This window comes from Taurulus bubalis (assembly GCF_910589615.1).
Source record: "Taurulus bubalis genome assembly, chromosome: 15".
Classification (NCBI taxonomy): domain Eukaryota; kingdom Metazoa; phylum Chordata; class Actinopteri; order Perciformes; family Cottidae; genus Taurulus; species Taurulus bubalis.
Window position 1 is genome coordinate 10,836,332 of NC_136603.1, and position 72,089 is coordinate 10,908,420.

A 72,089-nucleotide genomic window follows, 5' to 3' on the forward strand; every position below is an offset into this window, starting at 1 on the left:
ATATAATGTGCAAAGTACATCGTGTATGTGTGTTCCGCTTGTCATCCCAAAAAAAGAGTGTTTGTCTCACAGCTGCTTTACAATTTATGTCTATAATTATAGGGGACATGTGGATGAAAATGTCGCACTAAACCAGGGTTATCCATGTGTGTGTGTGTGCGTGTGTGTGTGAATGTTTCTGTGTCTCGGGGTGCTAGAAACATTTTCAAAATATGACAATTCAATTATCAAATTGGTGGTTCTGTCGCTATGAATCAACCCAGAATTGCATTTGCAGTGTTGTTTCTAAGTCTTCTCCCACAACACAATGCATTAGTTTGTTTTAATGGGCCAGTGTCCCAGTGTGACACTGAATTTATTAAATCCGATGAAAGTTTCAGGGTTTCTCTTCGAAATCACTAAGTTACAACAACGATAGAAACACTCCCTTCCGCAATATTCCCAGGTACTCTTCCTTCTATCAATACAAAACTTCCTATCTGCCTTCGACATCGACGCGACTCACGGTGCGAAGCATGAACACTAACTGCCCTTATTATAATAGATATTGAATAGTGCAGCTTTAGGACTTCCATAAATATGTATGTAGAAAACTATTATGCATGTAGACTTGGTACATTTTAGCATGTTTTAAACTTTGAGTGCTGACACCAGTCTACAGGCCTCTGTTGAGCAGATGCACCACTATCGCTAGCTCTCTGATCTTTTTGTCAGGTTTGCATTTATCCATTTGCCTTTTGGGAATCTAGATTGAGGTTCATAAGCAAAGCAATAAAGCAATAATTGATTAAAAGAATCAATTTAAGCAACCCATTTCAGGTTTGTTGATTGAGTGAAGCTAAGCTGCTGCTGCTGCCTTGGGATGTCTTGGTTGGATGTAAGAGCTGAGAAGACTCTTTTGTAGCCGTGTAAATAAGCTAACCAAAATGGAAGGAGTCTCTATCTGTTTATATCTACAGTACCGGTATGTCTGTCCTTCAGTTTTCTCAACAACTGTGGCGAGTGTTTTTGCCCCTCGGTGTCTGATTACAGCTCACTACGCTTTCAATGAACTCCAATGTAAACTCACTTGCGTCATTATACGTTCAGAGCAACTGATATAGTATTAAGAGCAACAGAGTCCACAAAGGGGTTGGTGGATCCTACACCGCCGAAGGGCACGCAGAAGAAAAACAGAAAAGAGAGACCGAAGTTCTACGGGACATAATAATCATTAGTAATTTTCTAGACTACCGTCCATCCAATCGACTTCACACTTGATGGGTGCATTGCTGAGGACCCAAAGAAGCGCAGTGTCGAGGGTGAAGTTATTTTGGTGATTCTCAAGACAGCTGCATGCAGCAATACCAGAGGCCAAGCAACCATCCTATTCTGAACAGGCACTGCATTCGTATCAATAAGATCAAGCAGACTCAGTATGTCCTCTCATAGGGAATGCTGACAAAACCTTTCAGCGTCGGCTTTATTCAAATCACACTCTCCCCAAACACTCTTCATCTGTCATCCAGGATTTAACTGTGACTTTGTTATCTGCATCCGAGCAAGGTTTGCAAGTCAAAAGCATTGCACATGCAGTAACTGGGCCCCTGCAGGTGTGTGTGTGTGTGTGTGTGTGTCCTGCAGTGATCCAGTTTCCAGTCCCAGTAAAAGTAGGCCAGCCAGTTAACCCATGAGTCAGTCTTTTCTCCTGAGAAAGGAGACTCCCTGACATGACAACATCCAGCTGACCGACACACCCTACCAGGCGGACACACACATTTTTTGTAATATCCTACACATGAACACACGACTAGTATACAGTAGATGGACACACAAACACGCACAGCTGCTGCTGCATGTGCCACAGAACACCCAAAGGCCGCTCTCAGCAGTATTTTGTGATGGATACTGTAACCGTTTGTCTCCCCTGGAGTAAAAACGTGGAGCTGAGGTCAGTGACTCTCAGTCGAATTCAGATGAATGCTTCCTGACAGGAACCGTGTTGAACTCAGTGACTGAACTGAGCTTTGCTCTGGTTTTGATTAGATTATTTGCAGTGGTGTGAGTACACAAATATTTTACTTAAGTAAAAATACCAAAACATGGACATTACAAGTCATTTATTTTAAATATATTAAGTACAAATATCATAATCAAAATGTACTTAAAGTATCAAATGTACAAGTACTATATTTTAATAATATGGACTGGTCAGTCTTCTTCAGGATTTTATTTTGACAAAACACATTTCTAATGAAACCGATCTTATTTTAACGCTAACATGAGCTGCTAACGAGTTTAAGCATCAGTGTAAACACAGCCTTTTGTGAGTGGTGATATCACTGTGTGAGCTATGTGCCATGAGATGTGTTTTGAGTGAATGTTGTTGACTGAGATGGTAGTCTTGAGTCTTTCTTTGCTTTTTCTTCTTTAATTGTTCCTGTAAGCTCTGTATGTAGGCACACGTTTGTTAGCCTGTGTACCTACTTAATATGAGGGCACACATGTGTCTCATGTTGCATCTTGTCTCTTGTCACCATCTGTGTTCCCATTATGTCATGTCTAGGAAATCTGTATGACAACAGCCGACTGACGCTTTGGTTACAACATAGAAGTTGAGATGCAAATAATTGCTACAGTAAACATCCTCCCTTACACTCCAGCTTAATCTCTCCTTTTTTTCTTGTGCTCATTACTACACTGGTTGATCTTTAGCAATATGCAGCTCAGCAAAATAGTCATCCTGTCTTGATAAATGCATGGGGAAATGAGTCATACCTATAAGGGGAAACCTATATGTGAATGTGTTATTATAGATAGACAGCTACTAATTTACACAAGGGAAATAACTAACAATAGGTCTCTATAGAGGGAAATGTGTGTGAACCATCTGCTCTTTTAACATTACATTAGTTAGAGCTGCTGTATTAGAGTTGATGTAATGTAAAAAAATAAACTATTCTGAAACCACAGGGTGAAGGTGTAATGTGCAAAGCAATGCTTTTCCCATTGCTTGTCCATGCAGGAATAATTTTCCAATTATTTCCAGTTATATAATGAGTATTACTGTTAAATGAAAGACTTCAGATCCTTTATGTATTTTCATATCATTAATAATTCCATTAGAGAAACCACATTTAAATAAATGCATTTGCAAAGAACATTCATGATGGGCAAATCTAATGAGGCGTCAAAGCAAAATGTATTCTTCACCCCAAAGTGTATTGTTGTTCTAAAGCAACATTAAAGATGTGGACGTAATGAATCCGTCTGAGTCCTCTCAGTGGGTGGTGGAATACCTCACTGTGCACATTACGTCACTGAACTTGAGTAATACAATGCTTATGTCGCTGATGATAACTTTAGCACAGGACATTTTTTTATAAATAATCCACCTGACCGCATGTGGTTCACTGTATAGTATAATCAAGTTCCTTTCCTGTTAAGAAAAGGCCTCCAGTTTTACCCATTAAAATAAAAGGAGTTGCACCGCCTGCTTTCTATTTAAACACATCGAGAAATCAGCATACACTAAACCAGATGACTAGATGTTGTCTGTCTTCTTCACTCCGATACAAACATGAAAGCTGGGCGGACTGTAACATGTGTCTTGTTGATGTGCCAGACTCAGTTGGCATGACTAAACTGTGATGACACCATTGATTGTGAATATGTAAAAACTGAGCAGATGTATAAGCAATATGTGTTTTGTATTATAAAATACACAGTTGAGACTCCAGGTAAAGTGGCAATTATGTATTAATAATGTTGCTTAAGTGTGTGGCTGAAATGCTTTTTCATGTATTATTTTGCTTTTTCTGACGTTCTAATGTAGTATAACATTATTCACCAGAAATGATATGATGATCGTGACAATGACTGGGCTGATGCACTATTGCTGGATTGTAGATCATTGATGTAATTGGAAAGGTTTGACAGCTTGTGATCATCAGCAGTATTTATATTTCATTTGTATGGCACAGAAGGCATAATTTATGTTCACAGGCAGTGTTTGTAGGGTATTGCTAGTGGCTTCCAATGCAATCTAGACATCTTACTCATTCTGCAATGTCTTCAAGAGAAGGTAAAGTGAAATAGATGCCAAATAAAAAGCCCATGTGATGCTCTTTATCATAGTTACAGTATATGCTTGTAAATTTGCAATACAAAAGAGGATTGGAAATTATTTATTTTCTCACAAGGGATCCCGGACATTAAACCATAAAACCGGTGTGCCACAAAGGATGGTAATGCTCCAACACTGTAAAAGAAGTAATTCAAAACATGAAAGGCCTTAGCAGAGAACAACTGGCCTATTGAGCACAACACAGAGCTCTACTGTTACTGCGGTATTTTTCGCACTATAAACTCAAACTAAACTAAACTGCCTCAATGAATGCGCCTTTGATCTGTGAGCAACTTCACATCAATAAACTGCATTATTTTGTTTGTTTGTTCGGTAATCATTTGAGGAGTGCTTAATTAACCAAGTGACAGCTTTTTGCCTCAAGAGCTGAGGAGAGTTCTGGGCTGTGTTGCAAGTGTGCTTGCTAATACTTATTAGACATGTATGAGCAGTGCACTGTAATAATACCCAATCTTTGCGAGTAGTATGACAGAAAAAAATGGCAATTAGAGTAAACGATACAAAGTGTTTACCAATGGAAGTCCAGCTAAATATCAGTGTAGAGGTGTCAATCCAAATCAGAAAAATCTGTTAAATGCCAACACACCAAGGGTTTGTCACTGAATGAGCCGTCAGCATAGACGTCACACCACGCATACTGTCAACCACAACTTTTCACCAGCTGTGAACTGCTTCCATGTGTCAAACAGTGTCAATCAACAACATACAGCACTACAGACTCAGAACTCAGCCAGTATTAGTATTTAGCGGAATCAGAATACACACCATAAACAGCACTTGGCAGATGTGAGCGCAGAGTGGTGCTTGGAGGTGCTCTGCAGGCTGCTGAGAGTTTTATTGCATTTCCCAGGGAGAGCAATATGATGTCATCAACATGTGTCTCATCAATAGTTAAGACTCTGTTTCCTGGTTGGACAGCTGAGCTGGGGATAAGGAGTTTTCGTTCTCATAATAAACTTAAGGGAGAGTTTCCTTCCTCGCTGTTGCACTCAGACTATAAGTGTTTTCTTTTCTCAATCTGACTCGACCCACACTCACACAAGTGTAACACTCAGTTATTTGATCCATTTTTATTCATAAAATGAAGCTGTTCAAAATAGAGCATGGGTTCATCGTAACTAATGAGACATCAATAATAACATTTAACAATTTCTCCTTTTGTGACAAAACACTGGCGTCTTACAACAGAGTCTTTACAAGACAAATAATTTAAGGGCAAAATGAAAACTTCAAAGAGGAGAGGAAACATGCTAACTATGAGCTGCTGGCCTTGTACATACACTTAGGGCAGGCTCCATGCATACATTTATACAATCTTTAATATCTAAATAATCACAAAGATCACTCTTCAAAGAATTGACTGTTGTGTTAAACATGCATGCTTTGTAGTGTATATCATTCTGCACCGTAATGCTGTGAAAATGTGGGATACACTTGATTTTTGAAGAACAATATTTGTCAGTTTTAAAACCCACAAATAAGTCATGAGTAGAGTTGGGTTCAAAAAGCTCTGGAGAAGCTGGTGTTTGGCTGGTTTGTAAAGTCTGCTACACTTTCAATGTAACGTTTAGGCAGTATAATGCAAATAAGGCTGCCAATATATGTTACTGTTTTTGCACCACAATAAACTAGATGTAGTTTATAATAATTAAAAAAAAGTAAAACAAAAACATTGTTTTAATAGTAAATACGGTAAATATCAAGCTGACATTTTAAAGCCAAGGTATATTTTGGTGAATGAGGTCCCAATTTGTAACATTTGAAAAAATCCAATATTGGGTAAATATACACCAAGGATACCTACCAGGATTATATTATTTGCCCCATAGACATTTGTGATGTTCAGTTACCAAGGCAGTATAATACTGTATGATATACTGTAGTTCAGTGTTAGTGGATGAATGTCTAAAGTAATGAAATAAAGCAATCTGGTAAAGTAAAGCATGTTTGTCTTTCAGCTTCACCAACACGTGTTTTCTTTGGTTCAACAATACCTACGTTTAAATAAACAAAGCACAACAAATAAAAGTGTACCTCCAGCTACATGAAACAACCCTCCTCAAACGCACATTATTTGTTTATGCTGACAGACATACATGACGCTGCATCTGCAGAGAATCTCGCAATTATTGATATTGAAAACAAAATAATACATTACAAATATGTCCATGAGACATATACCATACAAGTAGTGTCTTTTCTGAGATTTAACAGTAGCTCCTGCGCAGAGTCTTGCAGTTCCTTTGGGCATGTGGGACACGCACAGTGTTGACAGCAGAAGAGTTCATTCACCAGGACAGAAGACTGATGGTGGCTCTGTCTTTGTGCTGTATGTTGGCATTTACTTCACCCGGTTATATAACGTGCAGATAGGTCGCTTGGGTGTCCACACCTATTACATTTTTGGCGGTGCATCTGTAAAATCCTGTATCCCTACTTGTCGGGTTTTGTATCACCAAGGAACCCTTCGGACTAAGGTAGCGGTTGCCATATATACGAGCTTGAGCCATCACCCTCAGCTGTGTCAGATCTGGTGTTTCCCACGTGATCGCTGCCCGGGGTGTTGCTATTGTCTGGCACGGCAGCTCCACGGCCACCCCGGGGCGTGTGTATGTCACAGGGGAGGGCCCCGATGTGATGCGTGGCGGGTAGGCGATGACGATGACGGGAACCGTGATGACTGAAACTGAGGAGGAGTCAACGCTGGTGGATCTGCAGGTGTAGGTGCCCCGGTCGAACACGGAGGCCTGTTGCACTGTGAGGGATCCATCCTCTTGGACTATGTACCTGTCCGAGTCACCGCTCTCACCCAGAGACAGAACCTTGCCATTGGGCATGGTCCATGAGAGAGCGCCCTGGATGAATCCATGGGTGTGAGAAGCAGAGCAAGACAGGCGAAGGGTCTCTCCATTAATGATGCTCACGGAGGCAGCTGTTCTGGTGCTCATTGCTGGCTCTGAGACAGGGCTAGTTGAGCGGGGTGGAGGGCCAACTGGACGAGGTGCAGCAGGTAGAGACTGGGCTCTGTTTGGAGGCGGTTGAGTAACTGGGATTCTTGGATGAAGCGTCTCAGGCAACACTGGCTTTGAGCTTAAGGGTTGAGCTGAATGCAGTGAGGCTCCTGAGCGAGGCGCCTCTATTAAACGACTTTCCTGCGCAGGCCTTTCCACAGCCACTCCCCTGTGTGGCGATCTGGCTTCGTCCTGTGGCTCAACGACCTCCAGCTCCACCTGTATCCGTGTCTGTTCTTGCTCCCCTCTAACCACACATAACAAGGTCCCACCATCACTCGCCCGCACTCCTCGCAGCTCCAAGGAGCCGTTCCGGTGCACAATGAGTCGGCTGCCATAGTAAGGAGCTGGCAACACGCCGTTACCGGGCAGAAGCCAGGCCAGACGAGGGGGAGGGGAGCCTTGGGAGGGGCATGGCAAAAGAACAGTTTGGCCTTTCACCACTCGCTGCTTCACTGTCGTTACCACACCCACAAAAGTGTTAGTAGAATTTGTAGTTCCTGTATTACTAGCAGCTATACTGCTACTACTACTGCTGCTACTCCTACTAAACACATTTCCTCCGAGTGTGCCAGTACCAGCTCCGTTATTAGGCACACTGCTGCTAAAATCTCCAATATTTCTAGAAGTACCACTTATTCTGTCATTGTTTCTACTGGTGTTTGCGTCATCACCAGCCTTTCCTGCAATTACTTCATTATTATAAGTCCCAGGATTCCTTTCTACACTATCTCCTCTGACTGTGCTGGGGCTGTTACCCAGACTATTAGTGTTACTCATGATGCCGGTGTTTCGATTCACCCCAACACTGATAGCACTGCTTCCAAGTTGTGTTGGGATTCCACTGACTGGCCTGTTCAATCCAACTCGACTCTCACCCCTGATGGCCGGATTAAAGCCGCTTGTTGCTTTGCTAATGCCAGTGTTTGGAACAATGTTTCTTATTTTGCCATTATGATCACTATGGCCATTGGTGCTGCTGTTATTGCTGCTAAGCTTGCTTGTGTCTGCATTGGTAACTCCGTACTTGTTTACCCCTGCATTATTAATGCTGCCCCCTGATCTACTGTAAGGACCACTGCCTGGCTCATTGCTATTACTCCAACCTCTTCCTCCGACCCGGCCACTCAGTCCGGGGTTAGGAGCCTCCACCTCCAAGCTCACCACCATGCTCCTCTCCCCGGCTGGGCTGCTTGCTCGACATGTATAGTTTCCCGTGTCGATCTTTTGAGCCAGACGAACCTCCAGAGTTCCATCGGAAAGGGCCACAACCCGCTCAGAATAAAAAACTGATCCCAAACGTTGCGGGATGACACGCCCTGTTGGAGAAAACCAGGTCACTGTTGGGGCAGAAACTCCTGTGGCCCGGCAGCGAATTGTGGCGGTTAGCCCCGGGTGTACTTTGATGACATAGTGGCTTCTGTCTTCAGTGAAGTTTGGTGGAATTGTCATCATGACCTTCACTTTGACCTGAAAAGATTGAATTTGTATGACGAATTGAATTCATTTTGTATTTATTCTGTGTTGATTGTGAATAAGTAACATTTTCTTATAGAATAATATCCCAACATGTTCATTACATTTAATATAAATAAAAACCTTCATTAATAAAATAAATTAATATTCTTCAGTCGGAGAAACTGTTTTTCTTACCTTCATGGTGTCTTGACCTCCTTGATTCTCAGCATAACACGTGTAGTCTCCCTCTTCTCCCATACCCACTGCTGGAACCAGTAACGTCCCATTTTCAAACACAGTTAATCTCCGTGCTCGCCCGCCTCTGTCTTCCCCCTGCAACACGCTGTTCACCATGGTTCCATCCGGTAGGCTCCAACGGACTGCCGGGTCAGGCAGTCCTGATGCCTGGCAGTCCACCTGCAAGGAATGGGATAATTATTGCTAATATTGAGAAGTTGTTGTGGCTTTTATTTTTGATGGAAGCTGAGCTTTTGAGAAATAATATATTATCTTTGTAAGGAGTGATGCATTCTGTTTTAAGGCTCTATTTATGCCCTACAAAAAGAAAACTCACAGTAGAAAACACTACTAAGCAACACAAATGTAAGAATTTGAAGCTCATTAACTTTTAAATCAAGAAAGAAATTAAGGGCATTGTGGTAAGTATAATACAATACAGTGTCCTCTTTCATCCTGCTTGACATAGTTTTCATTAAGTATTAAATATTAATGTGTGAAGAAGTATCCCCTCGAGGCCACTGTTGATGATTCATAACAGAATCATGACAGGTTGTTTTTTTCTTTTTGAGTCCAAAAAATGTGGAGCACCTTTTGATTAAAAAACAACAACCAAAGACAGCTTGAAGCTGTAGAAATGTTTGGCACCACGCCCAGTGATAGAAGACACCCAACACACCTCACTGTCTACACACAATATAAGGATCGAAAAGTTCAACTGGCTTTTAAGTTTTAGGCATTATGTGGTTCAAATGTGTGATATATGATTACTGTCAATAATTGCTTTTTTGTTTATTTAGTGAACTTCATTATTGGGAGCAAGGCAGAGATGAAAAAGTATTCCACTTTTCTTATTTAACTCACCTTCAGTGTCTTGCCCAATGACACCATTTGAGTAAGTGGCTGCTTAGGCTCGATCTTGGCAGGCTTGGTCGCCACAGAGACACGCAAGAGGCGATAATCATCTGAGACCTTGTTCCGCGCGATGCAGAGGTAGTCTCCAGCATCCTTCTCTGTTACTCTCTGGACTGACAGGGTGCCATTAGTGTGCACCTTCAGACGTCGGTCAAAACTGTCATTTAAATTTTGACAAACACACACACAAATCATAAGTATACACTTGAGACATGATACTAACAGAATTACCAAAATATATAATTGTACAACGAACACAATGTGAGTGATCTCGTTTTTTCTCTCACAAAACCACGTCCCACAAACCTGAAGTGCATGTCCACCAGTTTCCTGTTGGGGGTCCTCCAAATGATAATGGGTGATGGGTTTCCAGTTACAGAGCAGTGGAGCTGCAAATAAAAACCATATTGGACACTAGTAACGGAGGGTGATGTAGAGACAATATGGGCCTTACTGAAAGGGGAGATGGGTAAGGGATGCAAAGCAGCTGAGGCTCTGCTTTTGTCAGAGGAGGAGGAGGCGGAGGAGGAAGTAGTTATTGTGTTCTTCACAATGCTGGACGACACTTTGGTGTTATTTGTAGGCACCGTGGAGGGTGGGGAGAGAGAGGAGAGTTTAGTTTTTTTGTCGTTGGTGAAGTATGTGGGGGAGGCAGTGACTGTTTTATTGATTTTAGGAGATGAGTTGGTAGAATTGGGTTTGTGAGGGTAAGAAGATGAGCGAGAAGAACTGGGGGTGAGTGGCATGATCCTGGCTCTTTCAAAGGGCGATGATGGGGAGAGTCTAGCGGAGTTGAATGGATTTGATGGGTGGCTAGAGATGGATAAAGTTCTGTCTTTATGAAGTGAAGTTGAAAGAGATTTGTTTTGTCTTTCTCCTTCTGCTCCCCCTTTTATTTCTACCCTAACTGTTCTCTTATCTGCCCCAACAGCATTACTTGCTGTGCACTCGTACTTCCCCGAGTCCTTTGGTCCAACCTCTCGAATATGCAGTGTCCCATTGGGCAAGACAAAAAGATTGCCATGGAGAAACTGGGATGGGCGGACTAGAGTCCCATCTGGGATTCGCCAGCGCAGAGTTGGTGGCGGGGCACCTCGGGCAGAGCAGTGAGCATAAACAGGCCTCCCTGGAAACAAGAGCAGGTGTTCCTCTCTGGGTTGCTGTATCACCGGGGGCAGTGAGGACACGTGTACACGAGCAGAGGCACTGGCAGCACCTGCTGAGTTCGAGGCCACGCAGCGATACACTCCTCTGTCACTCGGTAAAGTTACTGAGATGTGGAGGGTTCCATTTTTGTCCATAGTGATGCGACTGGTGGAGGGAGCAGCAGAGGTCAAGACAGAACGATCTGGAAGAACCCATGACAGCAGGGGGCTGGGAACGCCGTCCGCCTGGCACTCCAAGTGCACCTCTCCACCTTGATGAATGGTAGCTTCTCTGTAGCTGGCCAGCTGCATCCGAGGGGGGCGGGTCCATACTTCCAGGGTGGATAGCAATCTATCATGGAAGAGTAAAGCACACACGACCCCAATATATGAACACATGAAAACATTTAAAATACATGTGCAATGAAAACAAACCATGAATGTCTTGAATGACACATTTAGGGAACACCGAAAGGCATGCATACACAATTTGAACATGAATCCTAGAAAAACATAATATTCAAGTTAACATATTGAGATCGGCTGTCAAACAATGTCAAATAGAGTGATTTTCATATTACTTATGACAGGTCTGATTGCATTCATAATACATTTATAATACTCATTACTCAATTGCAGTTTGCCATAGGTATGTGTAATTAGTACGAAAAATATTTCTTCCCCTGGAAATTATAAATAAATTATATATGTTGCATTAATATTCTGGTATCAGAAACCTCACCTGTCGCGACCAATAAAGCTGTGTGCACTGCAAATATACGTGCCCCTGTCCTGCAGCTGAACATTCTGGATAACAAGGGTGCCATTTGGCAAGACCTCGAAACGCTGAGCCCTGGAGTGGATTGACATCACCGCTCCTGAGAGAGAGAGAGAGAGAGAGAGAGAGAGAGAGAGAGAGAGAGAGAGAGAGAGAGAGAGAGAGAGAGAGAGAGAGAGAGAGAGAGAGAGAGAGAGAGAGAGAGAGAGTCAGGCAGACAGCAAGAAGAGCAGCAGTTAGGAGACAGAGTGGGAAAACAGAGAGAAATTGGGGAAGAAAGTTAGACAATGAGTAAGAGACAGAGGAAAGGAGGATCAGGGACATGCCGAGTGGCACAGCATGTAATAAACCCAGTGATGCAGTGCACAAAATGTTCCATTACTTTCTTGCAATATGTCTTTCCCACATGGCAAGCAGAAGAAAAGCTTATTGTGGTCAAGCCAGTGCGTAATGCTGGGTGTTAATGGGTTATTTCGTCAGTGTAAAATGTGTTCATATTCGTTTAGTTATAGTACATACTAAAGCTGAGGCGGATTTTCCTTTCACATCTATGACCTCAGGATATAAATACAAACCTCTCCTTATTCTGTCTTTAAAAAGGTGAAGTCTGTACTTTTTCACAGTATAAATGAATTGTATATTCACATATATAATTAAGCATTTCTGTTTCCCAGCATACTTGAAAATATAGGCCTAAACCTGAAGTTTCTGAGAGCAGGTTTACTGAGTAAATTGGAAAACTTTGTTGAGTTTTTACATCAGTGCCTGAACCAGATTTTATAGGCCTCTGTGGACAATGAAGGTAAGGTAAAAACTTAACCCTGAATTAAACATTAATGCATTTAAGGATGTTTTGTTTCAGAGATACGTGTATGCTGAAAAAAATGACGGTGCACTGTCTGTACCTGTGGCGACCTTAGTCCATGTGATGGAGGGCTTTGGCTCTCCTTGAGCTTCACAAGCCAGCCTGGCAGTGCTCTCTGCTGGGAATGACACCGTCCTGATGTGTGGGTCTGCAATCCTTGGTCTGGATCTCACTACTGGGGCCTATGAAAACAATTTAATAAAAAGATTATAGTGGCATAGTAATGGATACTAGATTGTATCCATCTAATTTTAACAGCAATGGAAACCAAATTATAAATAACAATGTAATGTAATCAATATATAATTTGGCCAAGTGCTGAGTGTATAAATCAATTTCAAGGAACAATACCAGACCAAAACAACAGATGAATCAAAACTTAGTTCTGGGGGTAAGGATGAAGACTATTATTCATCAGTAAAACATGAATATGTGAACTCATCAGTAAAACCTTTTGGAAAAGTTTGTGATTACTTTTATTAAAAACATTTAAACAGTAATGATTTTTAAGCATTTGTGGTTCACAAATACAATAAAGCAATACTGTAATCCCAGATTACGAATCATTTGGGCTGGACCCAGTGGTTTGGTCTGTGGAGGCTTGTCAAAAGAGCTCTGGAAATGATTTAACATTTGAGTATTTCCAATCCCTTGGGATTAGGGTCTCTAAACACAAATGTTGCTGATTATGGAACATGTGTTTTTCATCTCTTCTTTAGATCTGGCAGGGAGTCTGGTAGAGCTCGGGAAAACCCATGAAATTGAAGAATTGTCATAAACATCCCTTCGGTTAAATAGCGGGTCATGTGGATAAAGATTAGACTATTCTCAGATCTATTGTGCATTTATGTTTCGCCAGAGGGCTTGCACAGTCGTGTGTGTGTGTGTGTGGGGGGGGGGGGGGGGGGGGGGGGGGGGGGGGGGGGGGGGGGGGGGGGGGGGGGGGGGGGGGAGCGCATGCGTAAGTGTGAGTTATTTCTTTCTGGACCAGCACTCACTTAAAAAATAAATGTTAATTTGACTTCCACTTAGCTGACAAAGACAATATATTTATATAAGGTATATGAATCGCAAATTACATTTAAGAGTGCACTTAAAAAATTACTGATTGAGTGAATGACTGAAAGCAAGGAACAGAAAAATGAGGAAACATTACAGAAATGAGCAATTCAATTAACAAATAAGAATAAATCGTCGCCCTAACTTGGCTCTTACTCTTGTTATAATATATGTGCTTCTTTAAAGATCCATTTGGGGTAAAATAATCCAATAGAGTGTTATATAAATTGATATGAACTCACCACAGGGGCGGCAGGGAGCGGAGGTGAGGGGAGCCAGTGTGGCCGGCTGCTGTGTGAATCAGGAATAGAATTGGCTGCAGGGTTCTTCCCCTCAGTAGAAGGTCGACTTTGGTTTGCAACCCCAGAAGCAGGCCTTCTTTTGGGATCAACATGGACAACGCTCGGCCTCTCTCTGGATGATGCTGTGCTACTTGTTGATGTCAGTAGTGTTGTTGTCGTGGTAATAGTAGCTGATGTACTGGATATAGCTGCCTTTGTAGTAGTTGGAGAACTTTTGGCTGAGATGGAAAATTTAGTACTACTCGTAGGAGAAGTAGTTTTAGTAGTAGTAGTAGTAGTAGTAGTCATAGTAGTAGTGGGGTTAAGAGTTGTGGGAATAGCTTTGAATGAGATTGTAGTACTCATAGAGGTAGTAGTAGTAGTAAAAGAAGTAGTAGAAGATCTAATTGAGGAGGTAGTAGTGGAAGTGGGAGTAGTAGATGTAACAATGGGAGTTGTGGTAGTAGTAGAGGTAGGAGTAACTGTAGTACTTTTAGTAGTGTCGGGTGTTGGGATAATAATGGCAGTTGTAGTAGGTATGATGGGACTTGTCGTCTTAGGAGTACTTGTAGCTGTTGTGGGAAATGTGTGGTCACTAGCTGTAGTAGTCAATGCACTTGTTGTGCTTCCATCAGAACTAGTAGAATAAGGGCTCTTGAGAGAAATAGAAGGGCTTGTTGGGATGTTTGCAGTAGTTGTTGCGCTGGGGACTGTAGACGAAATAATGGAGGAAGAAGTGGGTAGGAGAGAGGTGGAGAAGTGGGATTCATATGGTACACCCGACAAATTCATCCCCAGCTCTTCACTGTGTTTGCTTGGGGGTGAATCAACATGTTTGCCTAAGGCTGTGTGGGTTTCTGTTTGTCTCTGTATGCCATGTGTATGTGTCCTTGCGTGTGTGTGTGGCTCATGTGTCTGTGTGATTGCAGTATCCGAGTGAGTGGGTTCTGTTGTCAGTGTGTTGAAGAGAGTGGACCCTGCAGTGTCTGGGATGTTGGCTGAGTGAGTCACCATGTCTATATGTATCTTTATGTGAGAGGGGGATAATGAGGTTCGAGCGGAGGAAGATGGAGTCAATGAGGGGGAGGCAGATTTTGAAGTGGCGATACCATGAGTGTTAGACACAGGGGAAGACGGAAGATGCTGTGCCACATTTGGAGCAGTCCAAATATGGTCACTCCGTGTCACCGTAATAGCTGGAGTTGTGGTTGTGGACGACATATTAATTTGATCTGTGGTAGTGTCAGGTGTTGCAGCTCGTGGCGTTGGGTTCGTAGCATCAGGGAGAGGTTGGGATGGGGTCATAGGGCGCACCCTGGGCCTGTTGATGATTCGTCTTTGCTGTCCAATTCTCCTGCGAGACGTCCAAGGCTTTTGAGGCCTAGAGTTTGGTACCAAATTAGGAAAGAGTCCCTGTCGGGGGCTTTGGGGCCTGGTCTTAGATGGGTTGGTGTTTGCTTCTGGCTCACTTCCTTCACCTGGGACAATTTCATTTGTTCTTGAGATTGGTTTAGATGTGACTGGTTCTTTCTGTGTCTCTGGGTTTGTCACTGTCTCCGTCTGTGGAGATGCTTTCTCTGTCTCTCTCTCTGTCTTGTTCTCACTCTCTGTCTGTGTTTCTGTTGACGCCTCCGTCCCTTTATTTATCTCCGTCTCTGTTTCAGTGTCTGTATTTGTCTCTGTGTGTGTTTGTGTTTCTGTTTGAACAGGATGATTGTGCTGTAAGCCTTCCTCTTGTAGATCAGTGCCATCAACAGATGACCCTTCAGTTTCCGCTTCCACATCAGCTCCCTCAGCTCCCTCAGCTCTACCTCTTTCTTTATCATGATGTCCCTCGTGTCCTCCTGTGTCTCCACCTTTGCCTCCTCCCTGTGGTTCATCTGTGGGCTTTCCTGCGTCGATGGGTTGGCTGTTATTAGTGGGAACTGTCTTTTGTCGTATCTTAGCAAGGAGGTCAGCCCACTTCTGAGGGTCTATTCTTTGTTTGTTTGTGGTAACTCTATGTCTGTTCTCGAAGCGGTTTCTTCTCTGGTCATTGGATGATGAAGGCCCTCCTCCTCTTCTCGGGGGGCCGTCCCTCCTCAGACCAGGTCTTCTGGGTGTTCCGATGGGATAACGTCCGTTTGGGGGAGGTTGGAGAGGTCTTGGGTGCTTCCTATTGCCAAAAAGAGTTCTCCCTTCTTCCTCCTTTTCATCCCCTGATCCTTCTTCCACTAGTAATGGAGCTCGTATCTTGGTTGACCTGCCAGCGGCTGACTGTGGCCCTGTGGGAAATGAAGTCCTAAGTGGAGGGAGGTGTCGTGAGTTTAACTCCAGCTGCATGGACAGAGAGTCACTACCGTACTGATTGACAGCAATGCAGCGGTAATGACCAGCATTCTTCTGAGTCGGGTCAGGCAGAGACAGACTTCCATTTGATTGTATAGTGAGCCCACCTGATACAACAAATCCCCGCCTTACTATGTTTCCATCTGGTAACACCCAACTCAAATGAGATGCTGGTGAACCAGATGCATTGCAGGACAGACTGATGGGCTCCCCGATGTCTCCGGTGACAGGAGGTCCCACTTGCTCACCTGAAGGCGGTACAGAGGACTCCTCCACTGCCAGTCGCAGGTGGAGAACATCTACATCCCTGCCTGCCCTGGCTATGCAGTGGTAAATCCCTGAATCTGAGAGCTGTACTTTGTGTAGAAGTAATCCAGAGGTTGAAGCCTGGAGCCTACCATCTAGACTGCTGGAGGGGGAGATGAGCATGGACCCATCTGGGAGAATCCACTGTACTTTGGGGTTACTAGAACTTAAAAAAGAGCATGATAGCTCCACCTTACTGCCTGCTACTGCCGCCAGGGCCGTGGTGGTGTGATTAGTTAAAATAAGCACCCATGGGTGAGAGGGAGTGGCAGACATGGCGATATGAGAAGCAGGGTCCGGATGAGCAGTGACTCTTGTTGAGTATATAAGTTGGATTTTGTGTCTGTTAGACTGCGCTCTGTTTAGCTGAATGCTAATGGCTGGCTGTAGCAGCCACTGTGGACTGAGTTTAACAGAAGCTTCGACTCCAGTGTGATAATATCCTTCGGTCTCTGCTGCCTGCTTGTAGCGGTAGGTCAACGCCGGGGTTTTACTCAGCATGATCCCCCTCTCCAGGCGAACCGCATTCTCACTGTAGTAAGCAAGAATCCTCCAAAGATTTTCATAGCTCTGTCTCTCCACGGGGCACTCCAGGGAGAGTGACAGAGCAAGGGGGAGAGGAGAAGAGGAGGAAAGAGAGAGATCTGGAGGCGGAGCAATATCCTGGAACTCAGAAGAGTGAGTGACGTTGCATCCCAGATCGACACTGTTCCCCTGTTGATCAGACAGACTCAGAGAGGCAGTGCCTAAAGGCTCTTGGAAGGATTCACTTGATTGGATTTCACCGAGTTCTGTCTCCAAAGGTGTGTCTCTTCCTGGGGAGGCGATAAGAGGTGAGGTGCACGAGAGGTCAGTCTGGTCAAGCAAGCCCTGACCTTGAAGGGAATTGGGCGAGGCACAGATTGGACACTGAGGGCCGCTGGAACATTTCATTAAGCCTAATTGAAAGAGAGAGGCAGAGGAAATGATGTCATGAATGACATCCTTACCATCTCTGGCATATCAACTGTGTATAATAGCATAGCAACCAAAGAAGCATATTAGTGCATATTTAAGCTATCTGCACTTATTAGGGGTGTCATATATTAGTCATGCCAGCTCATCTTAAGCATCTATTACCCTATATCTTTTACTAATTCGGTATGGTTACTTTATCTACTCATAAATCAGAAAAATGACTTCACTTCATTATTACACAGCAATCATTAGCCTATATTTAATTTCTCTGCACACATCAATGCTGTCATCATAGATTAGTCATGGCAGGTTAAATCTGGCATATCGATGAGACGCAGTTCATGGTGCAGCACTCTTTTATATCTCAATAACAGTCACAAGACCCACTGGAAGAGATAGAGAAAATGAAGGAAAACAGAGAAGATATAAAAAGCAGGTGTAGAGATGTCAGAGGTATCAAGATAACAAAACCAGATATGTTATGTAAAGTTTTTTTTTTATCGTTCTATCATCTGCCTGGATCTGACATGGTATTTAGACTGCTTATTGACTGGAATTATCAACACATGAGTATCAGTTTCTCCATCCATTGCCAATGCTCCTTCTTACCATATCTCCTAATCTATTTATTCTCTTTTAGTCACTCAAGCAATTTACATGTTGCATTACCCACCACATTTTTGCATATTTTTTGACTGACTTAATATGGCTCAGAGGCACTACAATGGCCTGCATACCACGTGTGTGCATGTGGGAGACAAAACCACAAGTGAAAACAAATAATATCTCCGACGTGACAGTCACCTGGATGAGCCAGACTCCAAGTGAGAAACCAGGTCATCCTGCAGTCACAACTCCACGGATTAGCCTGCAGCGCAAGAGTCTCCAACAGAGGTGCTGTCGCTAAGGTCTCTCTGGGCAGAGTGGTTAGGCTGTTGTTGGACAGGTCCAGGTGTCTAGAGGGGAAAACAGAGCAAAGAACAGATTGAGGTGACAAGGGGGAGGGGGGACACAGAGTTTTAATCAAAGTCATAGAGGAATGGATGAAAGAGTGGGAGTGGGCAGTGAGAGGTGACAGGTAAGAGTTTAATCATGTATTATAATTTTTCATCATCTTCATGTTCAGACCTACATCTAACCCACATTAATCTAAAAAGGGTGAAGAGACAATGCTGTAGCTTTAGTGTATTATTGTCTAAATACCAATAACCAGCAATATAAGTGTTACCTTTGTCATCAGGTTATTAGTTTTCTTTGAGGAGTGTTTAAAAATATTATATCAATAAGTATTACTTTATGTGCCTTAAGTGTTAAAGCTCACCTGAGGGTAGAGAAGTAATATGTATTCAGGAGGGACAGTGTGCACAGAGTGTGAGGGTGCAGCTGATGCAGCCGGTTCCCTTGCAGACGCAGCAGCCTGAGGCTAGTCAGCTGGAGCAGGGCCCGGGGGTGGATGTGCTGGAGGAGATTGTGATCCAAGTACAGGCGGAGCAGTGAGGTCAGGCCAGAGAAGGTCAGAGATGAAGAGATCTCTCTCAGCTTGTTATAACTCAGCTTTAGTATCTGTGGGGGACGGCGAGGAAATGGAGTGATTGGAAGCAACGAAGGATTAAAGGAGTAATCAAATAAGAGGCATCAAAGCTGATGAAGAAACCAAGTTTTTTGCAATGTACATGAGTCTGTCACTGAACACCACTGGCATGTATATGTAATTTATGACAAATTATGTGAGGGGAATTGGAATGAGGAGGTGAAAAACTCTTTGAACGCAAAAATGATTGAATGCTGTCTGGCATAACACAGAGAACAATCTGGCAGTGAATGTGAGTGAAACTGGGGCTTATATACCAGAGGGAGTAGGTGCAGCAGAGTGGACAGGTAGGTGTAATTGAGCTGACGAGGTGTGACCAACAGGTGTACAGAATAAGCTGATGAGATGGGTGTGACAAACAGGTGCACTAAATTAACCAATTAGGCGTGTGAGAGACAGTGTGGCAGGAGAGACTGGAAGCTGAACTGTGACAGTTCGAGCATTGGGTGTCAAATATGGAATTTAACCCTTTATACTTAAGACGATCCATTGCTATTTTTGTCATGTGTGGAGAACCCACCATATTTTAAGAAAGCACACCACGAAATCCGTGTTGTGGAATTGTGTTTCTGTGAGGCTTATGATAAATCTGCTCTGTAGGGAGGCGACTTAGGCAGACTTTGGCGGCGTTCCAGCTGCTAACAGATCTAAAATGTGAAGATGTCAGCATATGGAAATCTTGATCCTATTATCCCACAATGGCAAATATATCAGCATCTGCCTGTGAGATGATGGGAACAATCGCTTGTTGAGTAATATCGCTTCCCGACAGACTGCAAATTCTGTCCTTAGGATGCTGCAAAGATGTCCTGCGTGTTTCCTATCACTAAGCAGTGAAAAGAAGGACTGCACATAAATTATGCATTAGTTGTCTAGACATTACAAAAATATGCTTAATAATGTTAACAAAATCATACACATTGTTAAATTAATGTGCATACTGTTTTCCCAGAGTAAATATAAAATGTATATTTGTATTATCAATTTGTATCAACAGTATGACTGCAAGATTTAAGCATATTTGTCAATGTAGGGACCTCTCTTAATTGCACTATTTTGACAAATGCTATATATCTTGATTAACTCTGCATTATTCATGATACTAAAAACTTAAATTGGTTCCGTCAACCGTTTAATTATACTCATCTCTCTTAAGTACCACACACAAAGAAAGAAAGTCTAAGAGCTGAGCTTTCTTGAACAAAGGACCTTTGAAATAGTGCAGGAGCCTCTGTGTGACACCCCTGCCTGAGGCTGGAGAGGGAATAAAGTGCCCTTTATGAAGACTGAGTCCAAATTGGATTTTCACAACTGTGCACTGCAAAAAAAAAAGAGTCTCCAAAGAGTCAAAGATTAAATATTTGAGGAGACAATGATTTATTTTCCCTATTAACAGTCATATATTTTATAATCCAGAATCAATAGTTTGTTTTGGCACAAAGCATTTCAGGACACTGTCAATGCTGGTTGCTGGTAAGTCCGGCCCCATAAAGTAGAACTGTACAACCACAAGAGGCCTCTGGAGAATCATCTCCACCGCCTCAACATGTTGGCTGTCATCATCCACCATACAGTTTGGTTTTGAATAGAAATGTCTCTCTTTTCAGTACTGTACCGTGATATTGACACCTGTTTGTGTTGCTCTTCTTTCTGTTTACCTGTAATGATTTCATATCTCTAAACGCTGCTTCTGGGAGATGGTGGAGGTCATTGCTGTGAAGCATCAGAAGCTCTGCCTTCTTTAGTCCAGCCAGAGAACTGTCATGGATCCTGCTGATGCTGTTGAACCTATACGGGGCACACAGAAACCAAATCATCAACCTGCGACGTCAGTAAGTCAACAAATACTGTTATTTCCATATTAGCACATCAATTAAGTAAGTAAGTAAAGTTTATTTATATTGCACTTATCACAGACAAAGGTCACAACGTGCTGTACAGGAGTCAAGAAAACAAAAAAAAATTAAAGCAAAGTGACCATAACAGGGGCAAAAACATTACAACAGGTAAGAAAGCATAATAAAATACATGTTAAAAGAGAGCGCAGTAAAATACAGAATGCAAGCAATAAAGAAAATAAGTAAATAAAAACAGATAAAAAGCAGGCCATAGATTTAACGCTTGACACTTGGATCCCCTCTGTGAGACTGTGTTTGCAAGTTAAATAAAAGCACTTTATTATTGTAAGCACATACATCGTTTGTGTATGGGTTTTACATGCATTCCCTTACCCTAAATTGATGCGGCGTGTGTATAGAGGCAAGCCAGAAGGTACAGTGAGCAGGGAGCGAAATGTACAGTGGACTTCGTTGGCCTGGTAACAGTTGCAGCTCCTGGGACAGGCCTGCCCCCTCTGCACTGCAAGTGTCAGAACCAGGAGAGTCAGCGGCGCACACACACTCCAGTACATCTTCACTCCACAAGAGGAGAAGCAACGCTGGGATTATCTCTGCCAAATACAAACAAAAAGATCAAGACTGGTGGAGGGCAGCAAAGTACACCACAGTGACATGTCAAAATCCAGATGAGAGCCTCAGTCTCTCTCTCTCTTTCTCACTCTCTCCCTCCCTCACGCACGCAGAAGCCAAGTTATATTCAAACAGCCCCCAAAACGAGGGGATTTGTTGCAATTTGTAGTTTACAACACACAACAATCTCTATCGATAGATCCACTTTGTATTTGTCAGAAACAAAATAGACCTCTGGGCTATCACATGGGTGTGTGTGCCCAGTAGGTTAATGGAGTGACATATTTCACCATATACATTTATTTTTTAAGTGCAGGAGGATTCAATAAGAGTAAATGAAAGACATTAAATTAGACCCCTTAGAATCTCTCTCTCTCCTCTCTCTCTCTCTCTCTCTCTCTCTCTCTTTCTCTCTTTCTCTCTCTCGCTCGCTCTCTGCCTCTCTCTCTGCCTCTTATCTAATCTCACATAAGAAAACAAATGCACTTAAACCATTCTAACTCATCAAACCGACTGCAATAGCTTTGACAGGGTTTTTCAATTTGAAACGGAAATTGAAGTAAATTGAGCACTCTAACCAGAAGCATCTGTGATTCATAGATTACTGTAATGCATAGCCATGGTTGATAAGAGCATACCTTTAAATCCTTTGGAGTTACTTCCCAGAAGTATTCATTTTGCCCATCAAATACTGGTTTTAATCCAACTGCACGTTTCGGAAATGCAATGCACCAGTTAATTTACCAATAAACTCCGAGATTGTTGACGTGAGAAAGTCCCCCCAAAAAAAGTTGTCACATAAGATGTCACGGAGGAGAGAGCGAGGAAAAAGTGAAGTCACACTTTGTCAACTCCGCACAGCAAGACAATCCTTCAGGTAACAAACACCCAACAGGTCTCATGAGAAGAAAAGTAGCGCTGGAAGCGGCAGGCTGGCTCAATGCAAACGCGTCTGGCGCTGTGTGTGCGCGCGTTTGTGTGGATGACATCGGATGTGTGCGAGTGTGTACGTGAGCTTAGGAAAAGGGACTGGACTGAAGTGAACTTTGAGTGACGCTCCGGCGGAGGGGTTTGTCCAAGGAGGGGCTTTCTGGAAACACCGGGGTAACAAGTAATTACGATTCTCAGATGTTTTTACGTAGCATGTAGGCCAAAGACGTGCATATGTTCCTGGCGAGGCTAATTTTACCCGCCTCACAACGCATTTTATAACTTCTTAAGCTTCTCGCTTCACCTCATGATTTACCTCATCAGTGTCCTTCAATACACCCTTTTCTTACTTTTAGTGGAGCTACAAAAACTTAGGCTGACTCCCACCTTCCCAGATTTTTGGTGGACAGCCTATCATGTGTTAATTCATTTAACTCAGTGGTTTCTCAAATGGGGGCCAAGTCAATTAGCATTAATTCAGAAATGCTTTAAAATAGTTATTTAATAAATATTCAATAAAATATAAGTGTAAGTTCATAAACTGTATTTTATATATTCTATAATAACTCAGACTGCTGTGTATTACATCTTTTTTTCAACTAAAAATGGTGTATGCTGGTTAGGGGGTACTTGGCTGAAAAAAATAATTCCACAGGGGTTGAGAACCACTGATTTAACTGTTCAATTATACATTTTACATCAAGTTAATTGTTGTAAAATGCCCTTGATAAATTGGCCCAAACCTTCTAAGTATTGTTTCTAAGAAGGTTTGGGCCAATTCTGACGTGGTTTTGTATCTGTAAGGGCTCCAGCTGCCCATTGAATGCTCATTTGACTCCATTCAGTTTGGGGACAATGAGACAAATACTACGTTGTGTTTCAGTAGATTCCCCCAATAGCGTCTGACAGCTCTCCTGAGATGTGGGTGAGGGCAACTAAACAAGTGACTGTCTCTTTCATGTGATCTCAAATTCTCAGGCACTTCATAATGATCACACCTCCTTCTGAGAGACTTAAGTCAAGGGACAACAAAAATAGACTGATGCTCTTCAGCTGTTGTCCCCCGTAAGCACATTAACCCCCCACCCACCATCCTTTAATGGTCTGCCTTTGTGTGTGTGTGTGTGTGTGTGTGTGTGTGTGTGTGTGTGTGTGTGTGTGTGTGTGTGTGTGTGTGTGTGTGTTAGAGGCCCTTTCCACATGGTTTGTTTAGATAGAAGTTCTTAACATCCACATTAAGTTGCATATACAGTTTAAGTCTGTTGACATGGGGGCAGCCTTGCGAGAGAGCAGCAGCAGATGTCAGAATAGGGTCACCACTGAATTCTCACATCAGCCGCCTGAATAATGGATTGTGAAATTAATCTTGAATGACTGTTTATCCCCCCAGCTCCCTATAATCCAATCTCCACCAACATATAACCCATGTCACTGGCGGCGCTGTGGGTGTGTGAGGGCATAGCAGTTCTCTTGCTGCACTGATTCCCTGTAGTTGTGATATGGCTGTGAAAAGCATTAGGCCCAATCCCAACTCACTTACAATATCCATCACTGTATTGGAATGTATTGGAACATAATAAATGAATCAGTGTCTGTCTGACTGGAAGGAAAGGGAGAAATCAAGACATAATGTAATACCAATGGCACTTTGGGGGAGGTGAACGACTGAATTAATGATTTAAGGGAGACAGAAGAAGGGGAGAAAGAAAACAGAATGAAAGGCCCGTTGTTGACCTATTTCATGGACATTCATTAATTAATCAAAGAATGAAATGCTACCTGCCTTACAGTTAAAAATAAATGCAGTTATAATCTGACTTTCTGTGCTTGCAGCCAATGTATCCCACTGAGACTTTAAAAAGTACATTGGTCATCACTGCTCTCTATCTTTTTGTCTCTGGGGTTTGGTGCTATCTAGGTCAACCAATGGAGTGCTGAGTCATGAATTCAGGAAGTAAACAACTCAGTGCCGTGAAGAGACCAGCTTGCCGATACATAATTTCAAATCATGTGCATTATGCATTCTTTTTGATCTGGCTTTGATGTGTGAATAAACTTTCTCTGAAGTCCTGGCTAAAAACATAATTGCATTTTATTAAGTTGTGTTCGTCTCCCAGATCTGTTATTCACATTATTGAACTTGACTGCAAAATGTGTTTCTTTCTCTATTGTTTTGACTCTTTTCTCTAATTACAGTATATTGTGTCAGAAAAGTAATACAAAATACTGGAGGGAGAAGAGGGAAGGTACAAGGTACAGAGGTGTTTGTACAAAGGTGATCTATGGATACATTTACCTGGATGAAAAGCAATGATCATTGTGTAATTAATGTCAAATTTAGTTCATGAATCACACATGGTGCACCTTGCAACAAAAGAAAAAGGTTGTATTACAAACGTACCCACTCTCTGTCACGGTCATTTCAAAAACTGAAAACAGGAATAGAGGGATCAGAAAGGGCATGAAGCCAAGAGCTTTCCATAAAATATGGCTCATGCAGGTTGAGGCTGTGGGTTAAAATCAAGAACACTGACCCGTCAGACCAAACACTCTCATTAAAATCAGCATTCTTGAATATTCCGTTTCCTGCTCGTGCAAATGCAAAATGGATACATATGTGAAGAAAGCATTAGTTTGATGCATGTCACAATATGATATTTCAGTTCAACTAGCTCAGTATGTTGAAATGTTACAAAAACATACACAAGTATAATTCCACCTGAATTACCTTTTATTAATCAAATAATGAGAACAAAAGTCATCAATGTCAAGTTGCAAAAATATTCATACCGAACATAAAACAAAATGTTACCTTCTATATTACATTTGTTTTCCCCTCAACGTCCAGACTTGCAATACAATAGAGTGCTGCACGAATGAGTCCTAGAACACTGCACTTCTGATTCCCTCGTCTTGAAGTCAATGGTTTTTTTAAATGAGTTTTTGGTTAGGTGCCTGAAAAAAGGTCTGTGGTTAGCACATGCTTAAGAAATTCTAGCGTTTTCTTCTTAATACTTTTCATAAATACTGTCTTAAAAATGGTAGGTATCAACAAATGGCTAAATGTGACTACAAAACACCATCACACAGACTAGTCCACCTTCACAGACTTCACAGCCTCGTTGTGTAAACTTCCACTCATGTAACAAGGGTGTAGTTCATCTAGCATAGCGTTGGCTTTTTACTTCTGCCAACTGCGTTCACTGTTCAGAAATCATTAAAGTGGTGTTCATTTGTAAAGATTATCTTGCTGAAGAAAACATACATCATAAACTTGTGTTTGCTACAGAGTTTATATTTTCTGAAATAATCCAAAATCCAAAGAAAAAATCCCATTATCTTTTTGTCGAGGGAACCAGTGCAATGCTAACTTCCGGGGTTGGCGTTCATAAATATGCCATCCCTGCAGAATATCTGACGGTAACTAACTAATTTTTGTTGTCATATTTAGTTACTCAAAGCAGAGATTAGGGAAAGATCCTGGCGTTCAAATATTGAAAAAGTCAACAGACTGTCAGCATGTTTACTTGATTTACCATTTACCCTGAAATTACAATCTTCATCAATCTTTCTTTACAAGGCAATAATTATTCTCAATGTAATTGAATGTTAATTACATTACATAAATCAACCCTGGCTATCAAAGCCTTTTAATATTCATGTTTTTCATGACAGATAACCTTCCTGACTTTGAATGAGTGCTATCTCAGAGCCTCAGGGTCACACTGGGGCACTAGGTCCAGGACCTTGTGGTCTATTATTGATTTGAAGTTCCAGCTCTCCACGAGGTCGAGGCTGGCCTGGCCAAGTGAGAGCCTGGAGCTTAGGGAGCGATGACAGGGGTCCACTGGACTGATGGTTGGATGGTCACAAGGACGTATTTTTGTATTACTTTACTCTCAGTTGGAAGCAAAGGTATTTGAGATGGCTGGGGAGGGCGATGTGGTTATAGCCTCATTGAAGCAGTTATGCTAAGCTAACGGAACCACCCTTTTGGTTTTACTTCTGCCCTGTTTTATGGTACTAAAATAATATCTATGTCTGATAAGTGTGTTCTAAGAATGAGTTTTAGCTTGCAGTACTGATTCTACTATTAAAAAAAAAAGTATTATTACCCATAACTAACAGTGACCCTCAGCTGTAAGTCTACATACTGGCAGGATGGCTTTGCAGTTACAGAGAACAAAAAAACATGTGCCTTTTTTCAGCATGACTCTCTATCTCAGAGATTTAGTAGCTGGACGACTAAACAGCAAGAAGTACCACTTTGGTGCACAGCAGTTATTCATGTCAGAACATAAGGATCTAAGTGCTTAAAGGAGAGAGGGATCTCTCAAGAGATGCTCAGATATAGCCAACAAATCCCTGTTGTGTTTTCTTGAATAACACACAGAGCTTGTTTGAGTAAATCTCACACATGGACAGCAGAGAAAGACCCTGAGCATTTGACCCTCAGGGCAGTGGGGAGAGAGGAGGAAAAAGACTGAGCAGAAAAACGGAGGGGAGAAGGTTAAGAGGGGGCCATCAGTGAGCTGTAGGTCTATTGTCTGCAGATGTAGCCATTATATTATCACAAAAAGGCAACAGTAAATTGCTGCTGAAAGACCACTGCACCCTCAGGAAGAAGTATTAAAAATATTGAAATGTTCTAAACAACAGAAAACATGAGGAAAGATCTGGAAGCCAGTTGTTTTCAAGTTTTTATTACAATTGTTCTATTCAGTTGTACATTTGAGCAAGTGTAAATAAAAAGGGTGAAGAGTTCGATTTCCCATGGGACCACCCATACTGAAGCAAATCAATCACAGCACTGTTGTTGCGGATAAGCAAAGAATGGCGTTCAAATGTTATAAATTAGACTGAAGACTCCCAACAGTCTTCTTGGTTTTGGTCATGTCTTCGTGTCCTTGGAGCTTTATGCAGGCTCTGACTTCAGAATGAATAGAAGGAATAGATCAAATCAAGAGGAGGCAAGATAAAATGGAGGGGAAAGAGAGACATGGATAGGCAAGGGAGTTTAAAAAAAAGAAGGTGATCCAGGTCTGGTTAGAGTAAAAGAAGGAGAGAGCTGATGAAGAGCAGAGACAGAGGGGAAGGGGGTTGACACCCTTTGAGGAAGTTAAATAGTGAGTGTGGTCAAGAGAGGTGGGGGCTGCTATGGGGGGATCCTGGAGGCATGACGTCTGGTAGCCTGCGGACCTTTACATATGCGCCCCATAACAGGGGCCGTAAATCAGCATGAAACACTAACCAATAGGAAATGTCAATAACAAAAGCTCAGGTGAGACATTCCTGTCTCTGGTTTTCTGTTGCTCCAACTGGAGTATGTGTACACATGCTCGTCCAATAAAGATTATTCTGATTCGTGCTTGTTCTCCATAACTGTTACTGCAACGACAGCTTATTAGCAGAGTTACACATTATTTCATTACACTCAGACAAACAACATAAATGACTCAATGTTGTGCTAACTTGGTCTAATGAGATCCATGAATTACTTATGAAAGACTATTCGATTTCACGCTGTATTTTCATAGATAGATAGATAGATAGATAGATAGATAGATAGATAGATAGATAGATAGATAGATACATATGTAGTCATCCCCGGGGGGGAATTTGTTTGTAGCAGTAGCAAGCAAGTTACATAGTAGACATAACAATATTAAGTATGGGAAATACTCAATATATACAGTACAATAAAATAGCAGAGCAGAACATATTCATTTAAGAAAATTAAATAATAAAGAAAATGCAAGTATATACAGTGAAAGCGGTGCTAGTGTTATTGATGATTCAATTGTGGATGTGGCCAGAGGTGATTTATTATAAAGTCTTATATGCAAAGAGAGCAAATTTTTTTTTTTAACAAAATCAGTTCACGTTGTATTTTGTATTTTATGACATGCAAATAGCATCAACCAATTATGTTGCTCATCTCTTGTATGAGGAAGATTTCTCTGTGTCTATCAAATCTGAAGTATATTGTCTTTGCCTTTTTTCTCTCTTATGATTAATCAGTGTGTTTTGGGAAATTCTTCCTAACCATTGGAGAGATGAGGGTCATCCTGCTGTAAAATACACTAAAGGTTTGACATTTTTGGGAAATATGTTTATATGCTTTCTTGCTACAATGTGTGTTAGATGAGAAGATTGATACCACTCTCAGATATGAGATTGGTATAACATACATAGTATCAAATCCAAATCTAGGTATCTCTATGATCTTGTTTTTGACACAGAAATTATCAAACTTGAAACAGTTTTTGATAAACACAATTCCTCAGGGGCATGTTTCTGCCTTGTCTACTGTCACCCCTCACAGATAAACACAGCAGCCCTATTTTATTAAATCTGGATTCTATAGGGCGAGACAACAAATGTTCCCAGTTTGCCTTGAAACAGTTAAGGAACCCCGAGTCTAAACAAGCACAGACTAAAGTGTGTCTTTTTAATTATCTTAATGCTTCGAGGTGATCTAATCTTAGCTGCAGCTATTTAGACAGTCAATTACTCCAACTGGTGCAGTTCAGCGTTCAGGTCCATAAAGTCATTCGCATGGAGGTGTGAATAAGCTGTTGTGCTAACTAGCTCTAAGCATGATGGTTTTAAGAGGTTTTCTCTGCTCCTTTGAGTCCCCCCTGGTCCCAAAGTACTCATAGCCTGGAGCTAAATTGGAAATGTAACCCATTTAGCAACAACATTGACATTCAAGACACAGTGTTGTCTTGTCTGTCCTCATTTTTATTTGCTGGAAAAGGAGAAATGTGGTACTTTATTGTGCAATATCTCAAGTGCCAGCACCAGGGTGGTTGTATGTTAACCTGGGGTTTAAACCCAGGTCATCAGTCCTCTACCCAGGCTCTAAATCGTAGCCTTATATTCAAGATTCAAGATTCAATATATTTTTATTGTCAAATGCACAGATAACAGACAGTTACTCCGTACAATTAAAAGCTTATTTATTATTAGTATATGTGTAAGAATGTGTAAGAAATGTTGAATGAACTAACTAACTTGTTATTGTTAAACTATGTCTTAAAAGTCACAGGTCACAGCTTGTCCAATAAACGGATTCTGCCTTGACACACAAACACAATTTAAGACTGAGCTGACACCTCTCTAAATAGGAAAGAAATGGCATTTCACAGCTTGCCACAGTAATTTAGCTGGTTTACCTTAGAGTGCTAAAAGTGGCAGCCAGCCGACCAGTCCACAGAAAGGGTTTGGAAAGGCTGAGCTGCTTGTGCACAGTGTCTCAGAACTTTACTGTACTATGTCACAGAACATCATGAATAGTATAACAATTGAACACAAAATTAATCAGGCATATTATACTGTTTCAGACTGCAGGGTGAGATAATGTGTCATCTAGAGAAACAGACTCTAATTTGGACTGGGGTGGTGCCACAGTGTCACAAATGGTTTCATGAAAATAACAGGTCTTGACACAAGTTCACATTTATATACAAATACACAACAGCGAGACCTGAGACACACACTTTTCCAGTTTATTTCAATATTTGTATATATTCTCTCACACATAGACCTAGAAGTGGACTCATGTGCACATCAGCACTTGCGGACATGGACAAAGGCATTGGAGCAGACGCATTTTCTGCGCTGCAGGTCAGACAGACAAAATCTGTAATTATCTCACTGGAAAACTCTGACTTTTGCATTGAACCTTCACACAATAATCTAGACCGTCTTCTATAATTGCTAGTCTTGCTCAGAAAATGCTAATTAAACCTATTTTGAATGTTGCACAGATATAGCACATATTAGTCTCCTGACAAGCTTTATTGGATAATACATGGCTGGCATTGCACTCACTTCACCATAGTATTTATCCTGTTCTTGTAAAGAGGCAAACGAGCTGCCACGCTGAGCAACAACATGCATTCTGCACCCAGGTCTGGTCTTTATTCTGCCTCATCTTTAGAAAATGTTCCAGCTCACCCTCTGCATCATGTAGTGCACGTATTGTTTCCAAACCCTGCAATAGCTGCCATACTTCACACAAAAACAATGACGCCAGAGCATGAAACAATAAACCGCATTGCGGTGCTGTGTCTGTGCAGGAAGTGCTTTGAGCTAAATGCTAATGCTAGATTGGCAATGAGCCTACAATGACAGTGCTGCTGGGATGTTATTAGTTTTGCAGGTATTTGGTCACAAACAAAAGTACTGGACTAATTTAAATGTTGACCAGATGATCGAGCAAAAAGAAAAAATGAAGTTATGACCAAAGTTGTTTCAAGTCATCCAGAAGCGGGAAAGAATTTGAGGACCAGATTGTATGGCAATCCTTTCAATAGTGGCTGAGACATTTCACTCAAAACCCCAAATGTGGACCTTGTGATGCTGCTAATGTAAAAGTCAGGTGATCACCAAAATCAGTAGGATTCATCCTCGGGGTATCAAATCAAAATGGTGAACCAAAGTGGTGAAACTCACAACTAACAACATTGCCATCCTGAGATCCAGAGCACTATAGGATGGCTCAAAACATTATGTTTTTCATGTCATCATCTAAATTTGACTAAGTTTGTCGGAGACACGTCAAGGTATTTTGACTTTGTTTTCTCATGCACGTTGAAGGTTTGTGAACAATGAATCAGTTTGGAACGCTGCTAGGACGTTTCTGCCATTAGGGAGTTGAAGAAGTCCACTTATTCTGTTCTGGTAGAAATATGATCCTTCATCTATGACAAGATCTTGTCTTTCAATTAGCTCTAAGTGGGACTGAGAATTAAGGGATCTGATTAAAACCACTCTGGTGGAAATACTATCCTTCATCCAAAACATTATTAGATTTTTTTTAATTACTTCAAACGATAACAACGGTGGGTGTCTATCATTCTGGCACAAGTTTCACATTGGATAAATATATGGGGCTCTTTCTAAATGCACAAAAAAGACAGATTTGTCTACACATGACCTTGACCTAAATGTACTTCTTCTTAGTTCAGACCCAATTTTGGGGGATTAAAGCTGCTATAACCAATATTATTATTCTCACAATGGATCATTACTATGTTTATGCGAAAAGTGTTAGCCGTAGTGATGAACCCACAGAAAGTTATCAACTGAGTCAGTTCCCTTCAGCTCTACGGAGCGTTTTAGCTTATTGCTTTGGTATTCTGGCCCCGTAAAACTTGTATCACTGTTGTTTCCAGCTGTACGCTACCTGCCGCTTAGCACCAAACGTCAGACAAACAAAGTTAGTGGAGCATTTTGCAGCTAAAGAGCCAAATATCCCTCATGTTGGTGGAGACCAAAGGCAAAGCTAAAAAGAGAGTGAATAGTGGACGTACAGTCACTGGGTAGCTACAAACACATCTATAAATGAATGCTAAGTTTGCTCCATATCTGCAGAATGGAAAAGGGGATTATATTTCAGTGACGTGGTTTAAGTTTTAAATATAAGGACCAACCGGGGTTTGTAGACCTTCTGGTATTGGTTTCCAGCATGATACGGTAGAAATTGATTCTTGCTGTCATGGTATTCGAAAACAAGAACTTTAATTTCACACATGGACCATGAGTGTGACACTTGACACTTAAAAGTGTTGCCTTTAGTTAAAACAATGTTCCTTCTCATTATGCAGCTTGATAGACATCAGCAGCTTGGTAATTTCATTGTCACTGATTTCATAAAATGACCTGCATGTTCCTCAAATACAAAATGGACCATGTGCGCCTGCTTATATAAGACACTGGCCATCCATAAAATAGCCCCTGGTCTGTAAGTGTCTACAAGAGTAGGTACAATGCACACTTCTGTGCTACACAAAGCCAACCGCACGTTGCAGCTACAGAGTTATTTGTCAACAGAACAGTATGGTAAATGAAAATTCATTCTATATTCTGGTTGCTTTCAGTGACACACGTGTGAATATGTGGCTTTAAAGGTTTTAAACATAACTTTATTCCTGAACAAAGAAACAGAGGTTTGATACTTTTTACAGCAAAGATAAATTGCTTCGAAATCATTATGGTCAGCTTTTAAAATGGAAGATTAATTGTTGCAGCAGCAAAGAATAGGATTTAGGTATGATTTGTATGCAATTTGGCTTCAGAACCAAACTGGGAAGGACAGTTGTCTAAATGTAAAAAAGCACATATTTGTAATTATGCTCTTGTAGGGTTTAGGCACAACCTATTATTCTGCTCTCTACTATGCCTTGTTTAATGAACCAATAAATAAATAAGGAGATTATTGCATATACAAGATGTAATTGAAAACAAAAAACATATCAGCTTTGTTGACCGTGGTAGTTCTGCAAGTGAGATCATTGTAGGACTAACACGTCTTCATAAAAACAGCTCCTTCTGCCTTACAGCAATAGCTCCCGTTATTCTCTGCCCTGAGAAAAAATTCTCTTTCCTACTCCATCCAATACCTCATTGCTTATCTCTTCTCTTTTCTGCTGCATGCACCTAGTTCACTACAGTAAAGACTGTGTGTGTGTGTGTGTGTGTGTGTGTGTGTGTGTGTGTGTGTGTGTGTGTGTGTGTGTGTGTGTGTGTGTGTTCTTGTCATTATGTCTCAGTCGTCTCCAGATGTCAGGGGGCCTGCAGATGGTTGTCATTCCCCTCTGACAGCGACAGGAAGAGAGAGATTGGGAGAGAAGCAGAAAAAGATAGAGAGAAAGAAAGAAAGAAAAGAAGAACAAAGTATGGAACGAACACAAGAACAGAAAGAGAGAGAGAGAGAGAGAACAATAAAAGACAGTAAAGAGTCTCATCCCAACAGTGGCAATATGTCTAACACTTCACTGCTTTAGGGGACGTTCTGTACAAGGAAACTGATCGAGTGAAAACACATCAGAAACTTGTTCTTTACACTTTTTACCCTGCTTCTCACAGGCAGGACTTACATTTCTATTTCTACTGAAGTCACACATTCATTATTTAAACATTTGCACTTATTTTCCACTTTTTAAGACAATTCCTTTATTAAAAAAAGAAGAAAAAAAATGATGCAAACAACATAATAAATTCAGCAAAAAAAAAAAAAATGTGGATGCAAAGTAAAAATATTTGATAGATAAGAATATGTTTTTACCACATAGTGAGTATGTAGTATTTGACTTTTCAATATAAAGATGGCAGGCCATCAAAAGTGGATTCTTAACAGAAATCTGATTCCTCACCCTTCATGACCCATATCATTTTTTTAATTTGAATACTTCCCAAAGAAAAGAGAAGATTAGCTCAGAGTGATGTTGCCTTTATCCTTCCATTAATCTATCCATCCACACACACACACACATATATATATATATATATATATATATATATATATATATATATATATATATATATATATATATCATCCATATATCTATCTAACTATCTATCTATCCATCCATCCATCATCCATATATCTATCTAACTATCTATCTATCCATCCATCCATCCATATATCCCTCGATCCATGTATCGATCCATATATTTATCTATCTATCCATCTATCCTTCCATCCATATATTTATTCATCCATCCATCCACCTACCTATCTACCGATCTACCTATCGTTCTTTCGTTCTTTCTTTCTTTCTTGTGCTCCATATGATCCATATGTGCATGTGGATATCTTCAAATGAGAGAAATGGCCTTGAGCAGATAAAAAAAATCTCTAAGTAACTGACGAAAGCTTTAATGAATGAGTATATTACCATATAGAATATTCTTTTGATGTGAATGTTGGCATTTGGAGAGGATGAGGCACTGAGGAATGTTGGATTGGGCAAAAAGAGGAAAGAGAGGAATGGAAAGATGAAGAGAAGGTTAATGAGGAGTCTGACGCCCCAGGGAAACTTTCCTTGGCTCCAGACATACAATTGCGCGCACACACACACACACACACAACTAAACACCGTGGTAAAAAACCACAGTAAAAGCTGTTAACTTAAAGCTCAGCTTATCAACAGGCCAACAACACAGGAAGGCTGCCTCATTAACACACTTAAATATACTCGCAACACAGTATAGAACAACCGGCACGTTTGTGAAATGAGAACAAGGAAACAAACAAAACATGACAAAGCAATGGTCGAAAGCTTGCAGCCTAGAGGAACTTCATAAAGGGGTTTGGTTGTGATTGAAAACTATTTATTTAACTCTTATTTTTTGTGAAAATACTCTCCAAAGTGAATACATTTGAAGACACTGCTCTCAAGTTGCAGTGTGGACACGAATAGATGCCATAAGCTGCAAATGAAGACTGAATGGTGTTTCTTTATGTTGCATAATGTGAATGGAAAATTGTAAATGGCCTTGTACTTGTATAGCTCCTTTCTTGTCGTCAAAGCGCTTTAACACGTCATGTCATTCACCCATTCACACCTATTCATACACTGATGGCAGGCCAAGGTGCCAACATCCTTCAGTGCTAGTTAACCATTCACAAGCATTCACATCGACTGGAGGAGCCGGGGATCGAACAACCGATCTTCTGATTGACGGACTTGAATGTGTTTCTTAAATTAGCTTGTGGCGTTGAATTTCTGTAAATTTCCCGAAACAACAATCCAACAATCACACCACTGTTATGCCACAATTTACCATCTATGCAGAAGTATAAAAATAAGCTGGGTTTGACCTTCTCGCCTCTCTTTTTTCATTATTTCCGCAGCTATTTCTATTCCTCTAAATGCCCTGCATTATCCCCATATTTAAACAAATATTGCATCTCATCCATATTTTTGCACTGTGTTTGAGTGTTGTTGTTCAGAACTACTCTTCGTTTTCTTTCTATTTGCCTTTATTATCTTAACGTAAGTTACAGTGCCTTTGTCACGTGTGGTGAGCAAAAACCCAAGTGCAGGAGGAGACGACAGGAGTCCAGATAAGGTAAAATCCCCAAAGTTCTGTACTTTACAGCTTTACAAAGACAACAAAAAAACACTAGAAAAACGTACAAACGGTGGCAAAACATACAGGGGTATGACACCAACCGGAGAAAGACAAACCTGCCACAGGCAAGGGGACGACACAGAATAATTACGCAGGGGAAGACAGGCAATGAGGCACAGGTGGAAACAATGAGGGCAGGGCTTCACAATTACACGGGGCAAAGGCAAACAAGGAGGGAGGAGTCTGGAACAAGGACAGGTGAAGGGCATAAACAAGCAGGGACAAGGCAGACAATGACAGGGGCAGGAAGTGCGGGGACACAGAGTACACAAGAGACACGGACTACAAAATAAGACTGGACACAACCCAACACCGTGACAGCCATGAACTTTCTATAATTGTTGTCCGTATTGGTGGAAATCATTTAAAGAACAATCTGGAGAAACATTTTGTGGGTTTTATCAAAACATAACACTCAACAGTAATCCCAGATGTGTCTATATGTGCGGACATGATTTTATGCTGTGTTCACACCAAACGCAACGCAAATTATTTGCGCGAGTAGATTACATGCAAAGTCAATGCACAGACACGACAGGCTAAGAAGACGCACATTTTCCGGCGGGCGGCGCGAATTGCGCGTTTCACGCGGCGCGAATTCGCACGAGTTGAAATTCCCCAACTCTGCCGAAAAAATCGCGTGAGTCAACGTTGCCTCAACGTTGAGAATCAGCGTTGAGAATCAGCGTTGAGAAGCTCCGCCCGTCACCACCGCCGTCGCTGAATCAAACTGCTGCTGAAGTAGCGCTGGTAGCGGCCGTCATTCAGACGCTGTTGTCGGACTACGGATAATATTATGAACACAGACACCAAGGAGTTTGATGTTCCGACGTATGTGGAATCTACACAACAAGTATGAAGCAGAACTAGTGGTTATTTCTTCCATAGTCGACTGCGGAAAAGATAACTCTTTTTCACAGAGAGAAGCGGCGGCGATAAGCCACGGCCCCTTTGCCGTGAAAGATCATTGGTGTGAACACAGCATAACTCAGACTCTCTAGACCAGTGGTTCTTAACCTGGGTTCGATCGAACCCCAGGGGTTCGGTGAGTCACTCTCAGGGGTTCGGCAGGTGTCAAGACACACACAGTATAGCCCGGTTCACACTAGCAATTTCGGGCCGCAACACACCATTTTTCTTCTTTTCGTCACATTGATTTGCAGTAAATATTCATTGGGTTATGTTTTTGTGTGAAATTCATGTTTTGTTGATTTTGTTCTTTGAACACAGTGATTTTGTGTGCAACTGATGCATGGTTCATTTTGTGCACTAATAAAATATATACCTATGTTTTGAAGAAATCCTATTTTATTTTTCCAATTACGAAGGGTTCAGTGAATGCACTGATGAAGCTTGCAGGGTTCAGTACCTCCAATAAGGTTAAGAACCACTGCTCTAGACAGACTCAGACGCAGCATAGCCTCTCCTAAGTGACCCTCTACCCGACAGTATTTTAGTCAGACATCTCACAGTCATAATATAACAAAGAGCATATCTGAAGACGTCGAGACGGGAAATCATTCCTTTGTAATTCAACCTTGCGAAAATGAATCATTCATTGATCCTGTTTAAACATCTCGCCTGCAGTCCAAGCATTTAAACATCACCGATGTCTGTCTCTACCTTTCTGTCTCCAGCTCTTTCCTGCAGGCTAAATGATAAAGACTTTACTCCGCAAGCTGCATTTAAAAGAAAAGTGTGTGTCAATTGTCAGTGGGCACAATTGGCTTGTGTTTGTGTGTGTGTGTTTTGGTGGAGGGCAAGCTATATAATCTTTGACCAGCTGTAATGAAGAGAGGAATGCTTCAGCTTTGTGGTGTGAAGTGGTCGGTACCACACACATACACACAATTATTCATGTCGCACAGTCTCTGTGTGACTTACTCAACAAAACAGGAAGCAAACAGACCCACAAAGTAAATATAGAGATTGGTGAGGTCCCAACATTTGAATGCATACCATATAAAACCAAACCAACCCACTTGTGTTGGTGCTGAGGCACACCAAAGTTTACTTGGCCTAACTGGGAGAAAAAAAACAAATGTTGTCATTAAATCCTGTTCAAGTGAGTGCAACCGTATTTTATTGGATAATTATTTTAGCAAAAATCCCAAGGGACAGCTGAGCATGCACAGCTGGCATGCCCAATAGTGAATTGCTGATGTAAAGAAACATAAATTCTATTTGAGTTCAGTTATACTCTTTTGGGCTCAAGATAATAACCAGCATGGCTGGGTGCTTCAGACAACAATCAAACAACCAACCAAAGAGAGAGAAGAAGAGAGATACAGTAGAAACCTTCGATCCATTAGTTATAATCAGAGTTCAGAGGAGTGTCTTGGACCATTCTGTTGCTCTGTGGTACTCTGTATAAGGAGATATGCTGTTTGAAATCATCAAATGTGACAGGGGATTTTGCATCCAGAGCCCACAGAGATCCTGAGATTGTCTGATGCTGGCAAGCCTTTAAGAGAGTGGCCAGGAACTGAAAGAAGGACATGGAAAGAGGTTTAGTGGAGAAAAGGAGCATAATAGAGAGTTGAAAGGATGAGGGGCTTGAAAAAAAAGGATGAAAAGTAAGGTTGATGTAATTCTTTGGAGAGATTAATGCTATCTTCCGCAGGGTTTTGAACACTTACACATGGTTAAGCACACACACATATACACACACACTTAAATACATACAGACCTATGGGCATGCACGCTTTCACAAGCAGGATTATCCTTATCCAGTAACGATCACGTCACATCTGATGCTCTGTTCATGACTTCTGGCAACATGCATACTGGCGGTGTGTGTGTGTGTGTGTGTGTGTGTGTGTGTGTGTGTGTGTGTGTGCGCGCGTGTGCGTGCGCGTGTATCTGCAGCCTAATCCTAAAAGAATGGAACATCTTCTCTCTTTCATCGTACCACCACTCTTTCTTTTTTCACAGCATTAAAGGACAATCTAATGCTGCTCAAGAAGGAAGGGAGGAGATACAGAAAAAAATGAAAAAAGGGGAGATAAAGGGTAACAGAGATGAAGGGATTGAAAACGAAGAGAGATGAGATTTAGCAAGGAAAGAAATGTCACATCCAAGTTATATCTTGTCTCTCTATTTTTCTGTCTTCAATGTAAATACAAAATTTCAGATTACTGTACTGCATACACATCATATATACAAAATCATTAGTATTATACTAGTGAGAAAACAAATGGTTACAAACAGATGATTTAGCATCTCACTGCAATTTGCTTTTCATGATTTTTTTGATGTAAGCTTCTCTGACCTACGTATACAATATGATGAGTTATTGTTTAACAGTTGGATGTAATGGTCAGGAAGTGCTGCTCTGCACATATAATCTAAGACTTGGTACTGATCATTTATTTAAATACCATTGAGTTTACCAGTTTGTAGATATCCTGTGTACTTTTCTTTTTCTTTGGCTGTAATTCAGTTAGTCCAGATTGTGTCAGGGCTGTGCTGGGGTAGGGTGCTACCCTCTCTCCTGCCCTTTTTTCCCCCTATAGAAAGCTCCAATAACATGTGTATCCAGTTACTGCATAGGTTTTACAACAGGAGAGAAACAGACAAACACTAAATGAAAGGTAGAGAAAACCCAGAAACCTCTATAAAATACACACAAGTGTGCAAATATCAACATCAAGCACCTCTATAGATAAAGAGAGTGTGCACATGTAAGACATGAACACACACATACAGTATCAAACATCCGCTGAGCATATACAGAGGCCTTCACGAGACGCCAGGGCTGCTGATGTGTTGGTAGTGTAAAAAGAAATGCCGCAAACAGGAAATTCTCCAGGATTTCCCACAGATCCCTTCTCCTTTATGTGGTGGATAGCTGGGAGCTCAGTCTTCGCCTCAAACATGTAAATAGACAGAGAGAAGCTGAAGGTTGTTGGCGGAGAAACACATGATCTGGATCAGACTTGTGCTGATGATTGTTTTTCAATGGGGGAAACAAAATGAAATAAATAGCCCTTTGAATCACAACCCTGTTCTTGATTGATGAGTCATCACTGATTAAAGACACCAGAATGTGTAGAAATATTTATATTGATGTCAACAATAATCACATTTTATCATAACATGTTTAAGCTATCCCACTTCTGAGCAGCTGCAAGTATGTAAGGCTCTGAAAATGACTGATTTTTATAGCTCCTATAGTAGCAGTGTCAACATAGATTACATAAAGTGTTATTGACAAGGGTATTGACAACAAAGTCTATTTTGAGCCCTTATTACACAAACTGAATCCCTTATTGTTTGAGAACAATGTGTTCCATGGTTTCACTTCTCTATCTCTCCTCCCAGAAATGATCTGAAGTTCTACCTTTCCTTCTCCTTGAGTGGTCTAAGTGTCATCAAGCTGGCTAAATGTGACAAGTGTAGACGTGTTTTACGAGAGGCTGCCACTCAATTTTATTTTTTCCAGGCATTTGTTAAATTATTCCCCCCCTTCTTTGCACCTTCAAAGAATGCGTCGCACAATAAATAGACGTCTTAGAAGAACCTTGCATGCTTAAAAAAAAACCTATACACAAGAAAAAGGCTGCACTCCGTACAAAGGACATTGTTAACCATAGCTTAGAGGACATGAGCAGCTACAGAGAGGATGACACCTTTGTGCAACATGAAATCCATAATGCCGTATCTGAACTTTGACTTTAGAATTGACAGGATAATTGAGGAAGGTGCAGCTGTTTCAAAAAATGTGCTCTGAAACGTTTCAGGGTAAACATCCTGCAAGCTTGGTAATAAAACACAAAGAAAGGCTATACAGTGTTAAAAGAACGAGGATGGAAGGATTTGTTTGAAAATGTTTAAATGTTAAAATTGAGGATATAACAGAATTAACCAACATAACCAAAATGAGCTGTTATCCAAGCTGCGTGTGCACGGTTACTGTTCGAAGAAAAAACGTATTTGCTCTTAATTAATTACTGTTTCACGGTTATATTAATAATCATATGTTCTGTTTATTAATTATATACGGTGTAAAGGCTTGTGGCTTCTCATTTGACCTACTTTCCTGTTAAAACATACGTATGCTTTTCAAGTGACCTTCTGATAGTCATGAGACTGGGGATGCCTACATGTCTCTGTTTGAAGAACAGGCAGTTCCTTGTTATCATATGACCATGCCGATGTAAGCGAATCTAAAGACGTCATGAGAGCTTCTGTGATTGTGTCATTAATGTATTTAGGAGGTAACTCTTTGCTCATTCATTGAGCAGCCTGGGAAGTACAATCTGTATACCATGATGTGATTCAGACTCTGCTCCTTCTTCGAAGAATAAATGTCCTGATCAATGATTTTACCACCAGGTGTCGAGTAAATTGTTCTATCAGTTACACAGGAGAGCAGAAGATTACCATTGGGAAGAAACTAATACCAATTATGGTCTTGAGCAGGCTCGATTTGCGCTGAACTCTGTCTTGACTCGGTCTTGACTCGGTCTTGACCGCCTTTGGAGTTGGTCTTGTCTCAGACTAAACTGGACTTGATGTTGGACTTGATTTGGGTTCAATTGAGCTGGTCTCACCTACAGCCCAATTCAAATATTTGGGCAAGACCGCATACTCTTGAAACCGTCTTGTCCATTGCCTGTACATCTGATGAGACACTCTGAGGACTATGATACAAGAAAATAGATGAATGTTTTCCTGATGGTGAGCGTGCACTCACTCACTATGGGTGGCCAGGGGATTTTGAACCTTTAGCCTTCGCAGTGTGTTTGTGCCAACTCTCATATGTGACCCAAAGAGATTAATTAAGCCTAATACATCTGAGTAATCTTCAACAGATTTTGCTCTCGGTTTTATGAGATCATCAAAGCTCTGCGTCCACTGAGTCACAGTCTCCTGCCCCTCCGATAAAGAGCACACTTCCCTCCAATCTGTTCCCAAAGAATGACCTTTGAAAAAAAACTCCCCGTGGCGAGAGCCTGTTTAGATCTCACTAATGCCTCTGATAGGAGCGTCCACTCTGACAAACAAGCAGCAGATTCATGATCACGCCATCAAACGCTCTGTGATTACTTTACTAGCGCAGATTTAGGAAGGGTTCTGTCAAACTGTTGCTCGAAAATTGCTTTTTGGAAACTAAACAGTGGGAAGGAGAGAACTGTGAAGAGAAAAGACAAATGGTAGACATAAATAAACATTGACAGCTTCTTGTTATTTAAATAAACATTAAATACACATGAAACATTCATTAACAAGTGAACAAGAGTGAATAACAAGATTTCCAGCTGTAGTGATTGAGTTTAAGCAGCTTTCTGCCTGAAAGAAAACCAGGGGATCATCAATCCTACTGACACACACACACGCTCTCACACACACACACACATACACACACACACACACACACACACACACACACACACACACACACACACACACATCGAGATCCCATGATGCTTCTCTCTATCTAAATCCATGTTGCTATGACGACCACCAAGGAGAGGATGTGTAAAACTCTCGTCTTTGGTCGAGGTTATGTAACATCAGTTGCTCAACCTGCTCGGAGCCTGGCCAGCTTTCATTTGCCACCATGACAGGATCAGCTGATAACATCATCACTTCTGTTCCGCATGGATCAACTCAAAGTCAAGATGTGACACATATATCTGACAACCGTTTGGCTTTTTGAATTGAAAGAAACCACTTTGTGCCTGTTTAGACGTGGAAAGACAGATCAGATATGTGATGCTCCTCCTGAAATGGTCTGTTGCCGTGAGAGAGAGCATAAAATATTTATGTCTAGGTAAAGTGAGGACCAAATGACTTCCATAACTGCCCAAATCCCAAAATCAACCTAATGCAAAAGCTGCTTAAATAGTTTTTTTTAAATAGGATCTTTGAGACCTGATTTGTTTTCACTGTATCAGTGTATGAGGGATACTGCATGTGTTAGAATGTGAAATCACACCTCGTTCATACAGCCTTGTTCAGTATGAATAGGTCCAGTGTTTCATGTAATTACAAAAATATCAACAGGTACAAAGAGTATGTTAAAACTGGAAAGTGCTTTGGTCCTTGGGGCTGATCACTGATCCCCAGGTACCAATACACTCTTCACTGGCCTGGAAACACACACACACCCTCAAACACACATTATATAAACTCATACACAAACACACAGCTAATTAATATTCAAGCATTTATAAACACATTTAAAGGAAAGACAAAATTTGAATTTATAATTATAAAATTATAATCAAGAAACACACGTAGACACGCAATTTTGACCACTGACCCCACACCCGATCACATACAAACACACACACACACACACACACACACACACACACACACACACACACATACACACACACACACAGTCATGTTTCCGTCCCTTTCGAGGACATATCATTAACTTACATTAATTTCCTGGATACTTAACCAAACCCTTATCGTAACCGCTACCAGCCTTATAAAGCCTTATATAGCCCTTTTGGGGCTGTACAAAATAACTTGAAAATTATGCTAACTCTTACATGAATCTTAAATAAGCTCTTCACCCTAAAATGTAATGATTTACATTATGGAGATTTTATCCACAAAACGATGGCCAGTCCCACAATGTGACTGTGAAAACAAATGTATGTCCTCACAACATGAGTAATACATGCCCACACAGACAGGGCTGTACAGGTATTAGTGTAAGCATCTCCTCTGGGCCCTGTGTGACCCACTGACAGAATCTTAATTACTGACACACAAAAACACTTACAGACTGAAAAAGCCAGATACTGTTTGCACAAACACACACGCACGATAGGAAGTATGCAGACAGGATAAACACATACAAATATACATATGCAAACACTTTTGTGTACCAAGAGACTCGTTACATATACTAATCGTTCTGCACACAAAATATGCACATACCAACACACACACACACACACACACACACACACACACACACACACACACACAATCGTTCTGCGTAATCTAGTCTGTTTGCTCTCTCCTGGTGTGTCCTGGCTTGACCAGGTTTGGTTTGGTTTGGTTCTGTCTTTTGTCTACAAACAGCAAGGACATGCAGTGCAGAGAAAATAATTTTCTTCTCTTTTTCTCTTCAACCTGATCTCTTGAATTAAGAACCATGAAAAATGATTAATCATAGTTGAGGCTCCGCAATTTATATCCCTGTAATGTACTACCAACGTTGACAGGTGCTTGTGTTCACTATTGATTAAATGTTACAAGCTGATTGGGCACGTATTCTAAATTACAGTTTCCTATTGGATATTTATTTTTCATGGGAAAAGAAAAATTTGATTAAATTTCATGATTTGCGTCTCGCAACAGAGAATACTGGACACACCCAGTGCCATGTGAAGGCGAATACATTCTCAGCACAGATGTGTGTGTATGTTGGACTCCATGTTGTCCTGGATGAGCTCCAGGGAGAGACAGAGTATCCAGTTCACATTAACAGCGGCCCGCTCCAACACATATACATGTACGGGTGCGTCCACAAACTTAATTCAGATGCAATTATTTATCCTCTATGTTGATTTTTTAATTTGTGAAATAGGCAAAAGGTTTCATTTAGTCTAAGTTGTGTGGAAACTATTAAAGAAAAATCATCTCATAAGGGTCTATTATTGTTTAAGCCAAAATGTGATCCCATGCTCACTGAATTACGATCCCACTCTTGATTGAAAAGTGAACCAGTTGACCATTCAGTTCCTCTGGAGGCCCACTTCAACAGACATGACCTGTGGTGCTTGACGATACACACAGCCACACACTACACTGCAAAAACATAGAATCAATCAGGTGCACAGTAAATTCATTGTGAGAAGGTCAAGGATTCAGGCAAGATGAAGAGTCCGAGAGAAAGGTAAGAAGAGTTCACTTCCACAGTCAGCCTTTCCTTTGGCATCACCTTTCACTCTTAACACCTGGACCGTGACCTGAAGTGGCTGTATACTGACATAGAGGCGGTTCATCACACCTTGGGAAGTGTCAAGGTCATGGCATGACCACTAAAACCAATAAAACGGACAGAACATATCAAGAGGGTAAAATGTATGTTGCATCACAAATTATGAAATTACTCACGTAAAAATATGTTTTGGGAAGGATATCAAAAGTGATTCTGCTGCCCTGTATGTGCACACAGTGTTTTCTGAAGAAAAATGTCCATTATGGCAAAATCTAGCAGGACCAAAGTCACTGGTGGAATGGGTGCTTCTGATTGGAAGAGAGAATTACCAATAGAAAAAGTGTGCATTTAAGACCCGCCCACACAGGAGTATAAACAAACATCTCTTTCCATTGACTTTGTATTGTGTGAAGGTGCCTCATTGTCCTTGTAACAAAAACACAAAAATGCATAACAGCTGTTGTTAGTGGGATGGGCTACCAACAGGGTAAAGAACCCAAAACTACTTTTTATAAGATGCTGAACCAAAAACCTGTACGAAGAATGGATAAACTGTGGGATCCTGACACTCAGTTTGCCTACGTGTGCAGCAAGCATTTTGTCGTAATGTCAGTTTTAGGCTAACTATATTTGAGTAAGTTGCACTTAAGCTATTTGACAGTGTGCAGCTTGTGTTAAATATGGGTAAATCAGAAAGCTTTACTATATCATGTTTACAAGTGCCTCAGCTAACTAAAGTGTTTTGCTAACACATAGCTGACATTGGCATGCTAATTTGACCCATCATCATTCTTGTTCTCAACTGCACCCCGAGTAGACATAGGGCTAAAATAATCCTTTCGGTCCTTGGTTGCATATTACGGTGCCGGTTGTTTTTTCTGCTGGTTTGCATCATTTCAAAGAATGACCGATGCGTTCTGTCTCTCTAGAGTCGAGTAGAAGGCAGAGCTTGTGGGAGTTAGAACGGCCTGCATGCTTCCAAAGTTGCCTTTAAGAATCTGGTGGCTCTTGACAGATAGCTACAACCTGTAAGGAAATGTGACCCTCGCTATTGCATAGTGTTGTTTTGCAAATTCTAATTCCCAAATTGCACTTTCAACAAAGGATGTTACAGGTTTTCTCTGTTTCTAAAGGAGGAAGAAGGTAATCTGAAAAGTAAAGTTGATCAGGCCAAGGTTACAGTCACAGTCATAAAATCACAATTTAAAGAGTTATGGAAATACAAACTGGTTCTGCAATAGTAAATAGATGCATCTTATCTAATTGCTATTTCTTTTTCGTTTTCAGGCATAATTCTACATCACTTGATCTTTGATATTACTATAAATTATTGATCCCTTTTGTAATTTATTCCTGTGGTGCTGAGTGTAGTTAATGGAGGAGGAAAGGAGAGCCTGTCTGCAGAGGTGCATACCATGAACCAGAGTGTTATCATTTGTATCTATTTGAGTGTGTCTGTGCACGTCTCCAAAAGCAATTTGTATCTCTTTGAGCTATAATATTGCAGTTACATTTTTCATGACAGAGCAGATTGCAACTTGGGCTTCAACCCTGCAATGGTGAGGATGAAACTCAGATGAAAGATGGTTATTCTAAGCAGGCCATTGATTCCAGTAAGAGACAAACCTTCCCTGCAGAGAGTGCTGTTTGTCTAAGTGTTTCTCCAGCCAGAGGATATCAAACCGCCCGTGAGTCTGAATGCAGAGTTACATACAACAAGAGACAACTGTCTCTGTCTGAAAAGTAGAATACCGGAGTAACATGATGTTCTTTGGCTGAAGGAAGAGCCACATTCCCAGACTTATGTGACTATTCCTTTGCAGGCACACATCCACTTAACCCAAAAAAAGAGATTATGGAAAACCTCTTTTTATTAGTTGAGATAGAAAGTATCACCAGTAACATTAGAGTGAAATATGCTGCGAGACCAACTCTTATGCAAACACACACACACACACACACGTGTATACTGTCACACAAGCTGCACACACAGAAGCACAGCCAGGGATTTATTGGGAACAGAGGTACTGGTTTGTACTTTGAGAGTCAGTAATGTCAGAGCTAAAACTGAAACACAACCTCCGGTAAAACACGCCCCCAGACTGCCTGAGAGACTCACACACAAACACACACACACACACACACGTGCACACACATCCAGTTTCACTCTTTCTTGCAAACACACACCTGTTTGAGGCCCATGTCCTTGTCTCATCTGGCCTCGACACACCTGCTCTGTATGTGGCCAACTTTAAGTGTGAATCCATCAGGTTTGGCATCCTGGGTTGTTTGAAGTTTATTAAGAATTTGTGACCAATGGAGGCAATAGCTACTATTGTACAACTTGGAGAGAACTCAGATCCCTGCCCAACAATTGACCAATGGGAAATGACCTCTACTGTGTAATGGTGGAACAAGCTGTGTCTTCTGAGAAAGACAGAGAAGTGGATTTGTTGCTGGAAGGAGATCTGAGTTCTGTCCAAGTTGTACAATAGTAGATATTGCCTCCATGCATACTCAGAGACAGAAAAACATGGGGACTGAGGAACAGACCAACATTCCTTCTGGGAAAACCTGCGCTGCGACAGATCTGTTGAAGCTGAAAATATTACTTCTTAGAAACCGTCTGGTTAAAGAGAGCGGAGAGTTGAAATGAAAATATTTCTTCCTAGAATCCGTCTGGTTAAAGAGTGAGGAGAGTTGAGGTGAAAGGGAGAGGGAGCAGGGAGGCAATAAAGCCAGGCAGAAAGAATGAAGAAGAAAGGAAAAAAAGTCACAGGGAGTGAGAAAAGACAGCAAGATGGGAGATGAAAGACTGCCGCTCTCCTAGTGTGCTGTGGCAGAGGTAACAGGAGGAGGAGAAGGACGGGGTGGAGGGAGACTGAGGGTACCTTAACATCAAAGAAGAATATGAGTTTGACCTCTGCAGTAGAGGACAACAGGGTTTGACCCCTGACATCTGTAAAGATACAGTTACTCTAAAACATCTATGATAAAACCATGGCACACTGAGTGGAACAAACACAGTCATTATCGGCCATTTTCTCTTTTCAGTCTCTTTTCTTTCTGTTCTGCATGGCTTACTCTGGGTGAGACAGAGGAGAGATAAAGATACAAACACATATATTCACTCAGCCTTTATAGTAAATAATATAAAAGCTTGTCGACTTTGTCATTTCACCCTTAAACACACACAAACACACACACAAAGTCAGAGATAAGCACGGGTGTGCTATGAATACGATTTAAATATTGCAGAGATTTAGAACAACTCCACCACACAATAACACACTTGTCTCTTCAGCTGGAATCACAGAGCAGAGCTACCCTGGAGATAAGTGTCACCTTCTCTCTAATTGAGAAACTGCAGCTTCACCCTGTTTGTTCAGATTATTAATATTCTGGTGCAGAGCATGAGCACTGGTAGGAAGTCATATCAGCATAACCATCAAAACTGAGGAGCAGAATACAAAATGTGCTTCTAACCAGATCAAAAAAAGCCATATTCACCGACAGAGGCTGAAGCTTTTGGGGGTGGATTTCATTTCCTGCCAAGAAAAGGACAATTAAATATCACTTTATTAATAACAGTGGTGCTCTACCCTTCATCTTTAACAAGCAAATGTCCCCAAATAATGTGCTTGTCTCACAGAACATATACTGAACACAGATTCACTGGTATTCATATCATTTGTATTAATTTAGTTGGTGCTTTCTGTTGACTTTGTAAGAGTAGTACATTTCTGCAGCAATGGTTACTTTGTATGCACAGTCTGACATCGTAGACAATCTCGGGTTAAATTGGTTGTAGAGCCCCAATAGTCCCAATATAATGAGTTTATGCAGGTGAAACACGCTGTTGTCTGTAAACATGTCACTAAACCTGAAGGATTTCGTGTGACCTGATGTGTGGAATTAGATCGGTTACACATAGGAGCGGAGGGTACAAACTCTTGAACCCGGTGTGCTGTATTTTATCACCTGAAGACGTTTGAGTGCCTTTTAAATTGCTCCGTACTGCTGGAGGAAGCATTGCGCATCCTAATTTATTCTGAAATATACCTCCTTTCTCTTTGCACACATTTTAATCACATTTGAAATGCTGGCCCCGTTCTTTTCATTTTGATTAGCTTGTTCATGGAAGTCACGTGATGTTTGCACTGTATGACATGTTCAAATCCTAGACATTGTGTAAAACACTGTAAATGAATTCATTGTGCAACATTTCACACACACTTCCACCACCATGTTCTATATTCAGGAATGTTGGGATCTCCAGTAGAAACACTTTGGTTCCTGCATAAGTCTGTACTGACGTAACAGTGTCGTAACTTTGAGTGAGATTATAGAAGTTGATAAGCACTGAGATAATTTTAGATGTGTTTACCATGCAACAACAGAACCACTTTAGGATAAATTATTCCAGTGATGAACCTTTCTATTACTTTTCATTTTACTTTAATTTCTATTATTATTATACAACAGAGCAATAATCATTTTAAGTTTGTAGGGTTTTTGTCATTGTGAAGTGTTTTGTGGTGTTCTGCTATATGAATAAATGTCTGAACTTTCACAGGAACTGAACCTCTGAGCCTCTCTGGGGCATGTTGTAAAGGTGTGAACACTGTCAGGTATACTCAAGCCTCTAGTACAGGAAGCTGAGGGCTATTTGGTAAGTTTTTCTGAGAAAACTTTGCATCCTCACAAGTTGAAATGGGAATACTGTACAGATGTTTAGAACACATTTGGAGTGTGTAGAATATTTCGGTAATTCACACTCCAGTGAGTGCTGGTGTGCGAATTGTGCTGGTCCGGAAAGAAATAACACACACGTACGCATGCGCTTCCACACACACACACACACACACACACACACACACACACACACACACACACACATCCAGGTTGTTATATATCCTTCCCAGCTGTAAACCTAACCTGAGTTACATCACAGTTCGAAGAAACACCTGGCTGTACTTTACATAACACACACATAGACACTCAAACAGAGAAACACACACGCACGTGCACATGCACAGATGCACCAAAAAAAAGAAGAATCGCGTACGCACGGCAACATGCACACACAATACACAACAATGTAGACGGCTGTGCACAGGTCTGGAGCAGGTTAGATAAAATTAGGAATACATGAGTCTCTGTGGACTGTGCTGTGCATCTGTCGAGTGAATCAGCACTCAGACAGTACAGTACCTGGCTGGCTGGCTAAGTGTTTCTGTTTGTCTCATTTGTCTCTACATGACCAGACTGGATAAGCAGAGCCATTTGTCTAAAAGAGTCCTGTCAGTGGATTCACTGAGGCCAGAGCAGCTCCACATCGTGGATGGGTAATGAGCGAATGCTGTAAGTTGACAAAAACAGCTCCCGTGAGAAGTAAGTGACAGAACTGCGACAGGAAGAAAATGTTTGGCAACATTGGTTAACAACATTCAGTTCCAGGTTAAAACCAGGTAGCGAAGACGTGATTTTTCTGAAAACAAGGCACATTAAAGAAAATATAAAAATGATTAAATTAAATAAATAGACTCAGTGTGAGTTTTTAGAAGTATATGCTATAAGTATCAAAGCTTAATCAAGATTACATCATTTGAACATTACAAAATAATCCAAATCAATGCATTACTTCAGTTTAGGCTGTCACACTTTTGAAGTATCTCATTAGTCTGAGGCAGGATGATTGAAGCATTCTACACTAACTGTGTTTGTTTGTACAGAACAGTACGTTCAGTACGGTGCTCTGTAGCGACTGTAACAAGTATAAGGCAGACATTGATTTGATGGTTCGAGCTCTGATGTAGTAAATAATCTCATATAGAATGCTCTAGTAGATACGTAGACAACAACTGGCTGTACAGACAACCTGCAGGTTGGATTGTGTGCTCTGATCAAATCAGTGATGACTGTAAACACATGTAATCAGCCTACATCGTGTCAAGTAAAGTCAAGTGAAGCGTATTCACGTATCCCTTTATCACAAAGTTGTTTTACTAGATTTAACTTTTGAAATCAAAGCAAACAAGACAGACTAACTTGGCCAAACCAAACACAAACACCACCAGTGAGCTGAGAGGGCAAGGATGAACGCACCTGATGAAGCTCTTCAGGGAAAAATGGAGGAAGCTTGAATAGAGAACATGTCACATGCCATGGCTGAGGCAGCGAAATGTGGCAGGATAAAGGAAAATGAGCAATAGCCCTTACAAAAACAATGAGGTGTTCTCTCCATTCATTTTCTACACCCAGTAATTCAGCTCATTTTAATATAGCAAACACAGTGAAAATGTATAAATGAGACCTAATGGGAATACAGGGATGCGCTGCATCCTTAAAATTTAGACAACGGTGGCCTTCAGTGTTACAGGGGAGGTCACATTGCTATACCAATTAGGTTGGGGAGACATCACGACTTACTGTAAAGCAGCGGCATGAACACTTGAATTTAACCAGCAAAAAGAAAACAGAAATAACTTTAGTTTTCTGCTTGCTAAGGAAGAAAAATTTAAAAAAAAGGCTCCAGGGTGTTAGATGATCAGATTTTACCTTCATAGAATCCCAGATAGTTCACACCCTGGTAATGGGCCTACAGTGTGTGTGTGTGTGTGTGTGTGTGTGTGTGTCTGTGTGTGTGTGTGTGTGTGTGTGTGTGTGTGTGTGTGTGTGTGTGTGTGTGTGTGTGTGTGATAAGAGAGTTTTTGCAGTAAGCAAAGTCAAAGCCAAACTTCCTTCCTGTCTGAATGATATCCCAGGCCAACAGTAAGACACACACATACTGTATTTACATCTGTCTATATCTCTCTCTGTCTCTACTTGGGCAGTGCACAGATCAGACTGTCCATGTGAATGGTACACACACACACACACACACACACACACACACACACACACACACACACACACACACACACACACACACACACACTCCTGTCTAGCAGCAGGACAGCCTGGGAATGCTAGACACACTCTCCTCCACGCCTCTTTAAGGAAAGATAGAGGGATGAACTGCTTGCTAAAATGTACAACTGGCCTGAAATGTGTGGTATGATTCTCCTCGGAGTGAGCAAGCTTTTTGAGACAGTTCACATATAGTTCACCCCTGTGATGCCATAATTATTATGAACTAGAATAAACAAAAATAGCCTATTTGGGTGAAATATTGCCCTAAACTTAATCTATAGGGCAGCCTCTCTTGCTGTTAATTATCAGTAACAATACTGACCTCAGCTGGACCAAGTGTGTTACTGCCGTTGTTTACGCTCCTTTACGGAAAGCAGCGGGCATAGAGCAGACTGATTATGGAGCAATTATGCCACAGAGAGAAGTCTGATGGAGCAAACAACCAGAGAGAGAGACACACAGATGACAGACAGAAAGATAAAAGGGGCTTTGACAGGCAAGACAGATGTAGCAGACGTATAAACATAGAAATAGAGAGGTGAGAGAGAGAGAGACATGGTCAACAGACAAAAAGCAAGTGAGATAGACAACCAATAGACTAAACAGACTAAAGCATCCCACGCTTAATTAATTAGACAGTGAAAACACTGCGGGGCTCTCGGCTGCTTGAAAGATATTTAGGCGTGCAGCGTCCCCACAATAACACACCCACACTAAAAAACCAAGACACGTGCAAAAGCAGGCATGTATGCACACACAACAAAGGAACCTTGTCTCACATCTTTTCACAGCTTTTAAGATAGGAGAGGGTGAAGAAAACAGGGATGAAAGAACAAGGAGGGAAGTAAATTAGTTGGGCAGAAAAAAGAGGGGGAGCGAGTGTTACGACGAGGAGGAGGGATGGGGTAGACAAATTGTGGAAAATTGAGAGGAAAGGAGCAGGGATGGAGTGAAGATCAGATGAGAGGAGATGAGCCCTGATTAGGTAGAGATAGATGTCAGGAGAAATAGAGTGTGAGAAGGAAAAAAGTGAAGGGAAGCAGAGAGAGAGACGGTGTGGAGGAGGAAGAGGACGAGGGCATTAGATGGAAGAAGAAGAACCCCAAAAAAAAGGTAGTATTGTGCAGAGCAGCGTGGAACAAGAGGCACAGGCAGATGAGAAAAGAGGAGAAGAGATACTGGAGAAGCTGTGACCTTGCATCCTCGTGTGCAATGATGCTTTGAAGATCATCTCAAGGTTGTTAGATAAGAGGGTTCCCATCCAAACTGGGGGGGGAGGGGGCGCTGATAGTGAGGCGACCAACAAGAGAAGAGCCAGGAGTAAGAGAACGAGGTAAAAAAACTGAGGAGAGGAGGATGAGAGAGGGGCGAAAGGAACCATGAAGAGATAAGACGAGGATAGTGTAACCGTGAGAAAATGACGCAGTAGTGAATGACTTAAGATGATTTGAGGCATGAAGCAGTGTGTGTGTGTGTGTGTGTGTGTGTGTGTGTGTGTGTGTGTGTGTGTGTGTGTGTGTGTGTGTGTGTGTGTGTGTGTGTGTGTGTGTGTGCAGATACATGCATTGTCAGACATGCATGTATGAAAATGTGCACAGCGTGTATACATTAGTGCAATGTGGTAATGTGGTATATGTGGGTGTGGAAGTATGCATTTGCGTGTGTGTGTGTGTGTGTGTGTGTGTGTGTGTGTGTGTGTGTGTGTGTGTGTGTGTGTGTGTGTGTGTGAGAGCGGAGGGCGGGGGGGTCTTGGCAGGAGTGATTAAGTACAATGAGCCTGCCAGCCAGTAAACAACCAGGCAGGCTGTGTTCCATTACTTAATGAGTTCCCCTTATCTGTTAGCCTCCTCTCCTCTCCTCTCCTCCTTCCATGCATCCTTTATATTTACACTCCTTTATCTCATCAGCTTTAGAAATGGCAATGGGGGTTGGCCCGCCTGACCAAGTACCTGCAAAACCAGGTAAACACAGTAAACATTGTTAAATGTTAGCATTTTAACATTGCCATTGTTTGCATGTTAAAATACTGAGCATTTACCTCAAAACATCACTGTGCCTTTTGCCTCACAACACAAATAACTAGACTCGTAGTCTTGTTCAAGCCGTGCCTGAACTAGTTCAGGCTTGGTTAAACCAAGGAGGTAAATCATCCCACTCAGAAGGTGCCGTAAATCTCTGTTCTGTTACTGCTTCAAGGTAGTTTCCCCTCCACTAAGTGGCATGTAGGCTACAGTACAAGACACACAAAACATTGCATGGACTCACTGAGCAGGTTTTTGTTTACATCATGCGATGTGATGTGGATAAGATGACTTAGCACCAAGCAATACATGCTTGAGATTTAGCAGTTATCAAATATTACCTTGAAATAGTCTCCATATGCTCCTCATTCAGTTTTTAAATATTAGTCAGGGTCTGTAAAAATGTTCCAATGCACACCATCTGGACACATCTTTGTGCACACAGCATCTCTGGGCTGCACTTAGCAGATGGACTCCACCACCTCTAGAGTTAAACACATCCTGCTGAAATAACCTCAATCATGTTGCTACCATTCAAGAGAAAGCCAAGGTAAAAAATATAATATGTTTAATTAAACTGTTGGAAAATGTGTTTCTTTGCCCAAGTGACTTTTGTAAAAAGAAGTCCACCATGTAGGCTGTGGTTCTGGAAATGTCAAATTAAAATGTCAATGTTAGAAGGATTTTTCAGTTCAGCTTACTCTGGCTTCTCAGGTCCCCTTCTGCACACGCTGACATCAAACAAAAAAACACCTGGTCACGACTTGAACTCATGCTTTCTAATGTGTTGCCGGCCATAAATCGAATTAACTGCAGTTATATCTAGTTAATGGGATTAGAGCGGGGACACACTGTAGGAGACATCAATCTGGTCTGGAACTCAGCCATTAATTTGGTTCTTTCACATCTCACAGGGTCTCCTTGGCCAGCTGGCAGGGGCTTCTAGTCCCAATGATTTACTGAAAAAATCTCCCTATTTTGCTGCAGTAAGGACTTAAGTAATTGCACAACATATGCTCTACAGAGGAAAGCTAACGATAATCCATACATAATTATTTTCACATTGCTTTTAAATCTTAAGGAATAGTTTGACATTTTGGGGAATATGTCTATTCACTTTCCTGCTGAGAGTTTGACGAGAGGGTTGATACCCCTCATGTCTGTAAACATGAAGCCACAGCCAGGTGCCGACAAGCTTAGCTTAGCATAAAGACTGAAATCAGTGGAGGAAAGGTAGCTTGGCTCTGTTAAAAGAACAAATAAGTCTGCCGACCAGCACCTCTGAAGGTTCACTAAAATGTTTATGTTTTATCAAAATATGCAAAACCAAAGTGTACAAATTGGTTTTACAGGGAATATGGACTAAAACTACGTCGTGACTTCCTATGGGTCTTGATATCACCATGAGTGGACACCCCCCATCTCCTATCTCCTAAATGTCTATGAACACTAACATACATGTTCTGAATTAAGACATACAAGACATGTAAAATGCTCATAAATTGTAAAATACTGATATTTTTATTTTTCAAAAATGCAGAAAAAATGTTTTATGCTTGACACAATCCAGCCATCCGCTGAGTCAATAAACCCATATGAAAAAAATATTCAGTCAATCAAACATACATTACATGTTATTTTATATCATTTTGTAAAAGTTATTTTCTTGTCATCCACAAATTGTTCGGCTTTCATTGTTCATGTGTTCTGTTGACAATTAACTAAAATCTCTCATGAAGAAGTTACTTAGGATGAGAGGAGGTTAAATAGGCCACACTGTGACAAAGCTGCATGTAGTCGCACAGATGAGGCTGGGAGGGAGGGAGGGCGGGACGGGGTGGAGGGGTGAGGGGAAGGATAACACAGGAAGTTACAATATCAAGGTCAGGGCCTTTGGTTAACTTACTGGTTATAGGAGCAGGGTTTTCAGGGAGTCGAGGGTTTCTTGTTTAGTTGATTTATACGGTTTTGATCTTCACATTGGCAGACAGAGTTTGACCATTTGCCATTGCTTTAATGGTGGCCATGACTGTTCTTACATCTCTGGCACGTGAATTGTCAATAAGAATCGGTTGAAATCGATATTCTGAATGCTGCAAATCTCATTATGATGACGCAAAGCAATAACCACCACCACCCTCAAAGCACTTGCTGTAAAGTCAGCAGGAAAACCTCTAACTTGTTTCTAAAATCAAATCAGTCATTATTTCCACAAGATATTGGTGGTGGCTTTTTAATAATTCATTTCACTTCTTCTAAAGCATGTGGCAATTTGAAGAAGAAAAAAATGTAGCTATAGAGGGAAAAGAAACAGCCAATTTGGAGTAGTGTTTTCAATGTCAAGTCAAGCAAAGTATCAAGCAAAGCCACGCTGATCGTCCCTCCTCAGCTCCACCCAGGCTGCTGCTAATTAATCTAATTTGTCTCAGAATAATTGACAACATGGCACAGATAGTAAACCAAACTTCAGACTGTAAAATGTGGGTTCTACAGATTATGGGTGACACTGTGGAGACATGTTAAGCTTTCAAAATGCTTAGTTCAACATGGTTTCAGTCAGCATTGGGTAGTTCAAGCAGGGGCTCTTCTATAATTACTGGGGCCCAAGGTTGGGTGTATTAGACATTTTAGGAGCGAGGGGGGAAGGAGAATGGGAAGGGATTAACGGGTCATGGTTTTTGGCTGGTGCTCAATCAAACCAAGCTTGCATTATCTACACAGTACTAGCTCATCATCAGATGGAGAAACAAATAGACAGTAGATTGTGTGAAAATGGCCTATACTTCAACTACTAAACAAGTATCGAGATGTTTACACAGTTAGGAATTATAGAAATGACTGTGCGTAGCAAATATAGCCTTTAAATAAAAGTACTGTGTACATACTACAGTGGGTGAGATAGAAAGACAACCAGCCTTGCTTCAGGACACCTATACAATAATATAGTAATATCTGAAATGAAAGCATTTATGTGGTTAAATAAGTCATGTTTTAATGCAACAGCAGGTAAATGCTATAAATCATAATATATCATCTGTATCTTTCCCTTCTATTTACAAGAGTTTAACACGAAGCTGGTTAGAGTGATTCTTCAGTAAATCTGACAACACTTCAGAGGTTCTTTCATTTTCTGAAGCTAATTTCTGTCTCTTGGCACACTTTCCATTCCTGTGTTTTCCATATCACTCTATCGCTCTTTGTCTTTCTTACTCTCACAGCTGTTAAATCCCTCTTAATAAAATCTTAATCTCTTTCCCACCTTCTGACGAACATTTTCTTCAGCGAATGTTTTTTTTTCCAATCCCCTTTTCCTCTCTGTCTTTCTTTACATCCATCTATTTCTAAAATGTGTTATTTTCTCCTCAGCTTAGTTTGATCCTTGGCAGATAGGGCCTTTGATCTTTTAATGGAGAAAAAAAATGCTACATTCACATTTCACAGGTTGTTCAAGTTGACATCAGCAGTCTGTGTGTGGTACTTCTTAGCTGAGTTCTGCATCTACATCTGCATCTGCATCTGCATGTGCTCTGATCAGTCTCAGCACCGCTTCACCGTGCAGCACAGGTACAGTAGGAGATGTAAACTGATCCATAACTGACCCTTTTGCCACAGCGATCCTCCTCTTGCCCCTCAGGTGTAGAAAAAGCAGAAGATTTAATATCCAAAGCAGGTTTTGAGACATTTGATGGATGCCTTGGCTCATCTCATTCAAGGTTATGAGCAAATGATGCATAGAACTGCATCTCCCGGGATCCAGTCTGTCTTTAGATCCCGACATGCAACACACAGCTGTCTGTCTTTTCATCCTGTTACTGAAAATGTCTTTCTGCCACTCCATCTGAAACAATCCTGCAGGGTAATTAGTCGAGGTATTTAAGTCTTTTGTTTTGTGTGTGTGTGTGTGTGTGTGTGTGTGTGTGTGTGTGTGTGTGTGTGTGTGTGTGCGTGTGCGTGTGTGTGTGTTTGTGCGTGTGTTAGTATGTGTGTGTAATTATGTCCTTGTGTGTGCAAGTATCTTGCTGCGGTTATACACGTGTGGTGGAGTGTGTGTGCGCGGAGATGTGTGTGTGTGGCAAGTGTGTATTACTATATGGGTTATGGTGTGTGTATCCCTGGTGCGGATGCCCCATCCTCATCCCCACCACTGATCCGGGCGTCATGGGAGTCATCGGCGTCGCCGGGGTAACAGGGTGTGACCCAGGAGTCACAGGCAGTGATCCCGGGGTCAGAGAGGTCATGAGGGGGACGTCATCGGGTGAGCGGCGCAAGGTCAAGGTGTAATCGGGCGGGCAGGTGAGGCGCACGGTGTCCAGTGTACTGTAGATGTCCTGGGTGTCCAAGCCGTCCAGGGCGTCCAGCGTATCCAGAGTGTGATGGTGATGAGTGTTGTTCCTCTCGTCTGCTGAAGCAGCATCACACTCCAGCTGCTTCACCTGAAAGGTTGAATGGTGTAGAAATGTCAGGAGATAAAGCAATGGTGCCACAAAGAACCATAAAAGGAAAAAAACTGAATAGTCAAATAATCATGGCTTTCACTACAGAGTATTTTCATTATCTACCAATTAATTTAATCAATTACAGTTTTCTATAATCAATACATTTTTATTATTTTATAACACAATATCTTCATCGTTTCCCAAAGCCCAAGATGACATGTTCAATTTGCATGTTTTGTCCAACCAACAGTTCAAATCCCAAAGATGTTCAATTAACAGTTATATAAGACAATCTGCAAATTCTCATAATTGAGAAGCTGGAACCAGAGAATGTTATGGCCAAAAATGATGAATCAACTCTTAATTTTAGCTGTAATCAAGTCCCATGTTATTATGGTTAAGCTATAAAGCAACAATCATAATCTTTTTTTTTCATCATAATACTATTAATGTTTTTATAAGTCGATATATGGCAAATGTATGCATAATCAGGTATGCAATTAAATTAACTGTGTTCCATGTTTCTGCCTTTCATCAGACAAAACATGTGTAATATGAACAACAAAATTAAATCCAGCAAAAATATGTATCTAATAATGCTTAATTGTCTAAGTATATAGCATATACCATAAGTATATAGTTTATATATAAAGCTAGGTGATAATTATGCATTTTATATATATATATATACTATTTTAATTAGGGTCTGAAAATCTTCACGTAATGTAAAGGGCAGTAACTGGCAAAAAGTAATTGTCTTGGAGATCTGTCAATCAAGCAAATACATCTCCAAGCATACAGTCTTAAAATCACCACCATGACCCATTAAAATGGGTGAGTAGGTTTAGGATTTATTCCAGTCGAATTTGTTTCATATCGATCAACTAACAGTCAAACTGTGTCACTGCTATTTGTCATCATCATTCAAACCACTCCTCACTTATTTGGAATAATGTATAGGTGATTTAGCAAGCATATAACTCATAACAATAAGATTTAAATAAAGATCAGATTTTTCCTCATCACGTCAGGTCTGATGGTGGTCCCCAAAAAAACTAAAAATAGCACACAAAGATATTTCAAACAATCTAATACAATTAAAAAAGCAGCTGCAATGTCAAGCTACATTGCTGTGGTTCAATTGACAATTAACAGCTTTATAAGAGGTCTGACATTGCTAGATCACTGCGGGAGATTTCAAAGCCATTAACTGAGCTCAAAAGAGGCCAAATAGTCAGTGGATGAATTGGAGGCAATTGGAAGCAATTCTGGCAATCGCACACAGCTCTCACACGTGCATGCATCAAAACACACTGCCACATACATACACAAACACACACACACACACATACACACACACACACACACACACACACAGACATCCTTGCACTGAGAATGTCTGGAGATGGCAGGCTGTGTTTACAGAAGTGCTCTTCTGGCAGCCTCTCCACTGGCAAGAAAGTAGTTTATTCAGTAGCAACCTCAAATGGCTTGATGTTGCTTAAAATATTCTTTTACGACAAATTAAATGTAGCTCCAGAAGCACACAGACACTACACACATTGGCTTCGGTGATGGTAAAAAAAAAATGAATGCATCCCAAGCACAATGAATGCAAAAAACACATGACTCACCTGTAATGACAGCAGTCCCTCCCCTTGCAGGTGGGCCGCGACATCTGCAGGCGTGATGTCTCGCCTGGGGGGAGGAAGAGGACGTGGCCGACGATGCTCCAGACGCCTCTTGTCTTTCTTGTACAACAGGGCTGCGAACGCGAGGATGTTCAGAAACAACAGCGACGCTCCCACCGCGATCGTCACTGAGAGTTCGGTTGAGTAGTCCTCGGGTGGGACGCGGACCCCGTCTTCCCCTCCACCTTGGCCTAAAGCAGACTCTGGCGGCGGCGGAGTACCTCCTTGTGGACCGGGATGACGTGTACTACTGGGCGGCCAACCTTTGGCGAGACGCTTGGTGTAAGAATAAGGAGTGTCGTCCTGGGGAGAGGGACTGTGCGTAAAGGAGGACACCGATTGGAGGAGCTCGTTGACATGATGCAAGTGAGGGACCAGCTGGAGCCAGAAGGAGATTTTGGTGGCACGGTAGTGGTCTCTGACACGGGGCTTCAGGCCAATATGGAGATACAGCTGCTCTTTAGGGGTGTATTTAGACCAGGCCACTTCTTCAAAACGGTTTGGTTTAGTGTGGATGAACTTAGTATCTTGAGGAACCGGCTGGTTTGGGTCACTAGAAAGAGGGAAACATAATTAGTTCATTCATACGTTAATTAATCATCTAGATGAGTTGGTGGTTTTGTACTTTTTTGGTTATGTTTTTATTTATATATACAAAGAGAGAGACAGAGAATACAGAGTTTTCACCCACATATTTACAGTTAAGGGTTGTATTTTAGAAATACAGGATTGTAATGCAATGATTCTGTGTTCTACCATAAATACCAATATTAGATGCTTTTCAGTTTTGCAGATGTCAGAGACTCCTAACGAAGCTGCTGATTACTTGTTCTCAGCTGGCTACCCTCCTCTCGGGATATTACTTTCTCTAGTGCTATCCAATCATTTCACCAGAGCAGGCACTCATCTTTCTAAATCAATATCAAAGTAGCAAAACCCAAAACTGTGGCAAGAAATATTTGCACAAAGCAAAACAAGTTTCATTTCCCTGTAAACATACTGTTGCTCAAAGGCGATTCAGTTGCAGATCATTGATTTTTGTCCACTTAATATGTCGGTTACAAAACAAATCAGTTACATAATGCACAGTTGAAACGCCTGCAGCTGTGTGTGGATAGTTGCCCCTCTAAAGATGTGTGTGTTGCATCATGAAGATATCCTGAAAAATCACCTCTCCGACACATAGGGACAGGCATTTATTTGACAATTTACGACTTATTTGTGTGAGCAGCGGAAAAATAGATGTAAATGAAAGAGCGGCACATCTTCACAGAATTGCCAGTTACACACTGTCAATCAACACCGTATGAAAGGCACAAAAAGGCAAACCAGCACACAAACACACAAGCAAGCTGAGGATTTATGCACAGCGACTTACAAAATATACATCAGGGAGCATCATATCTTCTCCTTTAAATTGAGCTGTCACAGAGTTCCATCACCATCCGAGGTGCTCTCAACTGGGTGAAATCTTTCTGCAGAGAAAGTTCCCCATTGATAATTGAAGTGTGCACTGAAATCTTAACAACCTTTCATCGTGACTTTGTTCTGCAGCTTGCTGTGGTGGCAATCGCAGCACTAGAGACAACTAACTTGATGCAACGTGATGGCCTTAATGCACCTGCATTAAAGACTTAACGTCTTTTATTTAAATGCCAGAGTCAAAATATGTACACGCACAGTCCTCATTTTGTATGTTGTGAGATAGCAAGGCTCTATGGTGATTTAGATCAAGGTCTAGACTGCAGATGTCTCTGTAAATCTGGAGAAGTCTCAGTGGAGTGAGCCTCGATTGGATTAATTACTGGTAATTACTCACCTCCAGCACTGCAGAAAGAGGGTCCATCCTCAACAATTACTTTTATCTTGTATATCATGTCAGAGTGGAGAGATAAAAGGTACTCTTATCAGAGTGGACTGTCGGGGTTCTTAAAGTTTTAATGTGGATCCTTTCTACAACTGTAGTATTCTGAGCTCCTGGCAGATCATTTCACTTTCAATTTAATAAATTGGATATCTAGAAGCTTTTTTAGCCACTGGCAGATCATTTTAATTTTTATGTAATGTATTGAATAAGCTCTCTCTATCACTGCACCAGTTTTTGATCATGAATGAATGAGGATGCCGAAAGGGAGAGGAGAGGAGAGACTGAGATGCTCTGCCTCTTAAAATGTGACTAATATAATAATATCAGAGGGGAATACTTGAAGAAATTTGATTTGTTTATCCCAAACTTCAGAGAACTAGATGACAGTGAAAAACAACACATTACATTAGGACAGAAACATGTGGTTTAGCTGCACAATATGTGACTGTATGTCACAAACTGAGGGACACATAATTAAAACATAACTAAATGTGTCAAAGTATTTGACATAGTAGTTAATTATTAACACACATCCCCACACGCACACATAGTTGGACCGTGTTGATGATGTATATTGTATTGTATATATGTATGTGGTGTTATTGCCATTATTACTGTGTGTGTGTGTGTGTGTGTGTGTGTGTGTGTGTGTGTGTGTGTGTGTGTGTGTGTGTGTGTGTGTGTGTGTGTGTGTGTGTGTGTGTGTGTGTATTGTATAAATATATGACCGATGTGTAGTTGCTGGAGTTCCTCAAGATGATTTTGTAAAATTGTTTTTTTAAATGTCCATGCCCGTAAAGCCCTTGAATTAACTTTAACTAAATGAATGTAATTTAATTAAATGTAGTTTAATTTAATTTAATTGGAATTGAGAAGAGATCAGAAAAGAACAGAATATTAATCAAACAGTGGCCAATCTGCCATTCTTCTTTAAGGACATGACCTTGGTTTTCATCAAGGACTAGGTTTTTCTTTTTACTTTCTCAGCCAAGGCCCAAAGAAGAAAGGCAACATCGAGATTTTGACACGGCAGAGGACCTGCCAAAATTAGTCTGCAGTGCTGCTTTCATGCTCGTATCTAAAGTAGCGTCTTCTTGTCAGGCTACAGAGACCATTTGAAAGAAAAGACATTATAATAACATATCCTTTGCCTGTCAGCTCATTATTTTTGTTGCTCTAAAATGCAGGTATTTTCCTCTAATGCATCATTCAGCCTCACTCAGTTTTAACTTCCATTTCATATTAAATCTACTATTTCTGAAACACTTTTGTTTATATGCAATTAAAATATGACTTATCTCGATGGTAAAGAAAAGTGATAGAGGAATGAATTTAGGCTAATCTGTCTCTTGCAAAAAATCCTACAAATTGATTTTCCCATGCATCATTTATGGGAAATACATTTATTTCATGCTCAGCAAAACCTGTTATCATCGCCTCGAAGTGGTGCAATTTTGATTGACCTCTCTTTGTGTGAACCCTGCCAGATAACTATACTCCATGCCCATGTGCATGTTAACTATCAATCAGCCCAACAAATTACACATAAATAAAATGTATGAGAGAGGCACTATGCTGTTTATCTTGATGACACCACAGACTTGAGTCTTGGCTGCCTTTTTTCGAGCCTGGAGGAGATTTGTTCCTGTAAAATCGAGAGTGAGCTGTCCACAGTTACAGCAACAACAGTCTGCGTTGCCAAAACCTTGTCTCTGCAGCGTGTCCAAGATGGAGGATAATGTCTTTCTGAGAACTGTGCATTTTCTTTCATGTTTTAAAATGTGATTAATTAGCCTGGCTTTTATCCGTTATCATGAGACATGTTCTGCATGTGGGTGGGGATAAGATATTGATAGCCAAAATTAGAAGTGGTTTTCTGTGTCTAAGAAGGCAGAAATAAAGAGAACTGAGTCATGCTGAAGCTGTGCTTTGTTTGCTCTTGTTCTCTTAATTGTCTTTATACAGTATAGTCAGGCAAAACGGGGAAAAAACTCTTTTCAGCGGGATTTCCTAACTGAAACCAACGTCTCACATCAGTGAACATTCTATTGGCTCACCCAGTCTTGGCAAAGTTGGTCCAGTAAGTCATGACAACAGCACTCAGCATCACGTCGTTCTTGGAGAAGTTACAGTTGAACAGATCAGTGGGTCCCACCATGGGCACGCCGAACACGTAGGGCACCTATGCAGACATACAGACACACATTTTAGGATAGCGTACGGTAGGAGCCAACAGATTACATTCCTTCTCTTGACTGTAACCGGAACCATAAGTGAATCATGACAAACTCATCCTAGGGAAGACAACGACTGCTTCATGTGTAACTGTAGTGAACCTAAAGACCCTAAATCCATATTCAGTTCGATAAGTCAATCATCTAGAGTGGCATCCACCCCCACAAACACAAAATGCATGCACATACACACATTCAGTGCGCTAAACATAAGGCAGGCAAGTGTACACCTCTACGAAAACAATATTGAAATCAAAAGTGTTCTATTTTACAGAGGAGGAAAGGACTACTGTAATAAACTACAATCATCACAGCGGTAAATACACAGCAGTCTTTAAATCAGACCTGCGGCAAAACCCAATCCCATGAACATTTCAAGTATTTTGTGCTGTAGGGAATTGCTTGATTCCACTTATTAAGCACTTTGAACCAATCGATATGAAGCAGCACTTCACGGTTAATGGTAACCGAGAGCTCCTGATTCATCGCATTAATATTTCTAAAATATTTTGGACATTAGTCACTTTCATTTTTGCCTCGAAACCAAAATGTCCTATCTACTCCTCTCCTTGATATCTAATAGCATGTTTTGTTCCGCCACTTTCACTACTCTACTACTACAACTGTCACTAATGGTATCTCTGGAAAGCAATGCAACACTTTCACATCAATGTACCTCATCACCATGGGCAGAGTCAGCCCAAGGCGGCGTGGCGTCACTCTGGCAGTGGTGGTAAAAGGAGTAGAAGTAGGTGGGGGATCCATACTGAGCGTGGAGGTCAGCCGTGGCGATAGCTGGCGCCACCCATTGGTGGTCTGTGAATAGCGCCACCAGAGTCTTCCGCCGGGTTTCTGCATTGTCGCGGTCTGCCCAGTCCGTGTACATGAACCTTTAGTGTACACATTTCAAGTTAGCGATCAACGAATCTACTAGCAAATATTTAAGTGTTATTAAAGTGAATACATCTATCCATTTGAAGGAATAGTTTGACAAATACACTTCTTGGCTTTCTAAGAGTTATATGAGAAAATTGACACCAACATTCAAGGATGACACTAATTCCGGCCAAGAAATAACCAGCAACATAACCCCATGAAATACCACACACTGTCAGTTTTACACTGTGGTGTGTGTACCGATCAAAGTAATGAGTTATAGCACTTTAATCAGTAAACTGTAGAGAAACTGGGAGGCAGATGTAATTACCTTTGGACAGATACAGGCTAGCTGTTGTCTGTCCTGTCAGCCAACCATCTCTTGACTATCGCTTCATATTTAACAAACAGACATGAGAGTGGTATCATTTTTATCATCGAAATTCTGGGCAAAATGTCAAAAATGTTCTTTCTTTTCTTCAAACTGATCCTTAAATACATGCAGACATTTACAAACTCACTCACCTTATGCTCTCTCTTAGCGTATCTCGGCCTTCTGGGTATCCATACAAACTATCCACAAAGTCTGACACTGCAAAGTCAAAGTCCTCAGCCGTGACACCGTCCTCTGAATCCACGATGCCCTCCACAAACTTCACGCCCTCGCCCTGATTAACCCCCAGCATCACGTCGTAGTTCAGAAACTCTCCCTGCTCCATCAGAATCTGGGGGTCATCCGGTATAACGTCACCATCAATCACTGGGGCAAAAGCCGTGTGATATTTGGCCGGCGTTATGCTCTGCTCTACAAGTTCGCGGTAACTCCGGCCCTGAAGGCAGGCGACCAGTTGGGTGCTGTCATCGATGCCGCAGCCCACCCTCTCACCGAGCTGCCGGGCGTACTTGCTTGGCTGGTAGTTGACGGCCCAACTGGCTAAAGCGCTGCCGCTCTGGATGATAGCTCTGTGGAACAGGTCTGAGATACACATGAACACACATAAATACAAATATGAGCGTACGAAGCATATACACTGAGGCACAGACATGTATACATTTATGGATGCACATGCACACAGACACGCATGCATGAATGCATCCATATGATTGTACATTTGCATACATAAACAGATGCAGAACTATTCCCACAGCAAGAAAACACTGAAGTCACAGACATGCATTATTCAAAAGGATGACGGGTCATGGTTAGAGCATCTGGTTGAAATATGTAAGGGTTAACAGTTTAAAATAATACAGCTCTTAGCTGTATGAGTCACAGGTAGGCTGTGTTATTCAGATAATTCAAAGGCTTATTCAGGCATTTCTACCAGTAAATGAAAGCTGTATCGGTCCACTGGAGACCATGCAAGGTTTCATAACCATGAGTGGCACAGCTTTCAGAGCACCCACCTGATTGCCAACTGTCATATTTGCCCAACTGTCTCTCAGCCTATACCCCTTTCCACATATGTGCCATATTAAAATGACTAAAACTCACAAGGTGGGGCTTTTGTGGTTCTTCCTTACCCTCAGAGTAGTGAGACAAGGTGAGCAGGCTGACGCATGAGGCCCCGGCCCCCGACCCAAACACAGTGACCCTGCCCGGGTCTCCTCCGAAGTTTGCGATGTTCTCCTTCACCCAGCGCAGAGCATGGATCTGATCCAGCAAGCCGTAGTTCCCTTTTGCTGCCTGGTCACCTGTACTAAGAAATCCTACAGGCAGACAGAGAGGGAGATGTTGTTCTTACACACAGTACAACACATAATACTCTAGTCCAATTACTTATGAAATACAAAAACGCACTGAGAATTGAGCAAACTGTGTATAAATAATTAGTTGATCAAAAGAGGTTTGTCCTGCTGACTCAATGTACAAACACACAGCAAGGTGATTCCCACATCATAGCATTCCCACTGTGAAGATCAATCAATGCATGATTAAAAATGCTTCTTCTTTTTTTTTAAATATTTTTTATCATCATAGAAGAGTTTTTAATGAAAAATGATGGGCCTCCTCTACAATCCCTTGCAAATTGGATTAAATGAAGAAGGTACAACCGCATTCAGGTAACAGGAAATCAACTTACACACGACTCAACATAAACCTCACACACATGCAGTTACAACGCAGCTATCCCTTATTCCCTTTACTGCTGACGGTAGGATCCTAACGGCTCCCTCCACTAAAGTATATCTCATTGCTGCAGAAGCTTAATTCTCTGAACCTCAAGCTGGCCATGAACACATGCTTGCAGGAGTATAATGAGCAAGAAAGACGACGCCGTTAAAATTAGACATTTCACTTATGTGAAATTTGTCAGAAATGTATCTTGTGCAAAATGGACATTATAAGTGACTTGTAAAAATGTCGTTGTAAAAACTGCTTCAGAATGTCTTCATATATACTAGATGTACTTTTTCAGTCTCATCAATTTCAATCATTTCATTTGAAACTTGCCCCAATTCCAGCAGAGTACAGTAAGATTCACTTTGAATATATGGGCTCACCTCATGCATCCAATTTAGGATGACAATGATGAGGAAGAAGAAGAAGAGGAAGAGACTGCTAGTCGTGACGATGGATGATGATGGTGGTGATGATGATGGTGATGGTCATATTGGAGGTGGTTCAAACACAGAGGATGGAGATGAAGAGAAAAAGAAGCATGTTGGATTGGCTTTGTTTAGCTCAATATGATGAGTACAGCTGAAGCCACTGTTTTACCGCCAAGGTCAGAATTAAATAGTTGTTTCACCCACAAAGCAGATGCAGATTTGTGACATCACATAAAATCAATATCTTGAAAGATTGTGAAATACAGAAAAGAAAGAACAAATCTCATATACTCAAACCAATAGCTTTTTGTTGAGCACTTTAACCTTTTACCATGCAAACCACTCTACTCCACACCATTTTCATAAACATACGCCGCCTAATTAAAGGACAACCCAGAATTATCCTTCCCTCTGGAAGAGGAATATTTCTCATACAGTATTAACATTAATTGTGTGTTTACATGATCTATAAAATGTGCTAAAACTGCATAAATCAGCCAAATGCTCTAAGAATATTTCCTATCGTATAGGAATGATATGTTATAGGAAGGACATTGTAATTGATAGATCTACATACAATTGATCAAAAGCCCTATTCAAATATATGTATCATGTTACTGTAACGTAAATCAACAGAATCAAGTAGATTAAAGAAGCAATGGTATGTGGATTAAATATTTTTTAATATTGTTAAATAGGCTACATTCAAACATGCACATATTTTATTGACCTCCTGCCACATTTTAATTAATCTCTTAAATGAATTATTATAGAGGGGCAACTCCTAATGCGAGAGACATGATTTAATCCAGCCAATGGTGTGATGTGCAGCTTGTGTATCTGACTTAATTAATATGACGTTATGCTGTGCTCACACAAACTACTCTTTAGTAAATGATGCCTTCAAAGTCTCTTTTAACCCTAACACCTCCAACTCGCTCAGTGGCCGTGCTCAGGCTTTGTAATATTTATAATTACAGCTGCAAAAAAACTAAATACCAGGATTCAAAGATATTCTATTTATTCAGCCTGTGTGCTTTGCATAGCTGTCTAAAATTAGAAAAACCACAGGGAATCAGATTTTCTCTGTTCAAAGAGCAATGAGCCAGAGAGTCATGGAGGTATAAAGGATCAGATTTGAGTCAATGCTCGTAGTGTGAAAAATGACTTCAGGGGGTTTATTTTCACTTGGGACGCCCAAACTGAACATGTTTTCACTCAAAAAACAAAAAGGCATTCTGGGTGAAAACAACTCACGGGTGTTTTTTCACATTTCCTAGCTCGCTGAAGGATTACACAATCCAGATAGTGAATATAATGAATGTAAAAAAATATGTAAAATTCAAAATGAGGAACAACTATGGATAAATCCTTATTGTTAAAAGAAACAGCATTTTACATTGCATCAATAATTATAAATAGCTCTTTACTAATAAATAAGACACCCAATAAAAACCTGACAACCCAAAGCGAAATAAAAAAATAAAACTGAATTGACTGACTATAGTATTATGTAAAAACGTCTTATGTGAACATTAATCAAGACCTAAGTGGAGTTTGAGATTTAATGATTCCCACACCACCTCCTCTTAGCTTCTGCATCTTCTAGCAGGTCATACAAATATATAGCCACTTTATAAAAGAAAAAACAGCTAAATTCCCAACTTACAGAAAAATGAAAGATCAGAGAACATTGCATTTCCAATTATTATCCATTCATCGCCCAAAACAGAAAGTAAATTACCATAGAGTGGGTGCATGATACCGCAGTGATATTATCAGAATACCCGGAGCACCTTGGCAGCTATTGTACTGCTTTTTTTCTTGTTTAAAGGTGGAGTGTGGTGTTAAAGCACAAAAACAGCCATTTTAAAATGTGGATTCTTTCCCTACAGATTGCTTCCTGGTTGCTTATGCCCAAAAGGCATGCTTCTGTCAATACATACTTATCTCTATTACAGAATAAGTCAATAGGATGAAAAATGATTGGAATATATAATCAAGAGGTATGCTTTAACAGTGATGCTTACAGATGATGAGGGGTTTATTTTGAAATGCAGCTCCACAAATATTAAACAAAGCAAATCTCAAAAATATAGAAGATATATTAGATATAGAAGAGATATCATTTTACCCAGTACTCCGAGGCGATAGTTGAGGGTTATGACAATGACGTTGCCGTAGCTTGCCAGAACGCTGCCATCCATCATGTTGCCAGTGCCTTCTGTGTACGAGCCCCCGTGGACGTAGACCATCACCGGCCGCTGACCCCCTTCCTCATGGATGTCTGGGAGAGAGAGAGAGAGAGAGAGTGAGAGAGAGAGAGAGAGAGAGAGAGAGAGAGAGAGAGAGGGAGAGAGAGGATTATATATAGATAGATTGATAGATAGATAGATTTGACTTTATTTATTTGATGTGGACATCACAGTGACAATAGAATTTATAACATACATCGATGCATAAAAAACAGATGCACTGTGTTGAGTGTCTATAGCGAAACGCTAATTTCCAACAGGATGCTTTTTTATATATATAATAATAGATAGGTAAGCAGCAACATATGGGCTGATATTGGGTGACATCACTGAAGCACCTGATGCCTGTGCTATACGGAATCACGTTTTGTGCGTGAGTGTCAGTGCAAATCCACCCACCTTCCTTCTGCCTCCATTCTGTCTGTTGTTTGAATAAATGTCCATGCAGACTGTATGTGTGTGCTTGTGTGTGTTGGACTGACTGTCCAGCTGTCCATTTGTATGTATCTCAGCCTTTAATCGCTCTGTGGGTTTATACATACAAACAGCAGGAAGAGTCTGGGGCTCTCTTGCTTCCCTATGCTTCGTATCTTCTTTCCTTCATTTCTCAGTGAGTGGATATAAATTGAGGTTGTGAGAGTGTTCATGCTTGCCATCGTGTGTTTGTTTGTGTGTGTGTGCGGGGTCACATGCATGTGTATGAGCCAATATGTATGCATGAGTGAGTCTGTGTCCTTCCCACTTTCCTCCACAAGTAAAGGCGTAAACCCCTAGGCGACTGACGCAGGTGTCTGCATATTAAGTGTTGGTTCACCCAAAGAGGAGTGGAGGGGAAAGGGCTCCAGGTTAAAAACAATAAATGTTATTTATTTATTCAAGAAGGATTCGTCTGTGACCTTACGGGGGACTTCCATCTTTAATCATATGTCCCCCTCAAAATCCTCTTGCGGTCATTTTAAGGTTATGCAGTGCCACTCTGTTTTGACCCTACATGTGAATGAACTAAAAGGAGTAATTCTACTTCTACAGTGTCTGTGCACACTTTTGGGTTCACTCACCTTCCTCAGTGGGCACGTAGATATTGAGGTAGAGACAATCTTCACTCTGGTGAGTGAGGTACGTGGCAGCTATATCCAGGTTAGCCGTGAGCCAGGATGGCATCATGTCTCCCAACATGCTCCTCTCATCCAGCGACTGCGGGCACACTGGAGCAAACTGCGTCACATTGCGTATTCCTGGCCAGGGCAAAGGAGGCTCAGGCGGCTGGAAGCGCCGGTCTCCTGTTGGAGGCCTTGCGTATGGTACTCCCAGGTACTGGATGACGGGCCCCAGGAGGTCGGAGGGCAACGGGGTCAGTATGCCACGGATACGGCCCTGCACCGTGGAGATGACAGGCACAGTCTGTTGCGCCGATGAGGAGGACGGATAGAGGGAAAGGGAAAGGCAGAGGGAGAGGAGGACGGATAGAATCCCAAATGGGGAGTAGAAGGACGGGATAGGAGACGTGGAAGAGGGAGTTCTCCTGGTCCTCAACTTGGACATGATCGTGTGTTTAGGGGAAGTTGGGAGATAAAGGATGGGAGGAGAAGAGGAAGGGCCTTTGGAAGGGCGAGGTTTACAGCTGTGTTGACCCTTTAGAGATATCCAACACTCACACACAGCTGCTGCTCAGCTTGGCCCATAGCACACACAACACACAGTCCTCACTCTTGCATACAACCTTTTCCTCTTGTGTGTGTGTCTGTCTGTGTTTGGTCCTGTGTGTGAGTCAGTGAATCTGTGTCTCTGAGTGTGTGGTGACTCAGTCAGCGAGTCCCTTGAATACGTGTCTGTGTGTGTGTGTGTGTATTTGTGTGGAAGTGTTTAAGCAAGTGTGTATGTCCTGGACTGGCGATTTGAGCATGTGTGCGTGTATGTGTGGGCGAGTGTGTGTGTGTGTGCATGTGTGTGTGTGTGAGTGTGTATGTGTATGTGTGAGTCTCTCGTTATGTAAACAGTAGCATCACTGTTCCTCTGTCACTCTCTCCTTCCGGTCACCCCCATAACAAGCCCAAACTGCCTCCTGGAAAAGAGACATAGAGGCAGAGGAATGGAAAGAGAAGGAGAGAAGGATTTAATTAGTCTTCATTAGAATAATTATGGTGTCAAATAGATAAAATGCCACGCACACACACACATGCACACACTAGCACACACACACACATAGCAAACTTACAAATCACATCTGAAAATTAGGCTGTGGTACCTCGTTGCTGTTCATGTTAAAAATAGATACAAGAGCGATAGATAGGGCAAACGAGATGTTGTCCGCTCAGCTTAACTCGGCATCAGACTGTCAGGGCTGCTGTGTCGCACATAAATGGCATATGTGCGTGTGTGTGTGTGTGTGTGTGTGTGTGTGTGTGTGTGTGTGTGTGTGTGTGTGTGTGTGTGTGTGTGTGTGTGTGTGTGTGTGTGTGTGGTAGCCGCAGACATATGTCACATCCTCACTACACACTGTTTCACAGATCACAGGACCTGGTTGGTGGGGGTTTTGGGGGGGTGGGGGGGGCTGGAATAGGAGATGGAGAGTCACTTCACATGCTTAATTAAACCCAGAATACACCACGGGGCTCCTGACCTGCATGTAGCATAGGGTAGGAAGCCTGTGACACAAACATGCACACACACACACACACACACACACACACGTATGCACACACACCACTTTTTTATGTCTCCTAATAATACACACACACACACACACACACACACACTCACTCACTCACTCACGCATATGTTCTCTATCCAAAGATGCTCACACACACTATCTTTCTCTATTACAAACACACACACACACACACACACACACACACACACACACACACACACACACACACACACACACACACACACACACACACAGCTGCTCCCCACCCGACACTGATATCTCTCTCAGAAGGCCT

General features: G+C 41.4%; 2 protein-coding genes across 2 annotated transcripts; both read right to left on the minus strand.

Annotated features, from left to right (window-relative positions):
• Positions 1-5,198: 5,198 nt before the first annotated feature.
• On the minus strand, positions 5,199-21,467 carry LOC306748238 (matrix-remodeling-associated protein 5-like; the record flags this gene model as incomplete). Its single annotated transcript, XM_079231383.1, has 11 exons — positions 5,199-8,607; positions 8,791-9,012; positions 9,697-9,904; positions 10,054-11,244; positions 11,635-11,770; positions 12,576-12,717; positions 13,837-17,447; positions 18,271-18,422; positions 18,788-19,029; positions 20,716-20,845; positions 21,289-21,467. The coding sequence occupies 11 exons, from the start codon at positions 21,465-21,467 to the stop codon at positions 6,481-6,483; spliced, it is 8,340 nt and encodes a 2,779-aa protein (XP_079087509.1). The 3' UTR covers positions 5,199-6,480.
• A 35,790-nt stretch (positions 21,468-57,257) lies between these two features.
• LOC306747618 (neuroligin-4, X-linked-like) lies at positions 57,258-70,824 on the minus strand (the record flags this gene model as incomplete). The annotated part of the gene is made up of 8 exons (XM_079230685.1): positions 70,203-70,824; positions 69,024-69,176; positions 65,861-66,046; positions 64,862-65,312; positions 64,137-64,350; positions 63,284-63,408; positions 59,303-59,912; positions 57,258-57,665 (listed from the first exon to the last, which is right to left on the minus strand). Exons 1-8 carry the CDS (start codon positions 70,684-70,686, stop codon positions 57,258-57,260), a joined length of 2,631 nt encoding a protein of 876 aa, XP_079086811.1. The 5' UTR covers positions 70,687-70,824.
• Positions 70,825-72,089: the final 1,265 nt, after the last annotated feature.